General features: G+C 45.8%; 3 protein-coding genes and 1 long non-coding RNA gene across 6 annotated transcripts in view; all 4 read right to left on the bottom strand.

Moving 5' to 3' along the window:
- Positions 1 to 6,965, bottom strand: part of PIGQ (phosphatidylinositol glycan anchor biosynthesis class Q) — a 33,487-nt gene extending 26,522 nt beyond the window's left edge. Inside the window, exons 1-2 of one of the 3 annotated variants that reach the window (XM_053364211.1) lie at positions 6,883 to 6,965; position 1 (exon numbers count right to left, since the gene is read on the bottom strand). The exon at position 1 is cut by the window's left edge and continues 700 nt beyond it. The gene's annotated coding sequence lies outside the window, so the exon portion shown is untranslated. Of the gene's footprint in view, positions 2 to 756; positions 776 to 6,224; positions 6,350 to 6,882 lie in introns of those variants that run through there. The other 2 variants (XM_053364210.1, XM_053364212.1) reach the window with 2 other exon arrangements.
- Positions 6,966 to 7,906: 941 nt separating this feature from the next.
- Positions 7,907 to 8,891, bottom strand: LOC128401330 (uncharacterized). The gene is made up of 2 exons (XR_008327459.1): positions 8,246 to 8,891; positions 7,907 to 8,211 (listed from the first exon to the last, which is right to left on the bottom strand). It is a non-coding gene; the product is annotated as an uncharacterized LOC128401330 (long non-coding RNA).
- NHLRC4 (NHL repeat containing 4) lies at positions 8,892 to 12,406 on the bottom strand. Its single transcript, XM_053365621.1, has 2 exons — positions 11,171 to 12,406; positions 8,892 to 10,010 (listed from the first exon to the last, which is right to left on the bottom strand). Exon 2 carries the CDS (start codon positions 9,999 to 10,001, stop codon positions 8,892 to 8,894), a length of 1,110 nt encoding a protein of 369 aa, XP_053221596.1. The 5' UTR covers positions 10,002 to 10,010; positions 11,171 to 12,406.
- Positions 12,407 to 22,374: 9,968 nt separating this feature from the next.
- PRR35 (proline rich 35) lies at positions 22,375 to 63,384 on the bottom strand. The gene is made up of 4 exons (XM_053365620.1): positions 63,295 to 63,384; positions 26,275 to 28,034; positions 22,963 to 24,359; positions 22,375 to 22,584 (listed from the first exon to the last, which is right to left on the bottom strand). The coding sequence occupies exons 2-3, from the start codon at positions 27,939 to 27,941 to the stop codon at positions 23,435 to 23,437; spliced, it is 2,592 nt and encodes an 863-aa protein (XP_053221595.1). The 5' UTR covers positions 27,942 to 28,034; positions 63,295 to 63,384; the 3' UTR covers positions 22,375 to 22,584; positions 22,963 to 23,434.
- Positions 63,385 to 71,060: the final 7,676 nt, after the last annotated feature.

Genomic DNA, 71,060 nt, shown 5'->3' with positions numbered 1-71,060 from the left:
CCTGGAAATAAAAAGCACACACGCAAATAATACTTAATACTGATGGGTAGAAGCACAAGGGGCAAACCAAGAGAGTGGTAATGTTAACTAAAGTTAAGAAACAGTGCTAGTGTCATTTGAAGATGGCAGAAGAATGGCAGGTACCTGGCCAGGTTTTGTAAAAACCAAAAGGTTTAAAAACAACTCTAAAAATGTAGTCAAAGCAACCAAATGAAACTCTATAGCCAGCATAGGAATTTCCCCCCAGACATTTATGCGAACCATCATAAGAACTGCCACAGTGTATCAGATTAATCATCCAAATTTGAAATCCAGTTGTGAGTTATACTTCAAAATAAGAAGTGTGTTTTACATATAGGAAAACATTTCATTTGATATGTCTAGTCAAACACTGGCTTCACTCCAAAAATGTATGTACAGTGGTACGTCGGGTTACAAACACCTTGGGTTACAAACACTTCGGGTTACAGACTCCGCTAACCCAGAAATAGTGCTTCAGGTTAAGAACTTTGCCCCAGGATAAGAACAGAAATCGCGTGGCAGCAGCGGGAGGCCCCATTAGCTAAAGTGGTACCTCAAGTTAAGAACAGTTTCCGGTTAAGAACGGACCTCCAGAACGAAGTTTGTAACCAGAGGTACCACTGTATTTATATTCTCATGTACCGGTACATCCTCAGATTGAGAACAATGAGGATCTACTCTAAGCCCCATTCCTGATGCACTGTGCTCATCATAACACAGTGTTAGAGCATCTACTTTGCACGCAGAAGGTCCCAGATTCAATCCTTGGTGTCTCCAAGTAGGGCTGGGAATGCCCATACTGTAACTACATGCCCATGCTGCTGGTCAGAGTAGACAACACTCAGCTTGATCACCCAATGATCTGGCTTCGTGTAAGGCACTTTCCTATGCTCCTATGCATCCATGCTCATGTCATTAAACTTCATTAGGTCAGTACTGACAAACCTATTGACAATTTGTGGCTAAGGTTGTCAGCATTTTCTTGGGCAGGGTTGCTATGCCTTTAGCAGCAGTGCAAAACAAAAACTTAGCCAGTAAAGCTGTTCTCACCACTTACATCCATGCCAGGAAAATGTTTCACCTGCTAACTTTCTGCATTATAAGGCACAGCTATTAATTGTGCCTTGTATATAGGTTTTGCCACTCACCCTTCGCCTGTGCTTTGAACAGCAGCTTGATGCATATGCATTTAAAATGTGAAGGTTTTCCTACCACTTAGTTTCATGCTGCTAATTGGTTCAATTCTACCTTAAAGGCACAAGAACCAGGACAGTAACAAAGGGAGTGAGTCTACATATATCCTATGTGAGACTCTATATAAAGTAGTGCAGACTCCTCTGATGAAAGGCACTAAGGCAGGCATATATTGCATTATTTAGTTTTTTAAAATCACTCTGAAATCTAAGGTGACATCAACGTCTCAGTTTTTATACACAGAAATGAAAAATTGACCCTGGAACTAACTGACAGTGTCGCTTTAAATAACTCAGCAGTATCAAACAGAAACACCATTAGCAGCAAAGGCGGGGGCAAACCCAGAGTTAACAACATCCGGAAAACATTGTCCTTCTCTGTCCTTCAGCAAAGCAAAAAACTCCAACCACCCCTCGGGCAGTATGCTCTGTGATGGGTCCAGTGATTGGAAAGGAAACCTTACTGTCTGTTTATGGAATATATACTGAAAGGGAGAGATACAGAAAATAGATGTCCCTGCTAAAACTTTCCAATTGATCTATGGTAATATCTGTGATTCTGACATTTTGCTCTAGAAAAGAAATGCAATTTGTTTGCATTCCGAATGCTTCTATTCACCCTGGCTGATCTACTCAGAGACACCACCACCGCTACCAGCCTGTCAAATGATGATGCAGGAGGCAATGTCTGTTCATGGATGAATTCCCAACCCCTTGAGGCAGAAAAGGGATGTCTGCTTGGTACATGTCCCGTTACTTGTAATGTGGAGAGGGCCACTGTTACTGGTACTAAGGGCCAATTCCTCTCCAGTCCTTTCACTTATATAAGGGTTGAGGAACCACTAAAGGATGTGTGCAGCCAGGAAGATCTTGGGTGCACAGCTGCAGGCAGAGAGTGCACCTTATAACAAGAATAAACAAGAAAATGCATAGTGTTGCAATTCCCCTCCAGTGGACTGTAAAAAAAGCATTCAATGGCCTCTGAAATACTTGTGTGCGCGTGTTCACGCACATACTTTGGCTGAAGGGACAAGCTGGAGCTTCCAAGAAAGCAGAATCTTTGTGGGGGGGGGGGCGAACTACACATTATATTGGCAAACAAAAGTTTGGTAGATCACAGGGGCAGAGAGGGTATTTGTAGAAAATAAAAGGCAGGCAGGCAGGCAGGCAGGCTTGACCTTTTCCATACCACTAGTTCTTCACTAATAAAAACCCTTTCTCTGCCCATATTTTTCCATCAGAAAAGGATCCAGAAATTGGGGGGGGGAGGGGGTTTGGGCTTAAAAGCTGTTGGTCTTGGAGAATTTGTGTGTGGGGAGGGGGGAATCAGTGGGTGAGGGAATGGTAAGGATTTGTCACCTGTCCTACAAATGTTCCAACTTGGGACACTTTAAAACTCTTCCTTCTCAGGCAGCCTGGCCCTTGCCTTCAACAGTGAATATGTGGATAGAGCTAGCTGTCAACTGGCCCAATCCATACTTTGAAAGCTGTCCACAAGCAGGAGAGGTGTTTTTTACTTGTGTGTTGACCCTGGTTGTCCCCCTCGCCACCGTTGATCAATGCTCCACAATACAAAAAAGAACCCCATGAGTAGAAGGGCAAGTTTTGTTGGGCCTTTATCAGGACAGGTAAAGGGACCCCTGACCATTAGGTCCAGTCGTGACCAACCCTGGGGTTGCGGCGCTCATCTCGCTTTATTGGCCAAGGGAGCCGGCGTACAGCTTCCGGGTCATGTGGCCAGCATGACTAAGCCGCTTCTGGCGAACCAGAGCAGTGCACAGAAACACCGTTTACCTTCCTGCCAGAGTGGTACCTATTTATCTACTTGCACTTTGACGTGCTTTCGAACTGCTAGGTTGGCAGGAGCAGGGACTGAGCAAAGGGAGCTCACTCCGTCGCGGGGATTCAAACCACCAACCTTCTGATCAGCAAGTCCTAGGCTCTGTGGTTTAACCCACAGCGCCACCCGTGCTCATCAGGATAGAATTTCATAATTCCGAGGAAGCCCAGCCAGATGGGCAGGGTATAAATAAGAAATCATCATCATCATCATCACCCCACAGGCAAAGTGATTCTAATCATTAGGGGAAGGGCTCAGGGGTAGAACACCTGCTTTACAGGCAGAAGATCCTGGTTCAACCCTTGGCAGGTAGGGTTGAGAATATCCCCGAGAGAGCAAAACGGACCACTGGAACTAACGGACACTGTCACTTTAAATAACTCAGCAGTATCAAACAGAAACAGAGGCCATCCAAATGCAGCATTACCCCATCATGAACACTTTAGAGTGTTCAAGGCACTTCATATACATTATCTTGTAATTATTACAGCAACCCTGTAATATAAGTCAATATCACTATATCCTTTTGCCAATGGGTTGCTTGGACTGAAAGAGAGAATGGTTCACATAAGGCTTTTTGGTGAGTTTGTGGCACAGATTTGTAGCTCGCATAAGCACTGATACAAAATTCAAATAAGAGGGTTACAGTTTACAAGTGTTGCAAAGGTATGCAGCTATCTGAGATGATGTGGAGGACTGGCCACATTTCACTGTAATATGACATTGGGCCCAAGTGCTTTTCTGTCACATGAAACCCAGACTACATAAAAAAAACCCTGACATTGATATACACTGACTTAAAGGCAGAAAACAGGTATCTTCCTTTCTCTCACTCTAGCAGTCTAAACATAGCAGGGTCAGGTATTGCCACAATCAAGTTGGTAAAATCAGAATCTGGCACTCATAAGTTCAAGCTGCTGGAGGATAAGGGAAGATAAAATCGGAAGCATGATGCAGAGCAGGAAAAAACCCTGTTGTGTTTATCCCCAGAAAAGAACACCAGATCCTAACGAACTGCCAGTACCTAGAAAGAAGGGACCCCAAAATTGCAAAAAGGTTTAAGGGATGTAAATGTGTTTCCAAGACTCTGTTCTACATTTGAGTTTTTCTCAGTGTTATTTGGTTGTATGTGGACTTGTTTCAGAAAACAATAAAAGAGCCTGATGGATCAGGCCAAAAGCCCATCTAGCCCAGCATCCTGTTCTCACAGTAGCCAACCAGATGCTTATAGGAAGCCCAAAAGCAGGACATGAAGGCAACAGCACTCTTCCCATTTGTGATTGCCAGCAACTGGCTTTCACGGGCAAATTGCCTCTGACAGAGGAGGTATAACATTATCAGCAAGGCTAGTTGCCATTGATATAGCCTTCTCCTCCATGAATTTGTCTAACCCTCTTTTAAAGCATCTCAGGTTGGTGGCCATAACTAATTCTTGTCAGAGCAAATTCTGTAGTTTATGCACTATGATGTGACGTTCTTTCTTTTTTTCTGTCCTGAATGTTACAAGAGAGAGCACAACATTCATTCCATCAATATGGCAGATGAAACTGATGGACTACATGGAAATAGCGGAAATGACTGGCAGAATCCGAGACCAGGGAGAAGAGTCGATGGAAGAAGATTGGAAAAAAATTAAAGTATATTTAAAAAAACATTGTAAAATTAATGAATGTTAGAAAGATGCTGGAATGAATTTACATTAGCAGAAAGGTTATAAAGAATTAAGTAAAAATGGATTGTTAATGGGTTAAAGTGTAAAATTTAAGGTTAAATTGCATTAAGATAAATTATGGAACAAAATCTGAGAAAGAGGGAAAGGACTTGCTGAAAGAACTAATTGAATTAGAATACAAAAAGGGAGGCGTGAGGAAGTCAAGGAAACAAGTAAATGAAAGATAGAGATATGGAAATACTGGATGTTAGTGTTTTTAAATGTTTTTGTTTCTTTCTTTCTTTTTACTCTTATTGCTTAGCTGTACTGTTTTTGGGGGTTTTTTTTTCTTTCTCTTTTTTCTTCTTAGTATTGTATTTTCTTTTATTTTTGAAGTATTGTAATCTTTTTTTATCATTATTGTCTGCTTTTCTTTTTTCTGTAATTGTTAAACTTTAATAAATATCATTTAAAAAAACAAAAACATTCATTCCATCAATTTTCTCTACACCATGCAGAATTTTATACATCTCTATCATGTCTCACCTTTTCTATACACTAAAAAACCCAAAATATAATTTTAGAAATAAAAAAGGCTTAAGTAGTCCCAATATAGCTGATAGCATATGCACCTTGATTTGCAATTAAATAGGAATTTTCACCATACAGAGTTTGCATGGTGTAATCTTGCCTTTTCTCCCAATAGATAACCTAAGGTGGCATGCACAGGGTTTTCAGGCAGTATCCCACTCAGACACCAATCAATACCAGAATTACATAGCCTCAGCAAGGCTAAGCATTTTATGCCTCAAACCAGATGCTAGAGCCAGTATGGATGGAATGTAGGGAACTATGAGTATTATTAAACAGAGAGACTCAGGTTCCAATACTCTCTCAGCCACAAAGCTCACTGGGTAGACCTTGAGCCAGTCACTCACTCTCTCCGCCTGGCCTGCCTCACAAGACTGTCATGAGGATAAGGGGAAGAAAGGGAATGATACCACTCTGAACCTTGTGGGAGAAGCGCACAATAAACGTGTAATTAATAAATAAATAATCCTATGTGCCTTTCTCCAGCCTGTAGGATTCCCCCCCCCCCACCCTTCCACTACTACTCCACTATACAGAAGCCACAATTCTCAGTCACTTCGGGTTTGGGAAACGCAGCAATATGCACAGTGTAACTCAGCTAGCCTCGCACAACCCACACAAGCCTTAGTAGTCCAATTACGGTGACCAAAAACCAGAAGGGGGAAATCTGCCTGTCCGGCTCTTATGCCTTTAACAGCGGCTTATTCTGCAGGAATTAGCAGGTGAATTTTTGGGGGAGGCATGGAGATAACATACTAGCACCCGCTAATGGCCGCAGAGGAACCCAGTCATTGGGTCAGTTCAGCAGCTGGCAACCCTGGTCCCAATTCCACCCCACCATGCCACGCCGCGGTTCCCCCTCCCCCTTTTTGCATCCTTTTCTCTCCCAAGTCGTCAGAACTCCCCGCCGCTCGCCGACGACACTTACTTCCTCCCGCTACTCCTTCTAGCAGGCATAAAAGAAAAGAAAGAGCCCGCTCCTCTTGACATTCAAGCCACTTCCGGGTGCTACAGGCCGGTTGCTAGGAGACGCAGTCCGTTCCTAAGAGCGCTCCGTAAAGTCCTTGCCTAATTGCGTTCCGGATGGACCCCCCGGTCTCCTGAAGTGGCGTTCTGTTTGATTGAGTTGATTGTTTTAAAAAGGGCAGCAGATTCCTGAGGTTTCCGGTAAGAAACTCTACCAACTCATTTTAAAACAATTTCTTTCGTCCCATTTAGCGGCCTGGTTTTTTTTGCCAGCTCTTTTTTTTTCTACGAACATTTTCAGTATCCCCAGCTGTTGAGGAGGGAAATCTTTTCTAAGGTTCTCTCTCTCAGACTGACAGTTTTTAAAAAGAAATACGAGAGAGCTAATGTACCTTTGATTTATTTATATTTACTAATTAATCTGAAGAATTTACAAGCCACACGCTTTCAGAGCTGCTTACAATAAAATTGCAGAACAATAAAAGAAATCCACTTAAAGATATCAGGTGATGCCAAAATGCAAGCAGATTCTGGTACTCAGGCAGTACACCCCAAGCCAACAGAGCAAAAACAAGGTATTTTATATCTGACATGAATTTGGCCTATGGTGTCATACTGACCTGATCAAGCCTAAAGTATCCCAGAAGGTAGACCAGGTTTCTAAACAGCAGAAAACACTTTGCTGCTCCCAAGAGTTGTCGTTTAGTCGTGTCCGACTCTTCGTGACCCCATGGACCAGAGCACGCCAGGCTCCCAAGAGTAACTATCAGTAATTTCCTCTACAAAACTGGGGAAGGCATGCAAAATTCAGCCGTTGTATACCACACCCCTGGGTGGAACCCATTCTTTCCCTCCAATTCAATGTCTGCATCTCCCGTCTTTTTGATAAGCTTCGTCTCTTCTATTAATTCTGAGAACTGTAGCTTGTGCCTTCACACTTCTGTTGGAAGCTGATAGCACTAGAAAATTGTTCTGTGCCTTCCTGTATGTCTTATTTGCAACCATCCATAATAAGCAACTTCACTCATGTGAGTGAGGGATGTGGGTGTTTATCACATTCATTGTATTGTTTTTGTTACCTGTTTTTGAAAACAAATTCCTACCAGGTCATTAGTCCAAAGGCCGAGCCTTTTCTGTCCAGTGGCCAACCATATGCCTGTGGAAAGCTCACAAGCAGGACTCAAGGGCCATATAGCTCTTCTGCTGGGTTCTCCCAGCAACTGGCAGTCAGCAACTGGATATACTAAATTAAGGAGAAAAGGCTGGATTTTAGGTTAGTGCATTAGAAATAATAGGGTGGTCATGTGTGCAACTTTAGAGCCCTCTATTTGCAGGCATTCTCTATTGAAATAGAGGAAGATGTTAACAAGCAAAATGCTGACAAAGCAACACATGCATGGATCATTTAAACATTTTCTGCCTTTATTTCCCTATTGCTTCATTGTAATTGCATTTATCAATGTGTCCCTTTACATTCCTCGCAAATGAAGTGAGTCACAATTTAAAATATGAAATGTAGACAGCATATATTTTTGCTCTGAAAGTAAACCCCAAATTGCCTCCCAGTTAATATGGTGCAATATGTGGCATCCATTTCTAAACGTTAGAAATAAAAACAAAATAAATAAGACAAGAAACAGTGGGGAGTCTTTGACCTCTTTTATTACTTTGACCTTCTGAATGTCCTGCTATGGTCTGTAATCAGATAATTTTATTATAATTTACTCTAGTTGTTAACATTACCAGTGACAAATATAATTCAGCTAATCTTACTTTTCATGAAAACATACATTAGAGAAAACTTTCTCTTTAATAATAATGGCATGTCTGTGGCTCCTAAAAGGCTCTGGCTCTTTAGAAGAACCAGGTTTCTTCCTCAAGGGCTATACTGGGCCAGCCCTACCATTGGGCAGGATGTGACAGTCACTGTTAGATGCCAGGGGCAATGGCTGGTGTTGGAGGACAGAACTATATGGGCTTCACGGCCTGCCCTGTAGCCCCTAAGCTAGCTTCAGATGTGGTAGTACAGTCTTCACCAACCAAGTGCCCTCCAGCTGCTTTGGACTACAACTCCCATGCCAGCTAGGGCTAGCCACAATGGCTATGTTCTACCTCTGCTGTCAGTGGCAGTATGCCTCTGAATACCACTTGTTGGGAATCGCAGGTGGGTGATTTAAAATCATTTTAAAACAAATTGCAGTCAAGAGAATAGCACGGGCCCTAAAACTATATATATCACACGTCAAAGGCCAGGAAGAAGGCCAGTATGCCTTTGGCATACTGAAAGTGCCAGTCGCATCTCTGTGGTGAGGAAATTCCACAATGTAGGGGCTGCCACAGAGAATGCCCTCTCCAGGCCACCTTGAACTTCTGAGGGTACTGGAACTACCAAAAAGGTCCCCTCTGCCAGTCATAACATCCAAGATATGGATATGGATCAGATATTGGGATCTAAGTTGTTTAGCTTGAGTCCATCATGTGACAAAAGTGTAGTTTGCTGCAGCAAGTCCTTTTGAGTGCTAAAAAAACTTGGATAACTGACTGTACTGTCAGATGAGGTAGTGCGGCAGAGGTCAATGCAGAAGATGCCTGAAGGTGAATGATGGAATAATCCTACTCTGCTCTCCCTCTAGGTTTGGACTGTCCCTCTAGGTTTGGACTCTAGGTTTGGACTGTCACTGGGTATACAAAGATTGTCAGAGCTGTAATGGGGTCTCACACGGTACTTGAAGACTTTGACATAGTTATCTCCACTATCGGCAACTAACAGCAACCCCTGGGTGGAACAAGCTATTCCCATTGGTCTCTGCAGCCCTTTAGATACCAGGCAGATGGGAGACCCACTCCTGGGAAACAAGTGGACTTTCTGGTGCTGTTCATCAGCCACAATGATGTTGCCTTCTCTATCAGCACAGACCCCGGAGGGATTGCCAAAGCAGTGGCCATATTTGCTGCTGATGGAAGAGACCAGTTTGTGGTTGCTACTGAAGAGCTTGACATCACCACATTCTTCACTCACCACAAACCCTCCTTCCGGGGCCAAGCACACGTAACGTGGCCCACGCAGGTTGGAGACAGAGTGGGTGCTTTGCACCTTGAAAGCACGGTCAAGGGCAAAGCTATGAACTTTTCCTTCCGTGTAGTCAGCCACCAGAATCTTTCCAGATGTATCCACTCCAATTCCCCTGGGGGAACAAAACTTCCCAATTCTTAGCCATTCTCCCTTGGAGAACTTGGAGTGGTTGTTGAAGATGCGGACAGTCCCATTGACCAGGTCTGTAATTGCCACCATCCCTGCCCTGGTCACGGTCACGTCCTCTGGCAAAAAAGTCTCATTCTTCTTCCATTCCACACATGGTATAGACTGAAAAGTTTGGCCTGAGCGGTTGAGGAAGTGGACCCTTGGTGCATTTTCACTAGTCATGTAGATAAGGCCATCGAGCGAGCAGTGAATTCCACACACACCTCCATAATGGTTGCCGTTGGGGTTTGGGATCTGCTGCACCAGTTCATCTTGCCGGTAGTAAAGGGAGTTTTTGATATTGTCCAGGTCATGGCAGATGACCTTGGCTTTCTCGGCCAGTTGGTGCACTTGGTGTTCTGTCACCATGCCTGTACCAGGGTGGCTGTTCAGAAGAGGGCTGGCTTTCTGAAATGTGGCATCTGATTTAACTTGGAGGGCATAAACAGTCCTCAGAAGTTTCTCCTTCCGTTGTGTGTCTTCCAAGGTATAATCCATCCTTTCCCCCTTTCAAAAAGACAAACCACAAGCAGTTTTCAAAAATATAATGCAGTTTTGTATGTTGCTATTATGAATATATGCATTTTTATGCACACAGTACCCTAGTGCTTGGCTGGAGAACAGTATTGCAAAATTTGAAGAAGTGCAAATCTCAAAGGATGGTGCCGTTTCAGTCTTTGTATTGTTTAAGTGTGGTTTAAGCAGCCACACCTTTAAATGTGAACTGAATCATATTTCTCCCCCATGCCCCTACCCTTTGCATACTTTGAACCCTGCCACTCCCCCAAACTGCAAAAAAGTCCAGGATTCTTTTTATTTTTGTATACACTACATGCTTAAATCACCTTAGAAGCTCATTATTTCCCTCAAATAATTCTGGACACCATACTTGGTTAAGGATTTGCTGGGAATTGCAACTCTGCAAGGGGCAAACTACAGTGCCCAAAATTATTTGAGGGAAAGAATGGGCTTTGAATGGATTTTAAAAGCATAGTGTGTACACAACCCTAAATTTCCAGTATGTGATTAAATCCCTCCCACAGAATAATGATAGACTGGAGGTGACATAAGATCTACTGCAAATCACCATCCATCTTCCAATGGATCCAGCTCTGTCTAATACCTTTGAGCTAAGATCAAGCTTTTGGGTGGCGCTGTGGGTTAAACCACAGAGCCTAGGGCTTGCCGATCAGAAGGTCAGAGGTTTGAATTCCCAACGACGGGGTGAGCTCTCGTTGTTTGGTCCCTGTTCCTGCCAACCTAGCAGTTTGAAAGCACAAAGTGCAAGCAGATAAATAGGTACTGCTCCGGCGGGAAGGTAAACGGTGTTTCCGTGTGCTGCTCTGGTTCGCCAGAAGCAGCTTAGTCATGCTGGCCACAAGACCCAGAAGCTGTACGCCGGCTCCCTCGGCCAATAAAACGAGATGAGTGCCACAACCCTAGAGTTGTCATGACTGGACCTAATGGTCAGGGGTCCCTTTACCTTTACCTTACTTCTACTCTGGGGAAAACAGTTTTGAGCAATCCTGGGGTGATGGACTTGCTGAGCAGTGCAGGGAATTATCTGTCACCCAGGTGCCTAGACCATTAGCCCAAACTGCCGGACTACAGACTCAAATAGTAAATAGTCTTAGCTGAAGTAGGGAAGAAAGTTTAGGACTACTTACCTGTGATCAAAGTTGCCCAGGTTGTTCTCTTTTTCCCCTGGTTTGCAAACTGCTCTATAGAGAGACCTAGAGTATTATCCTGTTTCCCTTCAAATATACCACTGAGATAAGTTTCCCAGGGCTCTGTTGTTAGTGACAGGAATTTGCTGCCCAAGGCTTGTGTCAATAGGATTGTTTTGCCAGGGTAAACATAAAGGCGCTCAAGTTAAAATAGACAAGAGCCCAGGGGCAGCCCATCCTGTTTTGCCACCCAAGGCAAAACGGGAAGTTGCTGTCCCTGCCCTGCAACCAAAGCCTTACTTATCATGGTTGTGGGGCTGTGGCTTCTGGCTTCTGGTAAGATCTTGCAAGAGGTCCAGGAACCCAGAAGCCACCCACTGTGACCCAACGTGTATTTTGCACAAGCAAGAGTTGCAAATGCATCTCCTTTCCTCTTAATTCAGCATCCCCTGAGTTGCTGGGTCTGCACGTTTTGAGTTGGGCCTATTTCTTCAACAGTGGTGAAATGAATTAAATAACTGAAGTTGACAAGTAAATAGGCCTGTCTCGGCTGGACAGTGGGAAGGCTGTGGGAGGCTTAAAAAAAAAAAAGCATCTCCCACGGCAACGGACTCTGACCTTTTGTTGTTGCTTTAAACGCTGAGATAAACAAACATACCAACTAGGCCTCTGGCGCCCATTCACCTTTCTGAGGCTGAAGGCCTGTCAAGGCATGTTTGAAAGCCACCCCCAAGCCTCTAGCGACACCTCGGCCATGGGTTTGTTCGTGCTTAGGCTCTCTTTGCCGCCAGTGGGAAGCACAAAATGGTCCCGTTACCTCCATTTCTTATCTACCGCCTGTAAGGCAGGGTGTGAGCGAATCCATTTATTAATTATATTTTTGTTCCAGCTTCACACTCACAACAACAGCCTTGTGAGGTTGCTTAGGCTGAGAGAAAAATAATGATTGCCATCCAATCAACCAGTAAGCTTTGTTGTTGCTGTGTCGGAGCTTTGAACCCAGGCCATCCGGACCCTAGTCTATATTGCATTTGAGAGCATAAGGAGACACAGCCATTGGGGCTAGTAGCCACTGATAGCCTTCTTCTCCATGAATTTTTCTAATCTGCTTTTAAAGCCATCCAAGATGGGAGCCTTCACTACACTACCAATAAGGCTGCTGAAATAATTGCTGAGACAAAATACAAGAAAGCACTTGAAATTATGTAAAGCGGGAGTGGCTAACTTTTGGCCTCCCATATGTTGCTGGGCTACAACTCTCATTGGCCCTGACCACTGGCCAAAAACATCTGGAGGGCCACAGTTTGCACAGTTCTGCTGTACCTGCTACATTACATTGGCTTTCTCTGATAAAGCTGATCTATCTGTACATGGTCCCCATGAGCAGAAGTAGTGTCTTGGGCATAGCTGTCAATGTTTTCCTTTTTAAAAGGGAAATTCCCTTATTCTGAATAGAATTCCTCGCAAGAAAAGGGAAAAGTTGACAGCTATGGTCTTGGGCTATAGGCTGAGGACTGTGAACAGGTAGAGAAGCTGAGGCATGGAGAATGAAAGAAGTGTATGGAAAAGCTCCTGTGGTGCCTTCAGGGCACGGCAGGACGGGGCTCAGGCAAGTGAGCAAGAGGGCACCCAAATGCTTGCCACATTTTAAAGCAATACTCATTTGCATTTAAATGTGGAATATGAATTATCCCGGTAGGTATTGGATTTGAATTGATTTTATGTATGCACTGTTGATGTTTTAAACTATATAAATGTGTTTTAAAAATAAACACAATTGTTTTAACTGTTTTTATATATGCCATTTATAGATGTTTTTATTATATTGCAAATCATTTTGGGATGCCTCTGGGCAAACCATAAAACAACAACAATGCCCTCCTCCACATGACCATACACAATTAAAATAAACTGAATTAAATCCAGAATCAAAAATTACCGAACTGCTCCACTGTGCAGTTCATTGGTAGCAGAGCACCCGCTTGGCTTGTAAGACATCCGCAGCATTCCCCAGTATGTCTGAGAAAAGTGTCTGAGATCCTGGAGAGGGTGACTGGTCAGTCCATAGATGGTTCAGTTAGCCAAAGGCCTGGGAGAAGAGGAATGTTTTCGCCTGGTGTGTAATGAAGGTGGCAGGTAAGCCTTCCTGGGGAGAGCAAGATGAACTAATAGTCTGACTCTCTCTACGGTAGCTTCCTTTGCTCCTAGTAGACAGGAACCTGAAGAGAGGGTTGCATGCTTGTGTTATAGGAAAATCCTTGGGCTCACTTGGATTACCAGACACCAGCCAGGAGGCCTGGTCTTCATTCAAACGACTGTTGCAACAGGACTTCCACCCATTGCATGGGAGAAGCAGGAAGACGCCCAGAACAAAGGACGGCTCCCACTTTTATCAGTTTTACAAAGATACCCACAACACCCCTAAAATTACATCATGCATACATCACAAATTGGGAGGGTCTGGTGACAGAAACCTGAGCATCAGTTTTGCCCCCATCCTTCCCTTTACCTCCGCCTTACACCCATTAAGTAAGACAAAAGAAATATTTACAAGTTCCTGGTTTTCCGGCCAAGTTATCATACTTTTTTGTCCTGACCAAGAACCTAATCCATTCCTGGATGGTTTGCTATTGTCCACGGGATGACTATCTGTCTGGCACCCATTTGCCAGGATGCCAGTGATTATCTCCTGCGCAAGAGGCTGCTGTGTACCTGATCCCAGGTTTCAGGGATTATGGCTGTCTTTTACCAGTTTCCCAAGTCCCCGCTTCGCTAGCCATCTTTTCCCTGAGCAGAACGATATTGGGAATTGTGTGGTGTCGTGCGTTATATGGTGCTTTGAGGAGACATTGCGTGTGAACAAAGGGGTGGGGGTTACACACTGCATGCTAGAGGGGCAACCCCCCCAATCATTCTAATCATTCTAAAAAAATCCTGTAACACTTGATTCAGCAGGAACAGACTTGAGAGGGAGAAAAGAAAACCGAAAAAGTAGAGGATGCAGTAGCAGGGGGAACTTGTTGCCCTCAAAATGTTGGATGCCCAGTTCCAATGAGTCCCACCCAGTATGGCTAATGGTCAGGGATGGTGGACATTGAAGTTGAGCGGTAGGGTGTTCCCACTGGTTCCCCTCCCGTGGGCTAATGAGAAGGAGGACTCTGAAGAAACCTCATAATGCTTAAGATTTTCATTCTTACCATAGGGTGCTACCAGAGAGGGCTTCATACTGTAAATATGAAGGTATCACAGAAGGGTGGCAGGTGGCGACAGTGTTTTTGTTTTTAATTAAGAAAATCAAATTTATTTTCCTGGAGATGGTAAATCTGGATTAAATGGGGTGGGGAGAATAAAGGCTGAAACTTTTATGTCACTGAGGTCATGTGGATGCAGAAAGGAAAGGAGAAGAGAAGAGAAGAGAAGAGAAGAGAAGATGTGCTTGAGAAACATCATTCCATTATAAACACAGGCCTGGAAGCACCTAAATACAAAGGTTTTGTTGCAGTTTCAATGATGACCACTAGAAGGATCCATCAGTCCAACTAATAAATGAGAGAACATAATGTAAAAACTATTGAGTGTATTGAGTGCTGGATGGGGGTGTTGGGAGGGGAACTTGCACACCTTCATTGCAATGCATATTTTAAAATGAGAAATCCAGCACAAAGCAAAATGGGGATATATGAAGAGTAGACATAAATTAAGTTATGCATTAATGCATTTAATTTGGAGATAAGGAGGAAGCCTATCACTATCTGAGGAATGGTATTTAGAATCGCCGGGTAATCCATGGAGCAAGAAATGGATTGTTTTTTTAAAGTGGAATAAATTTATGAGTGATTTTCTCAAATCATTTTTAATTTGATTTTTCAGTTCTCCCTCATCTGAGCATCATAGGGCTTTGTGGTGGTTTAAAAATAAAAAATAAAAATCCTGACATTTTAGGAACAGGATTGTTTTCACACTAGAGTCTGTTAGCACTGCTGAGGCATGACTTTTCCACAACCAGCCGGGAGCAGAGTTAATATGGATGTTTTGCACTGCATGTAATATAGTGCAATATTATCCACCTTTGTCCCACCCCTGTGGCCATGAGTCTTCAGTAATGTTTACTCAGGGCTGGGGACCCCTGTTCAGCAAATGGCCCACCATCTCTTTGAGGCAAAGAATGTGCTTCAAACATGCTTTAAAGGTATACAGCACTTTGTATACAGCCTAGAGAACATCTTTCATCCCAACAGCCAGGGTGGTTCATATCCCCATGCAGCCATCAAGCTTCCTAGGTGACTTTGGCCAGTACCTCTCTCACAGACTAAACCTACCTTATGAGGTTGTTGTGAAGATAAAATAGGTGGTGGTGGTGAAAACCATGTATGACACCTTAAGCTCCTTGGAAGAAGTGTAGGAGAGAAGTGTAAAAAAATGAGTTCTGTACTGCAGGGGGAGAGAGGTTAATCTAGCCTTGGTCTTTTCTCCCTCCTGCACCTGCTCTGGGGTGCCTCCAGATAATCAGTTTTTTGTGAGAGGGATTCAGTCACATACTGTTAATTTAGGTTTGTGCAATTAAAGTGGATTAAAGCACTCTCTTGCAACAAATCCACTTTTTAAATGTTGTTTTGTGGTTAGGAAAGTGCTGAAGAAAGTGTGGAACAACAAGTAAATTGATGGAAAGATGTATAACCTCTACACAAATTCAGGATGTGCACTCCTTGTCTTATAATCCTACCCCCCAATGGATAAGAACAAATGCTGAATAAAGAACAGACATTGTATAATCTACACATAAACTTTGAGCAAGCAGTTCAGGATGAAGGCTCAATAAACAATGGTCTGGGGGAACCCAAGGTTTTCTTCTGCCTTTGCCCTTCTCGTTTGACCCATTTGTCCACACCCAGAGACCCAAATGCAAACATGAGACAGGTGCTCTTGTTAGTATGGGAGACTGGGACAAGGCAAGCTTCCTTCTTCGTTCACCTGAGACCAACTCAGATGCCTATCAGCTGGGCTGTACCATAAAGGAGAAGTAATGGCTGACTATCAGATTTCCTTAGGTTGACCAAATAACCATGTAATGTGGCTGGCACTGGAGCAAGCTGAGTGTCCTCAGGGCGTGATCTGAGCCATGATAAGTCTTGCAAGTCGCTCAACTCCTATCCAATTATCTAAACACAAAGGTAAACACTTTGCTTTTTGAACTTGAAATCTGATTGCCTCGCTCCACGCTCTCTCCTCCAGTTCATAAGCAGGAAAGGTTCTTCCTTCTCCATTGTTTCATTTGCCCAGCAGCTATGTTGTTGCTGTTCTCAGAAACCCTTTTTTTTTAGTATTCATATCAGTATTACTATTGCTACTAGTTAAGAGCAAGGAGTCCAGGCGTGGAGGTGCTTTGCTGTTCCACATCTTCTTACTGATTTACCTGGTGACCTTGGTAAAGTTGTCTTGTGTTGGAGCCTGTGGGCCTCTCCTCCAGACTCTTTTTGTGTGTGTATTCTGCAAACGCCATTGTGTGATCAATTCCACCATGTGTTGATGGCCACCTTATAGAGTGATTATTATTTTTTAAAGCCAAGGGAGGCATTTGCCCTGCCACAAATTGTCTGGAGACAATAGAGCAGAACATCTGCTTTGCATGCAAAACTTCACAGGTTCAACCCCAGGCACCTCCAGGTAGGGCTGGTATTGTTCCTTCTCTGAAACCTTGGAGAGCTGCTGCCCATCATTGTCAACAGTACTGAGATGCACCAGGGATCTGACTTTGTTATAATCAATGCCACAGTGTTCTGGCCAAGGTGGAGAGGGGGGAGGCTTAAGCCTTCCCAACCACCATCTTGGTAAAAATCTTCTCCTTCCTCCACTGCCCTGTGCTTCAATTAGTGTTGCAGGGGAGAACTGCCATCAGATCTAATTTTAATTTTAATTTCTGTGGCAGGAGGATACTTTTTTCGCCAAGATTGTGGCCAAGGAGGGAAAGCTGAACCATGCCCCCCCCCACTCTGCTACTTTTGTTCAGTAGGAAGAGGCATCAACAGGGTTCAAGGACACCTTCTGGGCAAAGGTACTCAAAGCAGGAACAGTGAGAGTCCTGAGGACCAGATAGAGAGACCTGGAGGGTCCCAGCTGGCCCCAAACCTGAGGTTCTCCATCCCCCATGTAACGTGTGCTTATGCCCTTCAAGAGCAACAAAAGAATGAGATCCGACAAATGCAGCATGTGTAGCCTTACTGGTCACATGCAGTCAGGACAAGGTAGATCTTCTGGCCCGATTATCAGCTTTAAGCACCATGTGATTTTAAGACAATGATCAGTGGATCAGTCAGGTGCTGCTGCTATTTGGACTTGGAGTGAATCCAGACTCTTTGCAGTAAACCAACAAAAGGCCAATGATTCAGAGAAAAGAGCCGATTGCCATCACCGGTTTAGGAAATACAGTGGTACCTCGGGTTACAGACACTTCAGGTTACAGACACTTCAGGTTACAGACTCCACTAACCCAGAAATAGTACCTCGGGTTAAGAACTTTGCTTCAGGATGAGAACAGAAATTGCGTGGTGGCCACACAACGGTAGCGGGAGGCCCCGTTGGCTAAAGTAGTACCTCAGGTTAAGAACAGTTTCAGGTTAAGAACGGACCTCCAGAACAAATTAAGTTCTTAACCCGAGGTACCACTGTAGTTAAAGGTAGGTAGCCGTGTTGGTCTGCCGTAGTCGAAACAAAATAAAAAAATTCCTTCCAGTAGCACCTTAGAGACCAACTAAGTTTGTTATTGGTATGAGCTCACGGAAGCTCATACCAATAACAAACTTAGTTGGTCTCTAAGTGCTACTGGAAGGAATTTTTTTATTTTGTTTCGGTTTAGGAAAGACAATGAAATTAATCTTAGCCAGTGTTCTGCAGGGCTTAGGGTGAGAATGTGTTTCTAATAACGAGGCTTAGCCAAATATTAGACAAGTCTATTACCAAAGCTTTAACAGCTAAATGGCTACCACAGTGAAGGAACGTCCAAACATTTCAATGTGTTGGGAGTCCAAGTGGGAGCTATTGGAGGGTGCTCTCACTCAGGGTTCCACCCAGCCAATTCTCTTTCGGGAGATTCCATTCCATTCCCCCGTTGTCCATTCTGAACAGTCACTTAGCAATTTTGTGCCCACTAGTCACATCTGGTCTTCATTCAACTGTTTTCAGGGTTCCCCCTTAAGTAACAGAGACCAGCTCCATCAGTCATACTTGAACTTCTCTTTACAAGGACTACTATTGAACTTTTAAGAATTGGTACCCAGGTCTGCTCCCCCCCCCCATTTGCGTCATGCTGTTCAGGTGGTAAACCTGCAGGCAGTGACTGCCCATCTTGTTTTAATTGACTGGTTGTAAGCTGTTCAGGTACAAGCTGGGTACAAATGCTCTAAATAAATTATATATATGGCCTGCTAATACCTCTCTCTTGGGTGATGCTGTTTAGGCAACCCAAGCAAGACAACACCAGAAGCAGAGGGAATGATCCATGTTGCTTCATTGCAGAAGCTGCCTCTGCAACAATAGCAATAATAACCCTAGCAAAGAGATCAGGCTATTCACTTCCACTCATTTTTTAAAATTTAATTTATTTATTTTTTACATTCTTTAGACCTGTGGACAATAAATAACACATAATACTCTTTATCCCACCCCCACCCCCCCACCCCAGTGACATCCCTCCCCACAGCACCATACACTATAAATAAATAAATATAGCATGTATCATTTATTCACCAGTGTTTTGCCATTGACTGATGCATGAAGTGCAGTGGGGTGTTGCCCCAGCATTGGTGTTTGAGTGACTGTTGCATTTCATGGGTGATTGTGGTGGTGGTGGATGCTGTGATAGGAAGTGTGGGCAAACAAGACAAGGTTGTGGCAAATGTTGTGGACGTGCCTCCTCTCACCCCAGCGTTTGGATGTTCACAGCTTAGCTTTTCAAATCGCGGAAATGTCCTCCTACATTAACATCGCTAGTAGAGCACTTTGCTGATAGACAGCCTGGCCTCATCTGCGCCACACGTTTAAAAACAGTAATTATACCACTTAAAACAGCCAGGGCTTCAAAGAATCCTGAGAACTGTAGTCTGTGAAGTGTGCTGAGAGTTGTTAGGCGATTCCTTGTTCCCTTCAAAGAGCTCCAATTCTCAGAGTGCTTTAACAATCAATCCCTCTTCCCAGTAAACAGTGGGAATTGTAGCTCTTTGAGGGGATATGGAATCGCTCTCAACACCTTTAACAGACTACAGTTCCCAGGATTATTAGAGGGAAGTGGCCCTGCTTTCAATGTAAAGCGCAGATGGGGCCTATTACATCCACTGTCAGCTTCCAGATTTTGTTGGAGGGCAACAGGGTGAGGGACCTCCAGCCTATGAGCATCATCAAGCCTCCCCATGTAGCCCGCAAGGCTGTTTTGGCCAAGCCACGTTCAGCTGCCCTGCACCTGATGTCACATATTATGTCAGGTGTGAAGCAGGTAAAGGTGAACCTGCAAAGGGCCTGCAAAGCCCCTTTCAAGCGTTTCTGAAGCACCAGCTATCATCTGATTGGGGAGTGCTTTTTTTTGCAAAACACACCATCAAAAATAGGTTACCTTGTGTCATTTTGACACCAGGTGATTGGCAGGTGGGCAACCCTACCTGCCTGTCAAATTTAGCCTAGCCCACAGGCTGAATGTAGCTTCTCATTCCTGGACTGCACCTGGGATGCTGAAAGCTGGCCACAGGTTCCCCAACCCTGGCCCATGTGATAACATTTAGCACACATTAAACTACTTTTGGGCTCTTAGCTTGACATCCTTTCCTGCAGTTGTGATCCCTTATTCCTGTGCATTAGGTAAGAGAATATGGCAGGTCCTGCCTTTGGAAAGGCATTCCTTACAAATGGTTGGACACACACACACACACACACACACACACACACACACACACACAGAGCCCTGCTGTATTGGAAGAATGGTTCCTATTGTCCAGCATCCATGTCTTACAGTGGACAACCAAATGCCTCTGGAAAACCTAAAAGCAGGACTTAGTAGTTATTGCTCCCTCACAGTGGGCATTCAGTGGTATACTACCACCGACTCCAGAGTCCAGAGGTTCTGTGTAGCCACCATGGAGCTAGGAGCTGAAAGTTGTTTGAGAAAGTTGTCCATGGTGCACATGTTTTTATCACTCTCCAAAACCTGCAAACCTCCTTTTTCGTGCCCAGAAGTGGAGGCCACAGCCCTGTAGCAAAGCATCTGCTTGGCATATGGAAGTCAGCAGGTTCAGTCCCTGGAAGCCACAGGTAGTAAGTAACCTTTTCCCATGGTTAATTTGCTTCTACGGTACAACAAAAGCATTTTTATTTTTAGTGCCTGCCTTTACCATACTGTATTTATGGTTCCGATGAATGATAAGCTGGCTTGGTGAATCTTCGAATGGGGAAGGTAGTGAAACATAAATCCATTAAATTCATTAATTTGACATGTCTCGAAAAGACAATGGACTGAGATCTTGGAGAGCTGCTGTCAATCAAACCAGATAGTGCTTGGTCAGATGGGATAATGGTCCAGCTTGATGTAAGGCCACTATTTGTGTATTTATGTATCCCTGATATGATGTGAAAACGTCATCTCCCTCATGCTGCTTCCAGATCTCTAGAAACAAAAGAACAAAAAACCCAACCCAGTTGCCTACCTTGGATGCAGTTGCCAGCAGAGTGCATCCAGACTGTTGCTATTTTAGGGTGGGATTCAATCACATGCCAGCATATTCAGGATGTGCCATTATAGCTGATTGGGAGCTCATGCACAACAAACCTGCTTCCTCAAAGAATCAGGCTTATGTGTGTTAAGGAAAGTGACCAGAAAGTATGAAATGATACTTGCTTTTGTTGCAATGTCATCTAACCTCCCTGTAAACAAATCAGGATGAATATTCAATACACAGGTCATCTGGAAATACCCACTGTGGATACAGCCTTGAATACAGTTCTGTTCCATAATAGTCTCTGCTGACAATTGAACCACATCGTTAGCCTGTGTTGTGTAAGTATGGTGTTTTTGTTTGTTTGTTTTGTTTTAAAGAAACAAAACGAAAGCAAAACTAGCAAACAGCTTCTGGCATTCTAGTGATGTAAACAACACTTCCGGCAAACTAACACATTATGGTAAACTCATATTCTTCTGTATTCAGGTAGGTAGCCGTGTTGGTCTGACGCAGTCGAAATAAATAAAAAAATTGTCCAGTAGCACCTTAGAGTCCAACTAAGTTTGTTCTGGGTATAAGCTTTTGTGTGCACGCACACTTCTTCAGATAAGTATCTGAAGACAATACTGGACAATTTTGTAATTCATATTCTTCTATGTGTAGAATAACTGCAATGTGTGTAATATCCCTTATGGAATAAGACACCATGCTGATGCCTTCACTGTCTTCACATGGTGTTCACTGCCTCCTCAGAACCATGGGCTAGGCCAAGAAAACTCCCTTCCCTCCCGAAATCTCAAAATGCTGCCATCTCCCAGGGCACTGTGCAGAGATAGAAAACCTGTGACCTTCCAGATGTTGCTGGACCCCCAACAATCAGAGTCCTGGACTCCTTCGGGAGGTTGTGCATTCTCCTTCATTGGAGGTTTTTAAGCAGAGGTTGGATGGCCATCTGTCACGGATGCATTGCAGGGGGTTGGACTCGATAACCCTTGGAAGTCCCTTCCAACTCTTATGATTCTAATAACAATGGAAGGCCACAAGTCCCCATCCACCATCCCTGTCATAGGACTGCATAAAGACAAGTGGTAATTTTGAACACTGTCACTTCTTTAAGCAGATGGGAGGGCTGGGGAATTGCTATGGGATCCTTTGCTTCCTTGCGCCCTGTCTAAACTACAAGCTTGTGTCAGTTCTATACCAGTTTCAGTGGCTTGGTTTCCAGCAAAGAATCCTTGGAAAGTGTTACTTGCTGTGAATTCTATTGGAGCTAAAATTCAGGGATGCTGAATCTATAACCCTCCAGATATTTTTGGGCTACCGTTCCCATCATCCCTACCCATCGGTCATGCTGGCTGGGGTTGATGAGAGCTGGTGTAGGAAGATAACCACTTATCTGAATATTGTCAGGAAAGGGAAGCTTTTAAAATTCACATGAAGAAAAGAATTGTGCTTTTTAGTTGTGCTAACAATGCTGGTGACAAGCTTCCCCAACATTTTCCAGTATGTAAGTACACACAAAACAATGCCATACCACATTAAACAGTCACAGCTTTCCCCAAAGATTCCTGGAAACTTTAGATTGTTAAGGGTGCTGAGAATTGCTTAGAGATCCCTATTCCCTTCACAGGGTTATATTTCCCAGAGTGGTTTAAGTCAATCCCTCTTCCTAAGGAACTATGGGAGTTGTAGCTCTGTGAGGGGGATAGGGATCTCCTAAGTGAGCTCCCTGAAGGGACGCGGGTGGCGCTGTGGGTTAAAGCCTCAGCGCCTAGGACTTGCCGATCGAAAGGTCGGCGGTTCGAATCCCCGCGGCGGGGTGCGCTCCCGTTGCTCGGTCCCAGCGCCTGCCAACCTAGCAGTTCGAAAGCACCCCCGGGTGCAAGTAGATAAATAGGGACCGCTTACTAGCGGGAAGGTAAACGGCGTTCCGTGTGCTGTGCTGGCTCACCAGATGCAGCTTGTCATGCTGGCCACGTGACCCGGAAGTGTCTGCGGACAGCGCTGGCCCCCCGGCCTATAGAGTGAGATGGGCGCACAACCCTAGAGTCTGGCAAGACTCTCCCATACGGGCAGGGGTACCTTTACCTTTACCTAAGTGAGCTCCCTACAAACTCTGTGGAACCCAATCCATATGACAGCTTAATAAACAGGTAATCTGGAAGCTAGCCTTATCAGAAAATGTACTGTATCTTGCTTAGCTGATAAGGGAGGAAATGGGGCAGATCCCCTTCTTACACATGTCCTTTCAAAAGGCGTTGATCTCATTTGCTCCCCAACCATCTCCAGGTCTGCAGATTGGGGACACAATGAGAGGAGGACTTATAGGTGTGGATGGGACTTTCCAAATACAGCTCAATTTCATAAATATCTGAAAAGGGGACGCTATATGATCCACCTGGATTCCATGGCAGAAAGTTCAAGAGGCCATTGTGATGGGTAGGACACCTTCCAGACCTCAAAGCCTTTTTCAACTGTTTGTTGGAGTTAGCGGGAAGAGTGTGGAAAGGAGTTTTGTGGGCAGGGGACATGTCGAAGCGCTCTGGGCAAGTGCAGACAGAGAGGATCACGGGTCTGTGTTTATAGGACTGTGGATGTCTGTCTCGTTTGGCAGACCACATGACAGGGAGCGTGGGATGGCTCGACACCCCATTGTCGGGATGTCTTCGGTCACAGGAAGTGGTGGGCCTGGGTTGGGGTTGGGTCTCCCATCTGTGCACAGCAGGACACTGGAGTCTGCCTCACACTTGGTGGTACGGCTGTAATAGGGCTCCATCACGTGCCTGAGTTCTAGTGGGACAGTAAGTGGGAGCACCTCGGCTTTGATGACGGCTCCCAGGTGGGTGTCTGAAGAGGAGCTTCTCCGGAGAGCCTCTGAACGACTCATTTTGATCAACAGGTCAATGGTTTTGTTCTCTGTCTCAACAAGACGATCAGATGCCTCATCCTCTTCGCTAGCTTCACCCACCACCAAGCATCTATTGATGGAACCTGGATCTTTGTCATAGACCTTCCCAACACCAAGGGCATCCTTGGGTTCCTTCTTGTCCTGGTATCCTTTCTCCAAACCTTTTGAGGACCTTTTCACCGAGAGATCCAAAGGGCCCTCACTGGGCTTGGCTGCCTTCTCCAGCGCTTGATGGATATAGAACAGTTCCTGCCGGATTTTGATTAGCTGATCCCTTAGCTGCTTCTGTGCTGGGCTGTCCTCTTTGGCCAGGTCTGAGAGCTTCTTCTCCACATCCTGATACTCCTCTAAAGTTTTGGACAAGTCACCAATGAGCACTGTTGTTGCCTCTGGGTCTCTCGGGTCAACAGTTACAGCTTCTGCTTTGCTTGGCTTGAGAAGTAGGTGGTCCGAAGGTGTAATTATGGGGGATAAAATGTCAGAGCCGTCAATCTTTTCCTGGTCTTCAGGTGGGCAGGCATGGAGTTCTACGTGCCAATGCTCCAGAGACTTTGAGGGTTGCATAGGGGCAGCTCTCAAACTGCTAAAGGTAGAGGGACAAAAAACAGACAGGGTGGAAGAGAACTGTTAATGAAGTAGTGCAAAAAAACAGAACAACATCTAAGGTAAAATAAGACCTCTCTGGTTTGGTTGAATGAGTTTGCAAGGGGCACTTCCAGATTGTAACTATTCTTGGGTGGGAATCAGTCACATCAACAAATTCAGATTGCAAAATTTAAATTGATTTGGCATTACCCTTTGCTTTGTGTTTTTCTCTGAAAGAGCACTTTTTTTGTACTATTGCCACTTTTTTTGTACAATATTTACATTCTGAAGTGTCTTCCAATTCTGAGCTACAATTGCTTCTGCAACTGAGAGTAAATGGACTCAACAGCTCTTTATGATTAAGGTTTAAATTTATATCCAGAAACACAGTGTTGGAGATGGATGTTGGTCCAGTGTTGACCAGCATTGGTCAATGTATCCATTGACCGGGAATCACATTGGTGTTCTGGCATATCACCTTCCCAAACTCTTGCACCTGGGGCAATCCTACCACATGTGGAGGTATGTACTGACCAAACTTCACCCTCTCCAACATATAGGAGAAGCATTAGAGTTCAGCAAGGATAACTTCCTTGATGCCTAATACCACTTTGGTAATATTTTCAATGAAAGCTCCCTAGTAGCAGATGTTGTTTTGTATGGCGGCTTAACCACAGGGCATTGCAGCCTTTCATTTCCATGTATTCTTCAACAACCCTACCACCACCATTGCAATGAACTTTTCTGATAAGGGCAGCAAGAGGAACATCATATAATATTACATGATGTTGGCTATTTAATGAGCAATCTTTCTGATTTGTGTGCAGGGAGATTAGATTACGTTTCATCAAAGCAAGTGTCACCCCACACCTACCAGTGCAGCTTCCCAGCCACTTTCCTTATTGTAATCTTTGGGGAAGTGGGTTTGTTCTGCAAGAGCTCCCAAGCAACTCCCAATCAGCATCACCTTAATTTGCCAGTATGTGATTGATTCCTAGCCAAATACCACAGCAGCTTGAAGACATGCCCACAGACTTTTTGTGATAAGGAAAATGACAGAAAAATGTACCAGACAGCAGGGAGATAAAAATGGCTCAACTTCATCTAACATCCTCAGAAATGAATTGAGATGAAAGCTCAGTAAATAGCTGATGCCATCTAACCTCCCATCAGACCCTGTGCAAATAAACCGAGATGAATGCTCAAGGAACAGACTGTCTGGAAGTAACCAATGTGCCTGGTGGGTGGAAAGATACATGGTTGCTCGCTGCAAAACAGAGTAGGCAGTAACAGCCTGAATGGCCAAAGTGGCCTGACTGCATCATGTGTTCCAAACAACTCTAAGCTTTGCTTTAACAAGTCTCTGGTCTGTGTGCCCATCACTCAGCATCAGGCCTGGACTCTGCAGCAGCCTGTTAAAATAGAGGTCCCTAGCTTGATAACCCCGGATGTAACCCTCATCTCATTCCCCACTTTGTATGTATACATATTGCAGAAAATTCATTTAAAAAAAGAAAAGAAAAATTGCTTGCAAAGCTATAGAGCAGGAGTGGGAACCTAATTCAGCACAGGGCTATATTCACTTCCAAGCAACTTTCCAGAGGCCACATGCCCATTTGCGGCCAGAGGCAAAAGTGGGTGGAGCAATGGAAGTGAATGTCATCTTTGTACACTGGGCTTCTTTTACATATATACACCCCGGCCTCTCCTCCATCCGTGCAATCAGAGTTCAAGGAAACATCCCAGCCAGGCAAAAAGGCTCAAGGATGGTATGAAGTAGGGCTGCGGCCTGGAGAGAGGGGGGTGTGACGGGAGAATCCCAAGAGCCAGACAGAGGCTTGGTGGGCTGCATTTGGCCCCTGAGTCTGAGATTCCCCATTCCTGCCACACAGGATATCTTACAAAGCATGTATTAGGGATGGAGGCTGTGTAGTGCATCATACCTGGCCTGGTATGTGACTTTTGCAGGAGTCAGTACATCAGAGCCTACAAAATCAAGGCCGTTCCCTGCAAATTTCCTCTTCAGGTTGCTGTGGTTGGCCCCTCCACTATCCAAGCAAGTGGCCATGGGTAGTTCTGCCTTCCTGACACTATTGGGGAGAAGGGCAGCTCCCTCTTTTAAACCCGCGATGCTCCGGTAGGTGTCAGGGACTGGCTTTCTGCACAGGCTGTTGACACCCAGGAAAGAACCGCTCTCTTTCTCGCGGAGCAGCCATTTCTCCTCTTCCGTTTGGAGCAGCAACGCTTTGTGGCTTGTTTCTGGAGGAGGCGGCTCTTCCCGGAACCCTTTCACCCAAGGATGGCCGGTCTTCAGCACTGGCACCTTCAGCAGGCCAGCTTTGGGGGGCTCTGTGGGGGTTTTGGCCTGGGGAGGAGCAGGCATGGCAGCTGCAGGCTGTTGCTGGGCCTCAGGCTTGGCAGCGGCCATCTTGTTTTCTGCTGAACCAAAAGAATGCTCGAAGAGGAGCGGGTAGTAGAAGCGGGGCAGGAAGGCTGACCTCTCGGGGTTCTGCAGGGGCTGGAAATGAGCAGAATGGGGGTGCATCAGCTGGGCAGTGGAGGCCAGGAAAGGCAGCTGGGTCAGGTGGGAGTGTGGCGTGGTGCTGCTGGTCACAGAAGGGCTGAGATAAGAGAAGAGGTTGGGATTCAATGGATAGTTGATCCCCAGCAAAGAGAGGTTGAGGCTCTGGGGTTCATGGTATTCACCGTATGCCGGAGGAGGATAACAGGGGATGATGTTGCCATCAGGAGACAGCGTTGGGACCTCGCTGGCGCCTCTCCTTTGCCCGTTGGCTACTAGCTTCCATTGTTCCATCAGGACCCCGCCAGTCCCGGGACACTTTTTGGGCACTTTGCAATGCTTTGGTTTGGCTTCTAACTCCAGAGGGGAAGGCGGCTCTTTCCCCTTCACTACGTGCTTCTTCAAGGAGAAGACATCCGTGATGATGAAGTCCGGTGTGGGGTCTTTGCAAGGCTTATCCCTCTTATTTTTAAACTGGAAGAGCAAGGTGTTCATGTCAGGCTCTGCCGAGTCCTCCCCAGCAGGGCTGGCCTCTTTCGCCTTCTCCTTCTTCTGCCCGGAGTCCATGTCCTGCAGCAGCCCAGACAGTTCCTCCTCCTCCTCCTCCTCCTCCTCTTGGAACTGGTTGGTTTCATCACTCATCCTTTCTGAGGCCAAGTCTTCAGTCCCTGCAAGTTTGTCTCTGCCGCTCTCTCTGTCCGCTGCCTGCTTGTGGTTTGTGGTTCCAGTGGCCCCCGAGGCACACATCTCGGACTCATCGGGCCTCCCACGAGTCCGTGAAGTCTCTGTGGCATGCAGGAGCCGGAGATCTGGGTGCAGGAGGTTACCCTTCTTATAGGGCCAGTCCGACTCAATGAGCAGCGAGAGAGAGTTTTTGCACAGGCTGTACTTCATGTGGTTGTAAAGGTGGGATTTCTCCATGCAGGTGAAAGGACACTGGAAGCACTTGTAGTTATAGGGCTTCCCCCATGGCCTGGGGATGTAGTGGGGCTTCTTGGGCTTGCGTTCTTTGTGCTTGTAGACCGAGGCCAGCTTACAGCCCGCTTCTTCCTTCGACATGGCTGCCCCCAACAATCCAGATCTCAAGTTATGGGGTGTGGGGCTCGAGGCATCCACGCCCAATGGCTCACCTTGCTGGAACCACAGCACAATCTGGAATAGAGAGAGAGCACAAAGATGCATTAACAGACAATGGGCAAAAATGTATAAATCTAAATCAAATGTTGGAAATGTAAAGAGATAGAAGGTTCTTTTTATTATATGTGGTGGTCTTGTAGAAAGCTTACTGGGAAATGATATATAATGAAACGAAAAGGATGTTTAAAATAACCTTTGTTAAAAAAAACCAAGAAGTTTTTCTTTTGGTAATTATAGGGACAGAACTACCTAAAATGTATGGAAACTTATTAATGTATGCAACTACAGCAGCAAGAATGTTACTCGCCCAAACATGGAAAGAAGCAGAAGTCCCAGCAAAGGAAGAATGGATACAAAAACTTACAGAATACGCAGAAATGGTGAAACTTACCAGAAGAATAAGAAATCAAGATAACAATTTTTTTATAAAAGAATGGAAATGGTTTATTGAATATTTACAGATAAATTGTAAACGGATAAGATCATTGCCAGGATTATTGTAATAACCTGCAGTTTTATAAGAGTATAAAATGAGCAAATTAAGTTAATTTGGATATGCAGAGGATATTAAAAATAAATTCACTGGAAAATAGGGGCTTTAGCTCAGCAGCAGAACATTTGTACTGCACACAGAAAGTCCAGGTTCAATCCCCAGCATCTCCCAGTAGGACTGGGAATGTTCCCAGTATGAAACCCTGGAAAGCCACTGGCAGTCAGTGTAGACAAAACTGACCTAGATGGACCAATGGTCTGACTCTGTATAAGACACCTTCCTGTGTTCCTGTCATCTCACACACATGTTTCACATTAAAAGGTGCATGATGCAACATCTGTGTGTACGGAGTAGTGGCATCGCCTCACTTTTCTTACTTATTTCATATATATATATATGGTGATATCCAACTCATTCCTATTTCCTGTTCCTCAGAGATTGATTCATGCACAGCCTGAAATCGTAGCTGGGAAACTGGACTCCTCTCTCCTCTGCAAACACAGTTTGCAGGTCAGATGCTCAGAAACATTTGCTCTTCATGTGCCTGAGGCAGCCTCAGAAATATTCACAGGCAGACCAGGACTGGTTATTCAGTTTTGGCACACTTCTGCTGTTCCCCTTCTGTGCTAGACTGAAAAATCCCCCAGCGCACTCTCCCTGGCAAGAAAGGGGGGGGCAGCAGGAATTTGTGCTGAAGCACAACCACTATAGAGAGAACATAATATTGGACTAGATCAGCCTTTGGTCTCAACCAGCAGAGCTATCCTTATCACAGAGGAACTGCACCTGGAGAGACTTCTAATGAATTGTAGTTAGCCTTGATTGGGGCTGCTTGCTCCATTTTGGCACACTCCCGCTGTCCTCTCCCTTCTGTGCTAAACGGAAATGTTTGAAGTACTTCATATTCGCTGCCTGTTAGCCTTATAACAGCCCTGTAAGGTAGGGGAATAAATTAGATTTAGTTCTCCTCCGAAGGTCCGATTGATATTTTCTGAAATAATTTTAAAACCAAAGCACAGCCACCTTTCGACATTCACACTTTACTGAACTTTGCAGTGCAGTTCTCCAGCCACACAGTGGGTACAAAAATGCGCTTTCGTGGGTAAAATATGCATAAAAATGCACTTATTGAAAATAACCAGCAAAAATGGGAGGGGGGATGCTTTGCAAGAATGTGCATATTTGGGAAGAATTGCATACAAATTCATGCATATTGTGAGAGATCTGAGTCAGATGCTGATGAATTTTCATGCCGTAAAAACAACAACAACAACCTGCAAACTGATGTGAAAACGTGGACAGCATTGTGTTTTTATTATACAATATGTGAAAGAGAGAAGGATAGGGAGGGAGAACTTGAAAGAAACAAAAATTGGCAGATTTGCCCCTCTCTAAAACTAGGACAATGCTATTAGCGCATAGCAGATGAAGTTATTTGTGTGTTTGGGTGTGTATATGAGAGAAATTTGAGCTGCCATTCTGGTTTTGTGGGGGGTTAAAATTTGCCCTTTTGTCTTTACCTCTGACTAAAAGGCTGCGGGTTTTTAAAAATCTGTTTTGGAAAAACTTGCAGGCACCAACACAACTTTTCCTAATGGGCAAGTAGCTGTTTGGGAAGGGAAGTTATGTTGGGAAAGTGGCACTGGAGGAAATGGTTAAATGCCCTCTTCCGTCAGTGCTGTGGTCCTAATCTGAATCCACCCCACCCCAGCTGCTTTTTACAAAAAACAAACAAAACCAAAAACCAAAAAGCGGGGAGATCTGATCATAGATCTCCTCTAGTTTGGTCGCCAGAGATTACAGCTTGCCCTAAAACAAGCATGGGACTGATTTTTCAGTCCAAAGACCACAAAAACGGGTGGCGCAATCAATATAAATGCTACCTTTATACAGTAGGGGTACACTACATGGGGTAGTGTGCTGCCTAGGCTGATTTTGAATTCTCAGTAACAATTCACAGCCCCTTTTCAAGGCTATCTGTGGCCTCTCAGCGCTGGACAAGGTTTTGCAGAGTAAATTTATGCATAGTACAAAGTAGAACCATTTTAGCAAGCTGCAACAGGGAGGTTCTGGGGAGTGACCCCCTGGCCCCAATCCTGACCCCTGGTGTCTTGATTTTTCACTGGCAAAATTTTGGAGGCTTTGCACACCAGAGAGTGTCAGTTTGATCACATACACCGGATGAAGATGAGCAAGGGAGGGGCCAGGGGCATTTGGGCAGGCTTGCTGTCTGCAGGGGTCTTTCTACTGCTACCTGTAGCTTTGGGAACAAGGCTCTGGGGCTCTGAGAGACAGGTGTTTGGAAGCCTGCTTGGCAGAGCCTTTCCCGCACTAGCAGATATTCTTGGTCTGTTGAATTCCTCTACCTGCCACAACGCATTATTTCCGCTGGGCTGAGGAGACACAGCATTATGGGGATTTGCCCGGGGGCCAGCGCCACGTCAAGAGATTTTGCACCTGTGCATGGGAATTGCTGGATCCCTTTGCCACAAGAAGCCTTGAGAAAAGGAGCCAGATGCAGGGCAGGGAGCGAGGAAGGCCAAGCAAAGGGGAGAGAGGGGTTTTTTGGGGGGGGGATAGAGGTGGAAGCAAAGGAACAAGAACACCCAAGAACAGAGAAACCAAAAGGGGAGGAAGAAGGAAATAAGCAACGAAGCAGCAAAAGAGGGGATTGTATTGTCTGGAACATCGGACACTCAAGCCCAGCTGGTCTGAGTATAAGGATGGAGGAGACATTTGGTTCTGTTTGCATTTAAAGGCAAACTTATTTCAGTACATGAAACGGAATGCAGCCATCCTTGGAAATTCAAACATCTCTGAATTTTGCAAGGCAGTTCTCCAACCAAGTAATGCATACAAAAATACACATAGTGTGTGTATTCAAATGTAGATGTTAGTAAAAAAAACAACCATACAAATGTGCCCGATATTAGGGGAAATCGCTTGGGGGGAGGGAAGTGTACATTAGGCAAAACCACGTTAAATTTTTTTTTGTTTAATTAGTGCTAAAAAACTGATGAACTTTCATATTTAAAAAATAATCTGAAAACTGATGTGGAAATATAAAGAACCGAACTTTTATTAGATAAATGAGAAACTGAGAGAAACTGAAACAGTGAGTTTCGTCCATCTCTACCTGAGAACACTGGTGCAGTTAGGTAATTTGAAACTCTGGATTTAATAGCCTGCCCCCCCCCCCCTCTCTCTCTCTCTCTTGGGAGGGGCAATCAATGCAAACGTTACCTGTACAGTAGGCTGGTTTATGCACATAGTGCCACACACCCCTCACTATCCTCCACCCAGACAAGCAAGAGGCACCATCAGAGCTTAAGGGACACATTCCAGCCAGGCAAAAACAGCTGGAGCCTGAAGCAGGGCGAGTGAAGGTTATGTGCCGAGGGAGATGGGCCTGGGGAGAGGTCCCAGGGCCACATGCAGAGGCTTGGAGGGCTGCATTTGACCCTGGGCCTGCAGTTCCCCATGTCTGCTTTAGATGATAATATGTATTACAGTGGAACCTCGGGTTGCAGATGCTTCATGTTACAGATGCTTCAGGTTACAGACTCCGCTAACCTAGAAATAGTACCTCAGGTTAAGAACTTTGCTTCAGGATGAGAACAGAAATCGCGTGGCGGCAGCCGGAGGCCCCATTAGCTAAAGTGGTACCTCAGGTTAAGAATAGTTTCACGTTAAGAACGGACCTCCAGAACGAATTAAGTTCTTAACCCGAGGTACCACTGTACTTCACATACTTCAAAATGTGATGATCCATCCCTGCAAGTCCTACTCTGTTAGCAGATTGCTGGAGCCTGCAAAGCGCATCACTGACCAGCTGATCAGTGGCGCCTGCAAACCACTTTTTGACAAAGCCATGCCTTCACCTACCCCAGACCTGTTGTCATACATGATGCCACTTGTAGAGGGAGGTGGGTGTAGCTTTTCCTTGTGGGCCAAACAGAGAGGCCTGGCAGACCCAACGAGGCCTGTGGGCTGGAGGCTCCCCATAGCACAAGAAGACAATTCCCTGCCCCGAAGGGGCTGCAATCTAAAATTCTACATGGGGCAGCAAACGAGGGAGGGGAGGGCGACAGCAGTCATGCTAAATTCAAATAGAACTTGAAACACAACTTCATTCAAATGTACATTTAGAAATCAGGATTTGTGTATACTCTGACAAAAACAGCAGGGGGGGGAGGTTGAGACTCAAAAACTGGAGTGCAGGGTAGGGGGTTGGAGCACTGTGGAGGAAGGGGTGTGGCTCAGTGATAGAACACTTGCTTTGCTTGCAGAAGGTCCTGGGTTCAATCCCAGGCATCTCCTGGGAGGGAACTCTGCCTGAAACCCTGGAGAGCTGCTGCCATTCAGTGTGGACAATACTGAGCTAGGTCTAGCTCAGCAGGGTCCAGCACCTGCCGTATGTTCCTGTGCTCACCTCAGCCTCCCTTTTATTGTTCTCTCTGCAACAGAGTGACATGGCGACCCCTCTGAAATCTGCTAATCCAGCAAAGGTTGTTAGACAGCAGAAAATGTGTTCCCAGAGTGCTGATATTCCTGGCAGCCAGCAAGGTACGCCAGCAACCCGTGCAAAAGGGGAGGTTCTGAAGCTATTTGGCAGAAATAGCTGAAGGGGGTGTATGTCTCCGGGGAAAACCTGTTCTGCAGGAGTCTGGGCCTCACTTGACCACCAGGCGTCACTAGTGCTTCGGCTGAGGCAGCTGCTTCTCAAGGGGTGGAAATTATCTTCCTTTATAAGGTTCAGAATCTGCCCCACAGCCTTTGCACAATGTTGGGTTATAAAGCACTCTTCACCAGGCCAGCTGATAGGAGTTGAAATCCAACCCACTTGGAAGCTGGCAGAGGCTGTTATGACACCATCCCAAGATGATCAGAGTCGCTTTTGTCAATCCAGAAGGCAGGCATCAAGCCTGAGCTGTAGGAAATGGAGCAGACACTGCCTTGGTCAAAGCAGCAAATGGCGCTTCCCCCAAAACCAATTCACGTATGTATTTAATATTTTAAGTCTGAGCTTCAGCACTTCAGCACCCAGGACAGAAAACTCCACAAGGACTTCTCCCCATCTTGTTTCTTATCCGATTAATAAGCTGAGTAACAATTTGCTCCATTTTATGAAACCCCAAATCAACTGCTGGGAAGATGCCTGTTTAACTGAGACATTTGGAATCCAAGGATAGTCAAGGATACCTGGGCAGCCCCCAGCAGCATTAAAACCACGGTGAATCATAAAAATGTAAAAGGAAAGGAAATAAAACAATATCACAAGGATTTAAGAGACCAGAGTTCTAATCCCCACTTAGCCATGAAACTCACTGGGTGACCTTGGGCCAGACACTGCCTCTCAGCCTAGCCTGCCTCACATAGTTGTTGTGAGGATAAAATAATAATAATAATAATAATAATAATAATAATAATAATAATAATATAGGTATTATTAATTGAAAACAAACCAAACCACAGAAGCAAAAATAAAGTATCACCAATGCACTTCACCCCCCCAAACCATGCAAAGAGATGATTCCAAAGTGCATTTCTGACAGTTAACCTTGCAGACCAGAAGCACATCAAATGTTCCAGTTCTAAATGGATCAGGATTTCCCAAAGCTACTCTTTTTAAAATTTTAAAAAAATAATAAATTGAAGAATGAGTAGTTGCATCTGTTTGGGACCTAAAAGTGAGGTGCAGTGACCTAGAGAATATGGTTGGTGGGTTTACAAGTGTGTCCTTTATTTCTAGCTCGTAAACGTTGGATGGAAAACATGACATGAGATCGGGACTGTTTAGCAGATTCTAACGTCTGTGTTCTGGTTTGCCATGTTTGAGCATCGCAACACTACCCAGGCTCACATTGCCCTATCAGGAAAAGGGATGAGGTGCAATGGACTCATAGACTAGCCACAAGGGAAGCTGTCAGTTCCAGGTATTTGTTACCATTATCCTTCTCCAGGTGACCAACTTCACTTGGGAAGTTCTAGTTCTTGTGAAACAGAAATGGCCACCCCCAGGGACTGAGAGGGAAAGTGCAATAATGAGATCAGACAGCTGTGGAGATAGGGGTGGTGGCAGCAAAGATGCTGAACTCATAACACCAACAATTCCAGCAGGATCTTCAGCTCATTGATGGGAAGCGCTGCAGAGATGGGCCAAAGATTTAAGGGTTTATTCCTCAACCACTGAAACCAATCATTAATGCTATTTGTTTCCCTAGAAGCCTTCCAGATTTTTTTAATTTAAAGAGGACTAGAAGCTTGTAGGTGCTTTTGTAATAGCTGCTTATATACAAGAGGAGCATGGGGTTGGGGCATGCCGGATTCAGCAGGCAGTACGAGTCAGTCCCCCCTCAAAGCTACCCCAAAGCTTCCCTTCCTCCTTCCAGGGCCTTCTTGTCAGCCATTTGCAAAGATACAAACTTTATCTTTCCACAGGCCTTCTTTCCCAAAGGCCAAACACTCTCTCTCCAGTCTGAACAAAGCAGGTGAGAGGCACCGAATAGTCATCAGCTACCAACCACCAGTGCTGATTTAAGCCACCAACACACAGTAAGATGTCTTTAGCTAACAGCTGTACAAAAAGCTCAGTGAGAAGTTGGCACGCTAATTCTGTTCCTCACAAAAGCACACCCCAATACAGTGGTACCTCGGGTTACAGACGCTTCAGGTTACAGACGCTTCGGATTACAGACTCTGCTAACCCAGAAATAGTACCTCGGGTTAAGAACTTTGCTTCAGGATGAGAACAGAAATCACGTGGCAGCAGCGCAGTGGCAGCGGGAGGCCCCATTAGCTAAAGTGGTGCTTCAGGTTAAGAACAGTTTCAGGTTAAGAACGGACCTCCAGAATGAATTAAGTACTTAATCCGAGGTACCACTGTACATAATGCAAGTGGAACGATCACATCTACATCACCAAAAAAAGGGAAAGCATCACCACTCTCCAAAAGAGGACACAGCATTCCATAAAAGTTGCATGTGCTAAAAAAGAAGGTGCTCCTCTGCCTAAAAATGGCATATGCTAATTTATATGTATGGAAGCATTAAAAAAAAAAAAGCTCACCAATTCAAACAGAAAAACACCTCCATGGAGAAGGATGCAGCTTGAGAGTGGGGTTCAGCTCAACACAATGATACAACAAACACACACCATCTTCCTCCAAGCGTATTAAGTCCAGAGTCTAAAATCACCTCACTGTACCATAGAGGACAGGTCTTCTGCAGCTTAAAGAATTGTGTGGAAGTGGAATTTCAGTCAGAGCTGTTTTTCTCCTCCTTCCCCCGACCACACCTAGGTGGGGGTGGCCCAGAAGACGGCCTTCTCTGTGGCAGCCCCTAAGCTGTGCAATTCCCTCCCCACAAAAGTACACCTGGCACTGTCATTGTACTGCACCCTGGCCTTTGACACCCAAGGTGCACATTACTAGGACCCAGCCTATTCTTCTGATTGTAAATGCTGGTTGTGGGAGGAAGGGTATTGTTTTGGTTTGTTATGTATTTTGTGTTTTTATCCTGTATTTTTTATGCTGTGAACCACCCTGTGATCTTTGAATGAAGAGTGGTAAAGGTAAAGGGACCCCTGACCATTAGGTCCAGTCGTGGCCGACTCTGGGGTAGTGGCGCTCATCTCGCTTTACTGGCTGAGGGAGCCGGCGTACAGCTTCCGGGTCTTGTGGCCAGCATGACTGAGCCGCTTCTGGCGAACCAGAGCAGCGCACAGAAACGCCGTTTACCTTCCCGCTGGAGTGGTACCTATTTATCTACTTGCACTTTGACATGCTTTTGAACTGCTAGGTTGGCAGGAGCAGGGACTGAGCAACGGGAGCTCACCCTGTTGTGGGGATTCGAACCGCCGACCTTCTGATCGGCAAGTCCTAGGCTCTGTGGTTTAACCCACAGCACTACAGAGTAGTATACAGAGTTAATTAAATAGTTTTAGCTGACTGTGTGTGTGTGTGTGTGTGTGTGTGTGTTATGGTTTTATGACCATCCTGGGACCTCGTGGTGAAAGGCAGGTAAGAAACCCCAATTGAACCACCACCACAGGACAAGCTATGCCTCCAGTTCCCTGCTCATCTCCATGCTTTGTTAATAACCAGCACTTTGTTAAGACCATTAACTCTTCACTGCTTTCCACAATAAACACTTAAAAGCTTGATCTGTTTCTACCCCAGGCTACAAAAAACAGCAAGGGCAAAGCTTTTGCTAATAGCCAAGGAAGGCCTGGGAGCCAATAACCCCACAAGTCATTGGGATAAATGGTTGGTATTGATCGGTGTTTATGTCTGCGGTGTTTCAGCTGGGGAAAATCCCAGCCTGCTGTTCCCATCCTCAGCTTGAACCTTTCACTTCTGACATGAAAATGAAAGAGGTGATGAACCCACAAATAGAGATTTGTGGGGAGAAATTTAATTCAGTTTGCACTTAAAAGCGAGGCTACCTGGTTTTGCACTTTGCAGAATGCAAAGTGAAAGGCAGCCACCCATCAAAATTTGCGTTAAAATGTGTATATTCGCTGATGAATTTTCATGAGTACTTTGAAAAAAATCACAAATTGTTATGGAAAAATATCAAGAACTGAATTTAAGACTGGAAAATGAGAAACTGAAAGAAATTAAATTGAACAGATTTACCCATTCCTACCCATCAAGCAATGAGGTTGGGAGACGGTTGTTCACTCAAAATATCTCCCAGCAACATGGCAAATAATCAGGGCAACGTGAGTTGCAGTGTCACGTTCTGATCCGGTGAAGGAGCCCACAGAGTGAGACTGGTCAGGACTTGCAGAACCATGGAGAGCTCCAAGTAAGCCACTTGCTCTGATAGCAGACTGAGCCTTTTAAAGCTCTCCCAGGCTCCGCCCCCTTGTGGACCATCTAGATTCTTAAAGGGCCAGTGTGCTGGCCTGAAATAGGCACTTCTCCTGCTTTCCATGGTCTCCCACCTTTGGCCGCTAGATGACTCTTCAGTTCCTTCCAACTCTACATTTCTATGATTCTATGAATGTGTGAATCAGAATGTAGATGCCTTTCAGACTTTGCACTTCTCTCCAAATTTCGTGATAACAGTTCTGAGCACCAAAGAATGCAACCAAAAATGTTGGAAATGTGTGTTTTAGGATAAAAAAATACCTTGTGAAATAGACACACTGAGATAAGATACATATTTAAGTATATCATGTGTGATCAAAATATTAAACTTATGTAAATCTACCCACCCCAAATCCAATCAAAGGCAGAGGCAAATGAATAAATAAGAACAAAGTTCATTGTGGGCCTCCAGTTTTAATTCTGCAGCAACGAACCTTAGTTATCAATATTTAATTATTTAAACGTCTTTATAAATGACTTAATTTAGAAAGGCAGGAGATCTGATCACAGATCTCCTTTCGTTTGGTCCTGCGAGATTGTCGCTTGTCTTAAAACAGGTGTGGGAATGCTTTTCAGCTTCAGGGCCGCATTCCTTTCTCAGCACCCTTTAAGGGCCACATGCCAGTAGGGTCAGAGGCAAAAAACAAAACAAAACTGGATAGAGCAATGAATGTAAATGTTACCTTGGTGCAGCACCGAGGGCCTTCTGGCGGTTCCCTTGCTGCGAGAAGCCAAGTTACAGGGAACAAGGCAGAGGGCCTTCTTGGTAGTGGCGCCCGCCCTGTGGAACGCCCTCCCACCAGATGTCAAAGAGGAAAACAACTACCAGACTTTTAGAAGACATCTGAAGGCAGCCATGTTTAGGGAAGCTTTTAATGTTTAATACGTTATTGTATTTTAGTGTTTTGTTGGAAGCCGCCCAGAGTGGCTGGGGGGACCCAGCCAGATGGGCAGGATATAAATAATAAATTATTATTATTATTATACCTCTGTGCAGTAGGGTGTTTCTACACACTCTTCTTACTCTCCTTCATCCAGACAAGGGAGAGGCATTCCTGGAGTTCAAGGGCAAAGAGGGTCTGTGAGGTGTGTGGTCTAGGGAGGTGGGTTGTGGCCAAAAGAGGGTGTGTGTGGCCTGGGGAGAGTTCAATATTGGACTAATGAGAAACTGAGAGGACCAAAATGGAGAGATCCTTCCATCCCTATGTTCAGGCACCACCCGTCCGACATGGATGAGGATCGCTCGCGCCAGGGAATATACATTTACAACTGTATCCCCCTGGCAACATCAGCACATCCTCCTGAGTAAGCGGTTGGGTCAAAGTCTGCCACCGGCTTCTGGCTGCAATCAATGGCATGAGGCCCATTGATTGCAGCAACTCTGGGGGTGCACACTCAGTATAAAAAAAAAATAAAAAATGAGATTATATAAACACGCCCGCTTCCAGATGAATGAAAAGGTTGCTCTTTTCCCCATCTCGTGGAAATCACCCGGGGAGGGGCAGGGGGGAGCATCTCGGAAAGTAACTTTCTGTTGAAAGCTCGCCTAGGAGCAAATGATCAGCTAAAACAATTGGACAGCTCATTAGGGGGTGTATTCAAGCAGAAGGACCACAGCTGACCTTCCCGTGTGCCAGAATCTCTAAACGGCCAGGAGTTAAAATCTCCAGGAAGCGGCTGGCAGCTATTGGGTCAGGGAGGACAGCTCCTTCAGATGCACCAAACCTGGAGCAGGACCAACCCAGTCCACCCCACAGGTGGCTTCGGAACATTGGGTTGTAGCCAACCTAGTCCTACTCAAAGTAGACCCATTGAAATGACTGGAGCAACGTTCGCCGCACCCATTCATTTCAACGGGTCTCCTCTGAGCAGGACTCCTGTTGTATACAGCCCATAGGAAGCTGCCTTATACTGAGTCTGACCATTGGTGCACGCAGCTCAGTATCACCTACACTGACTGGCAGCAGCTCTGCAGGGTTTCAAGAAGGGACTTTTCCCCGGCCCACCCTGGAGATGATGAGGATGGAACCAGGGACCTTCTGCATGTAAAGCAGGTGTGTTGCAACTCAGCTACAGACCTTCCCCTTCCAAGGGCTTCAGGATAATTCATAAAATCAAAGGCTGGTGTCAGCATCTGGGATCCAAGGAAAGCTGCCAGATCCCCACTGCTTAAACTGGCCCTTTATTTACTTATTGTCAGCTCTGAGCAGCACCAGGAGACTAGCTCTGGCCACCATTTTGATTTCTCACAATGACACTGAAACAGCATCACTCTGGGGCATTGTGTGAAATCAATAGGATCACCCTCATTCACCCACTACTGCGAACCCTAACCCCAGGCCCAGTTGTCCTAGTGCATTGCTTCTCTCCATTCAGTTGTATGGAACAAGGCATTGTAATTGGGGAAATACTTGTGGTGCTCCTGTTGATACAGTCTGGATCTTCCCCAAATGCCCAAACAGAAACAACTACTATTGTTTTATTACTGCTGCAGTTCGTTGTTAACAACTTTTCTATACCAATTCAACAAAAAGTCCTCTGGGTGGCTTACAAAATCATAAAATCCATAAATAAATAGCAGCACATGCATTAAAACTGCCACAGCGACCAGCATAAGAACAAAGGAATCAACTATATACAGTGGTACCTCGGGTTACAGATGCTTCAGGTTACAGACTCCGCTAACCCAGAAATATTACCTCGGGTTAAGAACTTTGCTTCAGGACGAGATCAGAAATCGTGCTCCGGCGGTGCGGCGGCAGCAGGAGACCCCATTAGCTAAAGTGCTACCTCAGGTTAAGAACAGTTTCAGGTTAAGAACAGACCTCCAGAACAAATTAAGTTCTTAACCCGAGGTACCACTGTACCTTTGATGCAAATGGTCAAAGGCCTGGAAACAATGCCTTATGAGGAACGGCTAAGGGAGCTGGGCATGTTTAGCCTGGAGAAGAGGAGGTTAAGGGGTAATATGATAGCCATGTTCAAATATATAAAAGGATGTCACATAGAGGAGGGAGAAAGGTTGTTTTCTGCTGCTCCAGAGAAGCAGACATGGAGCAATGGTTCCAAACTACAAGAAAGAAGATTCCACCTAAACATTAGGAAGAACTTCCTGACAGTAAGAGCTGTTCGACAGTGGAATTTGCTGCCAAGGAGTGTGGTGGAGTCTCCTTCTTTGGAGGTCTTTAAGCAGAGGCTTGACAACCATATGTCAGGAGTGCTCTGATGGTGTTTCCTGCTTGGCAGGGGGTTGGACTCGATGGCCCTTGTGGTCTCTTCCAACTCTATGATTCTATGATTCTATGATTCTACCACTGTATTCTGGAAAGTTGTCTGTCTGTCTGCCTGCCCGCCCATCTGTTCTCTAAAGATGCCATCACAAAACTTGACACAAGGGCTCCCAAACTGGGGCAGTGGTCGTTGCCAACATTTGGACACTAGCTGCCATTTTGAATCAAGATGACGGACCAAAACACAACTTTGGTGTGATCTTTTAGGTATGAGTTAGGACGCCACTCAATATATCATCATCAAGCTCAACACGAGGATTCCTGAGGTGGGGGCAGTGGTCTTCAACAATGTTCGTATGTCAGGCATCATTTTGATGCAAGATGCTGGACTGAAACATGACTTTGGGATGATTTTCCCATTTTTTTTGTCATAGGTTCACCTGCCTCTCAATCTATCATCACCCAACTCTGCACAAGGATTCCCAAGGTGGGGGCAGCCATCTTCATTTATGTTCCAGGCGCCATTTTGAATCAAGATGGCAGACCAAAATCCAACTTTGGAATGGCTTTGCCTGATTTCTTGGTGTGGCTCGCTAATTACACTATCCATTTAAGAGAAATGCCATTTTTTTTGGTTTCTACAAATTCCTGGGCAGTGCTGGGCACTCACCGCCAATCCAAAAGTAAAGAGCAAAACACATAATAAACCAGCATAAGAGGAGCATGAACCAGCAAAACTCAGCATAAATGTACTATCCTTAGCCACTGAACACACAAGGGTCAGCTCCCATTATTTGATACAGCTGTATGGTAGCTGTATGTTGTGCTAAATTTCATTACTACCAGTGGGTGTGTTGTGAACAGTGAACGTCACTGGACAATGTTGCTACTCCCCCACCTTTTCTGCAACATGTTCTGCTGTTCTCTTATGATTCCTCCATGAAAATAGCAGGAAAGAACTTTATGCCAATATACTGCCCCAAATTAAGCAATCGGTTCCCCTAATTTCTGGGTTAATGGGGTTGCAGATAGAGCCAATTAACATGAAAGGAACACTAAGCTATATTCCACTACATTCCCAGGAGTGGCTTCTGAATCGTGTGAAAGCTCAAACAGAAATAGGAAATTAACAATGTCAGAGAAATGGAATAAATTACCACCTGAATGCAGCCTGAATGAGACTATGGTGGAGCAGAGTTTAAAAAACCACTCCTGATCTTCATTTCCTCTCCTACGGAAGGTCCCAGAGCTTTGTTGTCTATTGAAGCCCTCTCCCAGCCACACACCCCTTCCAGACTCTCATTTGTATGTTGCCACCGTGCCCAAGTGACTTCAAGCTCTCAAACTGTGCTTAGGGGAACCCTGTGCCTTTCAAGGTCTTCTGATGTGCAGGTTTTAAGTGGGTTCAGCTTTTTTCCCCTGGGATGGAGATCAAGGACCAATGGTGGTGAGCTTCACGTGATGAATCTCACAGCCTCTCTTGCGGGCACAGGAGCTGAACCCGAAAATAAAAAGCAAAAGGAAACCATAAACACAGGAAGGTGCCCATCTAGCTCAGTATGGTCTACACAAAGTAGCAGCAGGTTTCCAGGGTTTCAGACCCAAGGTCTTCCCCTGCTCTACCAGGTAACGTCAGGGAATAGAACCTGGGAACCTTCTGCATGCAAAGCAGATGCTCAAAGGCATGGTCAGTCTTTGATTTGTTGCCTCTGCAACAAGGGCCCTGCTGGCATACAGTGGTACCTCGGGTTACAGATGCGTCAGGTTACAGACGCTTCAGGTTACAGACTCCGCTAACCCAGAAATAGTACCTCAGGTTAAGAACTTTGCTTCAGGATGAGAACAGAAATTGTGCTCCGGCGGCAGCAGGAGGCCCCATTAGCTAAAGTGGTGCTTCAGGTTAAGAACAGTTTCAGGTTAAGAACAGGCCTCCAGAATGAATTGAGTTCTTAACCTGAGGTACCATTGTACTTGCAAATAGCCCCCCACCCAGCATTTTCACCTGCCAGCTCCTGGAGGGTGAGGGAAGGACAGAAGGAGGGAAAGAAAGCAAATTGTCATGCCTTACAGTTAAGGGTTAGTCTGAAATCCAACTTGCTGGCAGCTCCTCCGGGCTGTAAGCTCCCACTTTCAAAAGTTGCAGGTGGAGCAGGGTGGGCTGGCAGCTCTTTCCCCTTCCATCGCACTCACCTGAGCAGGTGAGCCAGGTAGAAGTGTCTAGGAGAGCAATCCTTCCGTCACACCGTCATTCTGTGGACAGAATGGCATCCAAGCCCAGGTTGCGGAAAACAGCACAGCCAACTGCTCTGCCCTCTTCTTCCTCCCCAGCCAGCACCCATTTCCACCCATTTGCCCTCCAGGCTTGTTTGTGATTTGCAGTGGCCCTGGCAAGATTTAGAGTGGGGAGGAGGAGGAGGAGGAGGACACAGCAGGCAGCGAGGGGGTGAGGTTTCAGCAAAGACAAACCCTGGCTCATTGAAAGCAGGTCAAACCTAGCCAAGCACCTCAACAGGCACAGAACGAGCAGGATCAGTGCACACAAACCCAGCTGGCAGGAGGGGAGGGGAAGAGTAGGCAGGTACTGCCAGCCAGGCTGGTTTGAAGTTGACGGGGCAAGTGGCTGGGCTCCTTGGCTTAGGCTGCAGATCAGCCGTGACAACATCTGAACGGGTGCATCCAACAATACCTAAAAGCAGCAGGTGGAGGACTTCAAACCCTAGGGCCAAATGTGGCCCTCCCAGACTGACTCTTGGAAGTCTCCTCCAGGCCTCACCCATCAATAGCTCTGCCCTACGTCCTCTGGTTGCCAGGCCAGGTTCAAGGGTCTTGTGATAATTCACAAAGCCCTAAGCAACTTTGGCCCAAAGGACCTTGTGATTCTCTATGCTCAATTGCTGAGATTCTACGATGGAGGCACTTCTGGTGGTTCCCCACTTGCCCCGATGATCATACCCTCCAACATTTCTCCAATGAAAATAGGGACAGCCTATTCAGCTGTTGTTGTTGCTGCTGCTGCATTTATACCCTGGCCATCTGACTGGGTTGCCCTAGCCACTTTGGGTGGCTTCCAACATATATAAAAACATAATGAAAAATTAAACATTTTTTTAAAAAATCCCTATACCTTCAGGGCTGCCTTTAGATGTCTTCTAAAGGTTGTATAGTTACTTATCTCCTTGACTCGGGGGGGGGGGGTCGCATAACTCCATACCCTCCAACATTCCTCTGATGAAAATAGGGGTGTCCTAAGGTGGCGCTGTGGGTAAAACCTCAGCGCCTAGGACTTGCCGATCGCATGGTCGGCGGTTCGAATCCCCGCGGCGAGGTGCACTCCTGTTGTTCGGTCCCAGCGCCTGCCAACCTAGCAGTTTGAAAGCACCCCCGGGTGCAAGTAGATAAATAGGGACTGCTTACCAGCGGGAAGGTAAACGGTGTTCCGTGTGCTGTGCTGGCTCGCCAGATGCAGCTTGTCACGCTGGCCACGTGACCCGGAAGTGTCTGCGGACAGCGCTGGCTCCCGGCCTATAGAGTGAGATGAGCGCACAACCCTAGAGTCTGGCAAGACTGGCCCATAAGGGCAGGGGTACCTTTACCTTTACCTTAAGGAAAAGTGGGACATTCCGGCATCAAAACAGACACTGGGAAGTGAGTTCCACAGTTTATGCTCTGTTTGAATAAGTCCATGAGGTCTAGTGCCATGACAGGCAGAGAAAAGTTTTTCTCTATCCATTTCTCCATGCCATGCATCCATTTAGGAACTTCTATCATGTCACCTCCTACTTTCCCTCTCTCTAAATTAAAAAATCCCAAGCGCTGCAAAGTTTTCATTGCAGTGGTACCTCGGGTTAAGAACTTAATTCGTTCTGGAAGTCCGTTCTTAACCTGAAACTGTTCTTAACCTGAAGCACCACTTTAGCTAATGGGGCCTCCCGCTGCTGCCGCGCCACCATTGTGCAATTTCTGTTCTCATCCTGAAGCAAAGTTCTTAACACGAGGTACTATTTCTGGGTTAGCGGAGTCTGTAACCTGAAGCGTCTGTAACCTGAGGTACCACTGTACAGGGAAGTTGCTCCACCTCATTGATCAGCCCTTTTCTGACTCTAAATAACCTTTTCGAGGTGAGGCGACCAAAACTGTATGTGGTATTCGCACGATAGATTTGCACCCTGGAATTACAAGACCCTACGCTGGGGAATCCTACACTGGTTCTGGTGATCCTATCCTGAGCAAAAAGGCTGGTTGGGTGGCCATCTTGTCATGGATGCTTTCAGCTGAGATTCCTGTATTGCAGGGGGTTGGACTAGATGACTCTTTGAGGTCCCCTTCCAGCTCTAAAGCTCTGTAATTCTGTGATTCTATGACCTCCATCCATTTCTAAAAGTCTACGAATTTGCTTTGGGGTTTTTCCAAAGCCATCCACAAGGGCTTCGGAGCTGTCAAGGGCCTTTCACTCTGCATTGTAAGGAAGGGGAGGCATTTCCCACTGACCTTCATCCTCCCAGATGGCTTAAGCCTGCACAGGTGGCTGTCCGGATGGCAACAGCTTGGCAAAGTGAGCGGTTTCTGTGCAGTCCGGGAAGGAGCTCTTCCCGAGACTTACCTCCCTGGGAACAGCTTGCGTAAAAAGATGCCCAAGGAAGAAACAAAGCGAGGCAGTGGCCAGGAAACGCCATCAGGATTAGAAGCGCCGCAAGCGGAAGTATTGTTCACTGCCTGCCCAGAAATGGGCTTGACCAAAGAGGTCATAAAAAACAAAAAGCAAAAGTGGGTGTAGTGAAGGGCAGCTCATGGGAAACAGGTAGATCTGACCTATGGACACATCACCCCACCTGGGAAGCTGTCTCCTAGAAATGACCTTGAACTTGTATTTGTTCATCTGCCCCTGGATTGTCTACCGGGACTGGGAAATGGCTGTAGCTCAGTGGCAAAGAATCTGTCTTGCAAGCAGAAGGTCCCAGGTTCAAGCCTCTGCTGTTGCCAGTCATACAGTTCTGAGCAAGATGGACCAAGGGTCTGATGTGGTATAAGGCAGCTTGCTATTTTGGGGGGGCAAGGCTAGCTCAGTATTGTCTACACTGACTGCCAGCAGCTCTCCAGGATTTCAGACTGACTCTGCTTTCTCCAGCTCTACCTGGAGACACCAGGGATTGAACCTGGGACCTTTAGCATGCAAAGCAGGTGCTCTACCACTGAGCTACAATGGCCCTTCTTCCATGCTGCCAATAGGAGAGCAGTGAGTGTTCAGGATGTTGTAGCACCATCCAGCACTCAACGCCCCCCCTCGCTTTCTCCTTAGTTAGGTACATCTACTTCTCGTTGATTTCTGATGGGAAACCATGCTAATCTCCCTGTCATTTCAAGAAGTATTTTTCCTGTCCTTCCCCAGGGCAGCCTTTTCCTCCAAGGTCAAGGTGCTTATCTCTCTGAAACAATCAGTATTTACATTCCTCAACCCTTCGAGACTCAAGTTATGCATGGTGGGAACCTGTGCCAAGAGATTTTGTTGCCGAAACATGTGATTTATTATTATTTTTAATCACAGATCTCAGAATTTCAAGGGTCCCCCCCTCCCCCGTTTAAGGTCTTGTGAAACAGGAGATTTTTCAGGGTTAAGTCCTGCTCAGAATAGACTCTTTGAAATTGATGAACCTAAGTTAATCTTGGCCCATAATGAGTCAGCTCTGAGAAGGACTAGAACTGGATACAACCCTTCAACCTATCCCTGTCCACTTGATAACGAGCAGCCTGTCTAGGAAATACTTCTTCACAGAGCAAAAATCAACTTGTGGAACTCACCTCCACAAGATATGCCTAGTGCAGAGGACATGGGGCAGGTGGAACAAGTTATCTGCTCCTATGGGGAAACCCATCTGCTCCTATGCACAGCTCAGTATATCCCAACACTCTTCTGAAGCCATGTCTTTCAGAGAAAGATTGGTAATGACAGAGAGGCTATCTTTGGGGCAGTCAGTGTGGTCCCATCAGGATATGACTTCTGGGCAGATGTCAGGGCCCCCAGAAACCAGAATGAACAGGAAGTCCCCCAAATATAGCAGAAGCTTCTCGCCACATTTTAAAGTAAGTGAAGTAGTACACATTGCCATCTAAAGAGTCCATGTCCTCCAAATCCAGAACGTAAAACCATCTAGCTGCACACTGAGGGGAAGTTGTCAGTGGCAGAGCATCTGCTTTGCATGCAGAAGGTCACAGGTTCAGTCCCTGGCATCTCCAGGTGGGACTGGGAGAAACTACCATCCGCAACCCTGGACAGCTGCTGCCAGTCAGTGTGCACAATATTAAGCTAGATGGACTAATGGTCTGACTTGGTACATGGCAGATTCCTGTGTATAACCTCTTAGCTGCATGTAGGCCCTGGTCAGTTTTGGATGGTAACGATGGACAAATCTGCCAGTTTTGGTTTCTCTCATTTTCATATTTTCCCATTCTTCAGTTTGACCAATTTCCCCATCACCTTGAAAACTAGCTTTTTAAAAAGTTTGTGTATGCACTCCTCCAAATAGATGGATTTTTGCAACCAATTTCCACAGGCATCAGGTTGGCCACTGTGAGAACAAGATGTGGGACTAGATGGGCCACTGGCCTCATCCAGACTCTTCCCATGTTCTTAAAATTCAAAGACATCAGAATTGTGAAAGGCACTTGCCTTTTGGTTCAGGAAGGGCTCATCTGCACTTTGAAGCACAGGTCTGGGCTTTCCAGGCTCATGTCTAGGCCACTTTCCCCATGAAAACTCTCCCCCCCCCCCCATTTTCCCCATGAAAACTCACTCTTTACTGCTGAATCAGAGCACTGAATGGACCAGGGAAGCCTGCACCTATGTCTTGAAAGCACAGGGCAAAAGTTAAGTGTGGATAAGTCCTGAGTGAGAATGAGCTCAGTTCACATTCCACACCCATCTGCACACCTGCCAACAAAGTTTGAAACCGCCAACGTAACTCAAAGGTTGTGCTTTCAAACTGTGTTGAGACATAGCCGAGCAGCAGGCCATCTGCTTTGCCCGCAGAAGGTCCCTGGTTCCATTCCCACCATGTCCTGGTCCATGTCTGGAACCCTGGAGAGCTGCTGCCTGGCAGTGTCTACAATACTGAACTAGATGAACCAAGGGTCTGACTCAAGATTAGCCAGCTTCCTATGTTCCCAAGACTGACAGATGCACTCTGTTCCGGATAGAAGCCCATCTCTGTTTGGGGTGTGCGCTTTGACTGCTGGCTCCTTGGTTCACTCCAGGCCATTTGGAACGAAACGATGAGCGGCTCCTGCGACTCTTCTTTAGCTGTTCCACAAGCTGCCCCAGGGATATCCTTATCTCCCCGCAATACTGCACCACCCTTGGACGCCATTCCTTTCTACCAGTTCCCAGGCTTGATTACCCTCCTGCCTTCCATTCCCCCTGCCCGTTTCTTAATGGCCTTATATATTTAATCTTGCGTTTGGCAGCTGCCTCTATTTGGAGCAATGTCAGGTTAATTCATAACTCATCACCACGGCTTGCAGTTCAGAGAGGCCTGCGGTCTCCAAGGGGAAGCTGTCCTTTGATAAGATGATAACAGAAAACTTGCTCCGCACGTTATTATTATTTTTAAAAAACAACAACAGGTAGCTTGAAAGTTTTATTCCTCTCTCTCCTCCCGGCTGAAAGGTCAGGGCGTCCTGCCTGCTTTTCTCCCCACCCCCTCTGGTTTTTGCCCTTTGTGCTTTGATAGGAGACATGTACTGTTCCGAAGGCTCCGTAATGGCCAAGCTCTGATGTAACTGACGGGCCTTGCTGGCCTGGCTCACCCTGCAAGGGGCTTTTGGGGCTAGGGAAAAGGTAAACTCACCCTGACGGCTGCTGTTTGGAAGAAAACCAGGGAGGTGGTGGAGGAAGAGTGGGGCCAGGAGAAGGAATAAATCAGGGTAGGGGAAACTGTGGCCCTCCATCTGTTCATGGACTTCAACTCCCTTTAGCCCCAACCAGCACAGCCAAGGCCCAGGGTGCAGGTGCTTCTGTTGATTTTAAATGCCCTGAATCACTTGGGCTCAGGATACCTCAAGGACTGACTGATCCCTTATAACCCTCCCAGATCACTGAGGTCTTCAGATGGTCCTCCATGGCTCAGATGCTCAGCTTTTTGCATCTGCGGGAAGCTATGCACAAACTATTTGGGTCCAATTTTATGGAACTCCTTTCCAGCTAAGAACATACAAGCTCCCTCCCTGTTGAACTTAGTGTCTATGGACAACTAATCCAGCAGGCAAAGTTGTACAGTAAAGGTAAAGGTAAAGGGACCCCTGACCATTAGGTCCAGTTGTGGACAACTCCGGGGTTGCGGCACTCATCTTGCTTTACTGGCCGAGGGAGCTGGCATACAGCTTCCGGGTCATGTGGCCAGCATGACTAAGCCACTTCTGGCAAACCAGAGCAGCGCACGGAAACGCTGTTTACCTTCCCGCTGGAGCGGTACCTATTTATCGACTTGCACTCTGACGTGCTTTCGAACTGCTAGGTTGGCAGGAGCAGGGACCAAGCAACAGGAGCTCACCCCGTTGCGGGGATTCGAACCACCGACCTTGTGATCAGCAAGCCCTAGGCTCTGTGGTTTAACCCACAGCGCCACCCACATCCCAGCTGTACAGTTGTAGAGTAGTTTGACACAATTTTCATTTTTATTGCACTGTGCTTGTTCTACACCACTCGGTACCATAGAATTGTAGAGTTGGAAGGGACTCAAAAGGCAATCTAGTCCAAAAGGGAACCTCAGCGTATGGCTAGATACCATAGATGACTAAGCACAGGGTCATAGGAAGCTGCCTTATAGTGAGTCAGACCATTGGTATTGGCTCAGTATTGTCTTTTTTTTAAAAAAAGGTTTATTTGCCATTTTCATAATGAAAATAGCAAATGTCTTCCTGCCCTTCTTCTCCGAGTCCAGTCCCAGTCTCATTCAAACGCACCCAAATATTTCACATTCAAATAAAAGTACCTCTCCGTATGTCCCTGTGAGTTGCTGGTGATCCATAGCCATGCTTTTTTTGCAGTTGCTTAGGAAATAAAGCCAAACCCTGCATTAGCTCAATACTGTCAACACTAACTGGCAGCTCCTCAGCATTTAAGACAGGGAATCTTTCCCAGCCCTGGAGGGATCAGGGATCAAGGCCACCGAGCTACGGTTCTTTCTCAAGCAGCGGCTTTCTCTCGGGTCACAGCATTTGTGGGTATTCCAGTCTGTCTCTATTCTAATGGGTGCAGGCAAACTTCAGTCGCACAATTAAAATGGATTTGACACTCCTCTGCAACAAACCTGTTGTTTCCAGGAAAACAAAAACTGAAAAGCAATGGACTTCTTGCAGTAAGGAAAGTGATGGAGGGAAGCCTGGGGTAAACGCTTGCTTGGGACAAGGTCATTATCACCTCCCAGCAAAAAAACCAACGCAAATGCTCAATTAGCTCAGTAGGTAGAGCATGAGACTCTTAATCTCAGGTTTGTGGGTTGGATCCCCATGTTGGGTGAAATATTCCTGCATTGCAGGGGGTTGGACTAGATGACCCTTGGGGTCCCTTCCACCTCTACAATTCCATGATAAATAGCCAATGTCATCTGACCTCCCCATCAACTCTGCGCTGACAAACCAGGATGGATGCTCAACAAACAGGGAACCTGGATGCATATGCGTTCAGAAGAAAGCCCAAACAAAATGAGACATCATTGGCATCATTAGCAGTTGCACAAACTGATTTTAATAATGATATTGCCAAGGGGAGAGACAAGAACCCTTTGCCTCTCACTACAGTCTGGATTGGTCCCCCTGCAGTTGCTATTTACATGGGGGGGGGGAATATCCCATTTGCTGAGCAAGTGCTGGCAAGAAAGGGGGAATGGGCTTGGGCAGCAGCAGGGACCAAACAGTTAAAAAAACCCCCACACACCAGGGTCTCAGTCCAAATCAGGGTCCATGCACCTGTTATTTACTTTGTAGAAAGCTATCAGCACAATTGTTTACTGTTCAACTAGCACCGTGCCTCATTTGAGCCCAAGTGCCAGAATTAGTAAAGAGAGTCATTTTCAGCTACTTCACCTGCTTTTTTTGGGGGGGGGGGGAAGAGACACACACCAATGTTGGCCAGAATGTTCATTTGCATCACAAATGCCTCTCCTTCCATTTCTGCATAAAAGCCTGATCCTACGGTTCACTTTAAAAAAAGAAAAAAAGTGGCAAGAAAGAAATCTCCAAGGCGATTCAAAACCTCGCGTGGATTTCCAGCCCTTTGAAATTAGGAAAGAACTGACAATTGCAGCAGGATCAGACCACCCGTGGGCCACTCCTTTACTCCTTCGTGCTCTCCTTGCACCTGTCTCTGTGATATTATATTAATATGGCCCTCCTGCTCCCGATTTATAAAGCAGCCTGTAGCCCCAGGCCGACCAGAAGAAGCTTTTAAAACACACACGCGGGGGGCGGTGGTGATGTGACTTCTTTGTTCGTATATATAGCAAAACAATTCCCAGCTTGGAATTTATAGATTGGCCCCTTTAACTAAAACAACCTCCAGGGCCCAGAGAAACAAAGTACACTTTGGTTGATGGTTGATTCTCTTTTTTATTTTTATAAAAAAATTCTTAGACAGACAGCCTTTGCCCAGGAGGGGCAAGCATGAAAAATGTATGTGAGGATCCAGAGAAGGGAAAGATGCTGAACAGAGGCAATCGATCATGCAGCTCCGAAAGCCACACAGCTGTGCTGGTTTCCTTCTACTCGTACCTCGCCTGCTATCATCCGTCTCGGGGAGAGTCGGACTGTGGGTTCGCTCCACAGACCTGCTTCATGCAAGGAGGGATAATGTCAGCCAAGGACAGAGTCACACCTAGGGATGGGAGAAGGCATTGCTTTCCATCCCACCCTGGATTTGCCACATGCACCACCGTCCCCGTTCCACTGCAGTTTGTCTTCCGCCAAAAACTACTTGCTTTGTCTCAGGGTCCGCCGCGATTAAATTGTGCGGTTCACAGAATCAGTGACTTAAGTTACGCTGCTGTTATGTTATTCCACCCCGTTCGTTTATGGATGCGCAGCTCCGGAGATGGGGCACGAAATCTCAGAGTTGTGGGTTCGAGCCCTACGTTGCACAAAATGTTCCTGCAGTGCAGGGGGTTGGACTAGATGACCCTCGGGGTCCCTTCCAACTCTACAATTCAGTGATTTGGCGAAACGCAATGCAAATGTGCGAATCATTTGTGGACTCAAAGCAACAGCAGCAGTGAATACTGATCAGATTTGCTGGACTGAGCTCCATTTTGGACATGGGGTGAAAATGCAACCTGTGTGCGCGGAGGGAAGCTCATAACCTGGTCAGGTGGTTTTACCAGTTTCGCACCATGTTTGTTCTGTCGCTTGCAATAAATCAATCAATTAGGGTGTCAGCACCTACTCTCTGAAACCCCCTGCTGATTAATATTAAGCAGGTTATTTTGTTGTACTGTTGTGGTTTGGGTTTTTTTGCATCAGCTAGAAAAAATATTTGTTTAGGCAAGACTCCCCAGACATACAGACATTTCATTACCTACATTTGTTTTTAAAATTCCTTCATTTTACGTAAAGTTTGATGATTTTATTATGTCTGTTGTTTTAAAGGCTGTTTTTTGATTTTTTGATGTCTATTTCACACCATTATAAAAAAAGCAGTACATAAATCTTGCTAAATAGATAAATAAAATAAGTAAATACCCACCAGCTCCTGGAGGATCCATCAAAGGTCTGAAAAAAATCTTGGGGCACCCCTCACTCCACTTCTCTGGGGCTAGGAATGGGGAGAAAATCTGTTCATAATGTGGTATAATGGTTAGACTGGGGCTTGAGAGGCTAGAGTTCAAATCCCCACTCAGCTATGCAGCTCACTGGATGAGTTTGGGCCAGTCACAACCTCCCAGCCTGGCCTACCTCGCAGGAGCGCATGTTATCCTGCCACAGAATATGTACAAGCATGCACACGCTTTGTAGAGAAATTGGCAATTTTTATACCCTCTTGGAATGAAAAGTTTGAGGGAGATGTAAGACCCTATTCATTATTTTCTTTGTTTTCAAACTACGGGTTTTCTTTTCGGCGAATGATTAATTAATCACTTCCTTTTCCGTGTACCATTCTTCTCTGTGTATTTGTATTGTTCGTAATTATTATTTTTTTAATGACGCTATTAGTTATAGCCTTCATAACAATGCACCTGTTCATGAAAATGCATTATACTGGGGGAAATAGCTAGCGAAAACTTGCATAGAAGGCAAAACTACATATAAAAATATGCGTATAAGGATAAATTCATGCTCAAATGCTGACGAATTTTTAGGAAGGCTTTTTTATTATTATTTAATGCAAACCGATGTGGAAGCATGGAGAACTGAGTTGAAGATGGGGAAAGCGAGAAACAAAGAGAAATTGAAAATGACAGATTCACCCATACCTACCTGGGGCTACCCAAGACTAGCACACCCTGGGGGAAGGCAGGAGAGGAGAAGCCCAGGCCAGGGGGCGAGTGAAGAATATTTTGTACTGTTTGTTTGTATTAATATTTTAACATTGCAAACCGTGCCTCAGATACCTCGGCAGAAAGACAGTATTGTGATGCGTTTAGCTGAAAAGCTAGAGAGCCACAGCAATGGGTTGATCTCCCTTCGAGGCTGCGGCTATGGGAGAAACAAGACCCTCTTAGGGTGCCAATGCTCTGAACCCCTCCATCGTAGGCTCAGGTCGCCTATATGCGCAAATAAGCCGTATAGTGTAAAGACACCACAGTATTCACTGCAAGTAGTATAAACGCAAGCAATAAGCAAGTAAGTAAACAAACTACAGTACCCACTTCACAAAAGAAACGGCAGCAATGCGACCCGCAACAGGCAAAACAGTCCCTCTAAACAAAGAACACACAGGCGAAGAACAAGAATCGCCCCTCAAAAGGCAACCTGTATAAACAAGCCAAACAACTCGAAAAAATGTGAAGGGGTAGTGAGGCTTGCTGGGAGCCAAAGGGGTGACTTGAGGGCATTGTGGTGCCTTCAGGAACCATTTTGAAGACCTCAACTCTAGCGTCACACTTCGACTTTTGTGTCATTTTGTCAACCCTCTACTCTTCTTGGGGGAGACAGTACAGTGGTACCTCGGGTTAAGAACTTAATTCATTCTGGAGGTCCGTTCTTAACCTGAAACTGTTCTTAACCTGAAGCACCACTTTAGCTAATGGGGCCTCCCGCTGCTGCTGCGCTGCTGCTGCATGATTTCTGTTCTCATCCTGAAGCAAAGTTCTTAACATGAGGTACTATTTCTGGGTTAGCAGAGTCTGTAACCTGAAGCCACCCACATCGGCCATGTTAAGGCATTCATCCACAATTCCATGACCACACACTCCTCCCTCATCCCCCCTCCGATCTCTCTCTGCATCGTGCACCAACTTCGATACTAATAATCCTGCTTTGCATTAAGCCAGATTTTCCTCCATGACACCTGTTCTAACTGGAGATGCCAGGTACTGGACTTGGGACCTTCTGAATGCAAAGCAGATGTCCTCCCCTGGTCCCCCTGCCTTCTGCCCTACTAGTCCCAATGGGCACAGCTATCACTGGTGCCATGTCACATGACAGCGTTCTCTGAAGTCTAAGTGGCACCAAATGGGCACCAAGGAAGATCTCTTTGGGCACACTGTACGCCATCCATACTGATGATCCCTGCACTAGAACCTTTGCCGTGGGCTCCATTTTTATCACCCTCTTGGTTTTCTTAGCCAATCTTCTAATTACTGCTAAAAAATTATTTTCTGGTTATTCTTTTCAAAAAATATAAAAAATATTGCTTAAGGATGCTTCCAACAAATGGGTCACTGAGTTATTGCAAGCAGGTTGCTAGCAAGAAGAAGAAGAAGAAGAGTTTGTATTTGATATCCCGCTTTATCACTACCCAAAGGAGTCTCAAAGCGGCTCACAATCTCCTTTCCCTTCCTCCCCCACAACAAACACTCTGTGAGGTGAGTGGGGCTGAGAGACTTCAGAGAAGTGTGACTGGCCCAAGGTCACCCAGCAGCTGCATGTGGAGGAGCGGAGACGCGAACCCGGTTCACCAGATTACGAGTCCACCGCTCTTAACCACTACACCACACTGGCTCTAGTGTGTGGTTCTGTTTTCTACGGAGCTGGAATGCATGAGAAGGACTGGGCTCACAATAAACACCAACCTGGAAGCATCCTAAAAGAATGTTATAGCACTATAGCACTTTAAAAAAAAAATGCTGGGAAGGGCAATGAGGACATAAGAAGAGTCTTGCTGGATCAGGCCAATGGCCCAGTTGGTCCAGCATCCTGTATTCACACGGGCCAACCAGATACCTATCCAAAACCTGCAAGTAGAACCTAAACACAAGAGGACTCTCCACTTCTGTGGCTTCCAGCAACTGGAATTCTGAAGCATTTCCTCAAACTGTGGAGGCAGAGCTTAGCTATCATTGGGCTAAGCCGTGGATAGCCTTTACCTCCAAGAATTTGTCCAATCCTCTTTCAAAGCCATCCAAGTTGGTGGTGAAGGAGGGAGTTGCATAGTTTATCTACGTGTCACTTGAAGAAGTCCTTCTTTTCACATGTCCACGAGTTCTAGTGTTACGAGAGAGGGAGAAAAAACCTTTCCTCTACAGTGAGAAAGCCAGCGTGGTGTAGTGGTTAAGAGTGGTAGTCTTGTAATCTGGTGAACCGGGTTTGCATCCCTGCTCCTCCACATGCAGCTGCCGGGTGACCTTGGGCCAGTCACACTTCTCTGAAGTCTCTCAGCCTCACTCACCTCACAGAGTGTTTGTTGTGGGGGAGGAAGGGAAAGGAGAATGTTAGCCGCTTTGAGACTCCTTCGGGTAGTGATAAAGCGGGATATCAAATCCAAACTACTTCTTCTTCTTCTTCTTCTTCTTCTTCTTCTTCTTCTTCTTCTTCTTCTTCTTCAGTGGTACCTCTGGTTACAAACTGAATTCGTTCCGGAGGTCCGTTCTTAACCCAAAACCGTTCTTAACCTGAGGTGCGCTTTCAGTAATGGGGCCTCCCGCTGCTGCAGCGCCGCCACTGTGCGACTTCTGCTCCCATCCTGGGGAAAAGTTCGCTACCAGGAGCACCTACTTCCAGGTTAGCAGAGCTCATTACCCAAAGTGTTCATAAAGAGGACGGTACGTAACCCAAGGTTCCACTGTATCCCCTATTTGCATGTCATGCATCGTTTTATAAACTTCTAGCCTGGCACCTCTGACTTGCCTTTTCTCTAAACTAAGGAGGTCCCAGATGCTGCAGCCTTTCCTCATCTTTCCTCCATCCACTGGAAATCTTTTGCCGCCCCCATCCTTTTAAGCCACATTCCCCACCTCCCCTAACTAGACAATTCCAATCTATACTTGTGATCCAAAACAGAATAAGTGCTCAGATTGCCTGCATTTTGTGGCAAGGATTGTGTCGCATCCTGGAAATCCAGTCTGGAGCAGTTGAAGTGGATTAAAATGCTCTGTTGCTATTTAACACAAGACTAACACAACAAATGCGCTTCAAATAAATCCCCACAGTGAGGTTTGTTGCTGGAAAATGGTGGGGGGGGGGGATGATGCACTGAACAGTGTGGGATGAACGAACAATTAACAGGAAGACAGCTAACCACCACACCAGCAAATCTGGATAGCTCCAGGATGAATACCCACTGCCACATCCCCTCCCTGCAGGATGAATGCTTTATAAAGAGCACACATAGTCAAATGAGGATGAATGCTCCACAAAACAGGTCATCTGGAGAAACCCATACTTCTTCTCTTTTTGCTTTTCGGCATTTCCTGGGGAGCAGCGAGAAATCGTGCTTCAAATGAATTAAGCACCCAGTGATAAATAATTGGGGGTTTTTTAAATAAAAAATATATATTAAGGATCGCTCAGGATTCTCTGCTCTCTCCAAATGGTCAATTGGCTGAATTGGGCCTTCCCCTTCTGCACTCCCAGCAGCTGCACCAGCACAGCCCACTGCTATGGATGTCGTGCCGCAAGGTGAATATGCCAAAAAGGGAGAGAAGGAGAAAGAACAGCACAATATCACCGGAGTAGTGGAACGGCCATGGAAGTTCCGCCTTAGCAGCTCACTGAGAAAGAGCAGCAATTCTTAGCGCTAGGATCAGCCCGTGTCGAGGTGATATGGGTCACAGCCAGGATTTCTCGCAGACAGGATTTCCTGCAGATTTGAACTATCTTACTGCTACTTGCAACTATGAAGGAGGGGTTGGGATTAGGAGAGGGGTGAAAATGGATCCCCTCTATGTTTTTCCGCTGCAGAGAAGTTTGGGGCAGGAGGGGGCGGGTTTTCATCTGGGAAATGGCACGGCAGGGGGGAGGGTTAAGTACCGCTCTCTCAGCGCTGCAGCCCCAATCTGATGGCTGCACATTAGGAGTAGTGCTCTTAATCCGGATTCCAGCCAACTACGTGTTTCAGGATACTTATAAACAGTGCTTTTTTCCTGGGGGTACGCAGGGGTACACATACCCCTAAACATTCTGTGAATCTTTGTACTTTTGTCCATTTGCTGTATTTATTTTTCCCAATTTGAACTATAAAATGGTGATTTTCCTGAGTCAAAATGAGAGTACCCCTAAATATTTTTAAGAAAAAAAGCACTGCTTATAAGTTGTCATGGAAATACTTCTCCACCTGTCCTTAGGTTTTCTGTTTTTCTTTTCCAGCTGACATTCAACTTTCTGTGACTCCCTATATCCACAGAGCATGCCCATATTTCACAGGGCTGCTGGGAGCAAGGACCTTAAGAGTCCCTGTTTTTCAGTTGTGCAAACCTCAGCCTACAATATTTTCCATGTTTCACAGCAGCCCCCTTTTAGCTCCGCTTTCACTAGGAAGGGGTCACCGGGTTCGCGGTTTGAAGGCGTGATACCAGTTGACGGTAATGGAGTCGGTAATCAACAGAACCAAATAAGCCTTTTATTTCAAATTAATTAGCTGCTCATTAGAAGGGCTAGATGTGCTTTTGTTTTGCTTTGTTAATAACACACTGGCTCAAAGTTTGCTTCTACACGTCCCATAAATTCAGCACCTCTCCCATTAAACAAAGGATGAGTAATTTTTACTGCAAGAGGCCACGAGAAGAAAATCTAAAATATGGAATACATATCTCATAGATACTGTATGCAAAGTACGAGGATTGTAGGGCAGTCTTTGCCAACAAGCTGCCCTCCAGATGTTTTGGACTACAATTCCTGTTATCCACACTTCTCTCTCTTGTTTTCCCAAAACCTCTCTGTGGAGGATATATATATATAGTGTTTTGATTCTATCAATGTTTAATTGTTTACATGCTTAATTGTTTTTCAATAATAGATTTTCTTTATTTTTTGCAGCTCTTATTTTTATCTGTAAACATGTTAAGTCTCATCAGGGGAAAAGGTGGGTTATAAATTAATAATAATAATAATAATAATAATAATAATAATAATAATAATTTACCTAGGTTATTTTCCACTAGCATATGCATTTTTATGCACACTTTACTTAGTATATGCATTTTTGAGCACAATACTTGGCTGAAGAACTGCATTGCAAAATTCTGAGAAGGGTGAATCTCGTTTCAGTTTGCATGTTGCTTTGGAAAATGCGAATTAGGTAGATTCACCTATAAATGTGAACTGAAACAAATTTCTCCCCCTTTCCCAACTGGAATCAAGCGTTGTGCACATGAAACTGGCCTTGCCCACTCTCTCGCCTCCCTCTCTTTGTCTCTTTCTCCCTCCCTTGCATTCCCCACTGTTTTAGACTGCAAGCTCCTGGAGAGCAGAGACCTATTTTTTTTTTAACCTGTGAAATTCCGTAAGGCTCTCTCTATCTACATGGATGCAGCAGTATTTAAATTGTAATTATTAGCAACATACCTGGATGCATTATCTCTGAACAGAGCAAAGCGTTTGCGGGTAAGAAACAGTGGTGTGTTCCTCTTATTTGCACCTCACCACAAATAAATAAGCAACAACAACCCGAACTCTGAGCTACTGGAAAGAACAAGCTACGCACAGACATATTCCTTTATGAAAATGCTAAGGGAGGTTTTGTTTAGGTTCATAAGATGGTAGATGCCCTTGTATTGTCCCATTTTGTTTTGTTTTAAGCTGCTTGATCGCTTGTGCCTGCATACGCTAAGTGTTTTAATCTCTCCACGCCCGGGTAGGTTCAAATGGTTTCGTAGAAAAGGTTACGCTGCTAAGAGCACTGATGTGATGCGTGATTATACTTCAAGCCACTTGTCACCAGAACAGATCCAGATTCCCTGGGACCCAGATTTTCCTAGAGCATTTAAGATTGCCGTGGATTCAAAGCAGGACATGCTGCCATTGGAAATGGGAGACGTTCGTAGATCGTTTCGTGGAACTATGGATTATAAGCATCTAACACCGCAGCTGGACTCTGGTGGTGATTAAAGCTTTTAAAAAAAACCAATAACAGCAGCAGACAATACCAGTCTCAACAAGTATCTTTGTGATATCTGGTGGGCAAACACAGCCCTAAACTAATGTTTCAAATGCTTCTGGTACACGGAATAGTATTCCACCTGCCATCCTATTAATGCCATTGCACCTCTCACCTGCTTTCCCACTAACCTAGCTGGGTCTTTGCAATCGCTTCGAGGTGAGGGCTGCAGCTCAGTGTTACAGCATCTCCTTTGCAAACTTGCCTGCCTAAACTGGACTTGGATACGACTTCTATTTGTACAGCAACTTGGGACACATTGCCAGCACTCTGAAACACTGAACAGCGGCAACAGAAATGGCAAAAGACTGGTTTCGGCAAGCAGGAAGCAACCGCACACCAAGCAGATGGGAGAAGCGCCAAAAGAGGACATTGTCTCCCTGAAATCTGTCAAGAGTTCTTACTAGTGCTTCTTTCCTTTACCCCAAACAGGCTGCCTTTCCCCTGGGTCTAAAAACCAAGGTGCTTGCTTAATTAAATTCCTTAAATGACATTCCTCAAATAACCAAAACCGAAGGTGGCACCATGGCAGGTTCATTGATGGGCTATCGTGCCGACACTTCGTTTTCCTGTAAAATCAGGGATTCCCAGAGATTTTGCCATACCTATCACACGGTCCATCGCCGTGAGAGAACTGTTTACGGTGTGATTCCCTCCTGTGCTTATAGACAAAAATCGAACCAGGGGTTTGTGTGGGTGTAAAACAGCAGCGAAAAAGCGACAGGTTGCAAGGAAATGCTGCAAAAGGAGAAAGGTTAAGTGGCCTTTGTGCGGCAGGGCTCCAGAATTCAGGATGCGTCTCCCAGGCTGAAGAAGCAGAGAAAGGGGGAGCAGAATTGCTTCACTAGAGCTTTGCTGGATTCATGATGTTTCTCCTGACAAAAGGAAGGGAGCAAGGTGAACACCTGCTGGGTTGGAGCAAAGGCCCGTTCAGCATCCTACTCCCACAGTAGCCAATCAGAAGTCTCTCTGAGAAGCCCACAAGCAGGGCATGGTGGCAACATCAACAGTCCTCCCTAGCTGTTGTCCTCAAGAAACTGGCATTCCGTGGTAGACTTCATTTGCACATGGAGGTTCCATTCAGTGACAGAGGCTAGTAGGTTGTATCATGGGCTAACAGTGATCCTCGTCTGGCTCTATGTCTTCCCAACCCACTATTAGTAAACAGGCCCTGTTTCTGCTCATATTCACACCATTTAGCAGCTTATTTGACTGAGCTGAAATTCCTCAGGGGGTGCAGCAATGATGTCCCTGCACAAACTGAAAAGCTTCCATCTCCCTGTCGGGGGCTACACAATCCCCACTGAGCCATGGGAGAAAGCAAACACACTTTAGACATCCTGGGTACACCTAAATGATATATAAAGGCAATCTCTAGAACTTGTACACTGACCACTAGCAACAAAGCATATGTCTAAGATATTACTACAGATTTAGCATGCATTTTTTGTTATATACAAATGATAGGAGAAGACTCGGCCTATTTATTTGTATCGTTTATTTTATTTATCTTCCTTTTTTTTAACAATATAAAACCCAATAAAAAGTCATCCCTGAGCCGAAACTGACATCTCAAAATCTTTATCTGAAATCAGAGTCAAACAGCCAGCCCTGCACATTGCTTGCAATCCCTTTGTAAAGGTCACCTCGTAGTCATCCCTGGACTTCTCCCTTTCTGCAAAACCTATACCCGCAAGCACAAAGAAAGCTGCCTTGCGCTGTGTCAGACCACTGGGTTCATCTGCATCAGTATTGTCCACACTGCCTGGCAGCAGCTCTTTGGGGTTTCACGTAAGGCACATCATTCTGTGTCTCACCTGGAGATGCAGGGGAATTGAACCGGGCGCCTTCCCCATGCAAGGCAGAAGCTCTGCCACTGAGCTGTGGTCCTTTGCTAACAAAGGAAGCTGCTCTTAACCAAAGTCAGACAGCTGCTCCATCTAGCTCAGTGTTGTTGGCACAGACAGGCAGCAGCTCTCCAGGGTTTCGTGGAAGTCGCATTCCCATCCCGACCTGATGCCAGAGATTCAACTTTCTGCATGCAAAGAAGGTGCTATACAGTGCTTTCTTTCTGGGGGGCACCCAAGGGTACACAGTACCAGCACATTTTGTTCTTCTAGAAGAAAAGCACTGGCGCTGCGACCCCTCCTGATCAAAACCCAACAGTTTCTGCCTCTTTCTCCCTCAGTTCCCACCAAAACACAGGGGTCCCCCAGCTGCCATAAAAGGTGTTGCAAAAGTCATCCATCAACATGCTGAAACTGCGAGTGGGGCTCACCAACTCCAGGGACCTTCCAAACACAGCCCCCTTCCAGTTCCGTAACAGCCACTGCCTCCCTTTACCTTCGAAGTCCCCTTGGTTCCAGCATGGGGAGCAGCCATGGAGGATGAAGTTTCAGTCCAGACAAACCAAAAGCCCAGGCTGGGATGCAACACTAAGTCAAACCATGGCTTAGCTCTGAGTAGTGCAGAAACAACCGGGGTGAAGGGAAAGCACGGCAGCTGTGATATTTGGTCCGGGAATGCGCATGTTTTCCCTTTTCACACTGACTTGGTTTGGTTTAGCATTAAGTGGGCCAGCAATTCCAGGAAGGGTGTTCTCTGTAGCAGCTGCTGCAGAGGTTGACTAAGCTGCCCAAACTGCCTTGGAATATCACCTGTGGCTTACTAGGCACAATTTGGCCTCTGAAGGACTATATGTGTATGCTATATGCAAATAAGGAAGCCTATTCCGGTTAAATGTTAGGAGAAACCTCCCGAGAGGGGTTGCTTTGCCTTAGAGAGGCGGCAGATTCTCCATCACTGGAGGGATTTAAGCTGGAGGGATTTAGGGATGGGCTGCAGTTTTGTGCCAGAGCATCTGCTTTGAAGGTCACAGGTTCAATCACTGGCATCATCTCCAGGTAAGGCTGGCTGACACCCCTTTTTGAAACCCTGGAGAGCCACTGCCAGTCAGTGCAGACCACACTGAACCAGCTGGACCGATAGTTTGACTCAGTTTAAAGTAGCTTTCCACTCCCATATTCCTAAGAAGAAGCTGGATGAGATGCCATATTTCCAAGGTCCAATACTGAGCAGTTAGTTGGCTGCGTGAAATGACCTCCAAGTTCCATTCCAACTCTAAAATTCTATAATTCTAATTGCATGTGGATTTTTAGCGTATACATACAGCAGACTAGAAAAGCATCCTCTTTGGAATAACTGCAGTTAAAGACCAAAGTTGCAATCCTGTGCATAGCGGAATCCTGCTGACTTTTCAGTAGGATTTAAGCCGTGTAACTCCAAAACAACCGCAACCCAGGAACCTAAAACAATCTGTATTCTAAATATGTCTTTCAATTCTGGATCTGTGGGAATATTGTTTTTAAAAGGGGGGGAGTGAAGAAGCCATGTTTAGGCTAAGTTTGCAGTCTAACCAAAGTCAGAAACTCAAAGCAGCAGATGCCAAGGCAAACCACCCAACAACTTGGGCATCAAGTATGGCAATAAGCATAATGCTCTCAGAATGACTCAACCAGGCAAATTCAGTAGTTTTTAGTTTCACCCAAACAAATACCTCTAATAATAAGCTTTTAAAGAGAGAAAAGTGCTCAAATCAGTAAATTCCATACCTAGGCAAAAGTAATTTTTTTTAAAAAAAGTATTTTGATGTGATCAATAGCCCTGACAATGGAGTTGCCTCGAAAGGTGGGAATCTCATTAGGGATTGGCAATCAGGTTTCTTAAGCAGGCTACTTAATGCACAAGAAGAGGAATCACATTTTGCACATTCGGGAAAAGCTCTGCCCAGAGGATGTGCCAGGAAGGAGCCCAAAGTTCGATCTGTTTTTGTTTTTTTTGCATTTCCCACATTTTTCTGTAATGCTACGAGAACTTAAGAAACTACATAAAAGGTAGGGGAGGTGGAGGGAAGTTTTTGTATTTATGCTTTCTGCAAAGTCCATTCAATCTCACTTCTGCAGAGGGCCAGTATTGTTCCAAAATCTGTTCCACACACTTTTCCAGAAGAGAGATTTCCCCCAGAAAACCCACCCAGGTAGAATTTGGAACTTAAAATCCTGTACACTTGCTGCCTCACTTGCTCCTAAAAGTTGCCTTCCATTCCAGCCCTCCTGGAGCCTCCTTCTTAAGGGGGGGGGGACCAGCACAAAGTGTCTTACCTTGAAGCAGGACCTTCTGTCTCTGCTGCCTCTCTCCCCCTCTCCCTCTGTGCTCTGCCTGATGTTCTCTCTGTGAAAATGAGAAGCGTTTGAGATTGTGCGGTAGGTATATATTGTCTGCAAGTCTGGCCTTAGGGCGTCCATCACACGGCCTTAGTTTACTCCTGCCCCTATAAGGAAGATTTTGTCACATGCCTGGCAGCTCCCAGCTATTCGTATGGCAAAAATGGGAAAGGGGAGGGAGGGAGGGAGAAAGAAAGAAAGAAGGAAGGAAGAAAAAGGGGGGGAGGAGAGAGAATAGACGTGGGGGGAGGAAGGAGAGGAGGGAATCTTTAATCATGGGAGAGGTGGAGAAAATTTCCCAGTACAAACCCCACAAGAGAAAAATCCCCGCCTGACCCAAAGTTTTTGGATTCGCTTCTTTTTGTATCTGTGGCTCCTGGCAGAGTCTTTCAAGTCGCACTGGAGGCCTGGAGGATGTGGAGGGAAGTCTGCCTTGATCCACCTTCACTGGGCTCTCTGCCTCCGTGGGATTTGAGGGTCGGTTTGGCGTGTGGATGGTAGACGCAAACACACACACGCACTTTGCAAACACAAACCTCCTCCCTTGGAAAGCAGAAGGAATCAGATCTAGATTCCACTCATCCCATTATTATTCATGCACACTTTTCAAAGAAAACAAACCGGTCCACACTCTCTGCTCCCTCGTAAAGTGAAATAAATAATATCTCGATTCCTTCAGATATATTCTCACACGTGTATTCTGAATGCTGAATCTTCAACTCTTGCTCCTCTTGCCTGCAAGCCTGCCTATGTATTTACGCAGGCACCCACCCCAGCAGAATAGGCAAGTTAGTATATGGGCGCTTGCAGACTGCCACAATTTTGGTATTCAGTCACATCCTGGTCATCCAAGCTGCAACACTGAAATTTACCTGGTGCTCTTTGCAACGACACTGCTTCTCCAACCCTCCCCCTCCTGCCCCCCCCCGCACTGACTTTTTTTTTATAAGGAAAATGAGAGGGCAATCCACTGGAGAACAAATGCTGTCGATGCAACTCATCTCACCTCCTTGAAAACAGATCAGGATGCCCACTCAATAAACGCGTGGCCTGGAAGCAGCCTCTGTGTAAGGGATCACTGCACATTCCTTAACATATCAGACCCAGAATTTCAACGTGTGTCAGTGACCTGTAGGGAGGGGTGTTGGAGAGATCAATGGGAAGTTATTATTAAATACACTGGGTTCCCAACTTTAAAATTGGGAAGGTGGGTTCTTTTCTTGAAATAAAATAAAATCCCAAAACTTTTTCAACAAACAATGAAATCACCCCCAAGTAAATTGTTGTTGCTGTTGTTGTTGTAGTTGTAGTTGTAGTTGTTGTTGTTATATTTATGTCCCAACTTTCCTCCAAGGAGCTTAAGGTGGCGTACATAATTCCCACTCTCCATTTTACCTTCACAACAACCCTGCGAGGTAGGTTAGGCTTAAAGCCTGTGGCTGTTCCAAGGTCACCTAGATTCAAAGTGCTGGGGGAGAGAGGTAGAATGTTGTATAACTGTAAAGGTAAGGGTAAAGGTAAAGGGACCCCTGACCATTAGGTCCAGTCATGACCGACTCTGGGGTTGCAGTGCTCATCTCGCTTTACTGGCCGAGGGAGCCAGCATCTGGGTCATGTGGCCTGCATGACTAAGCTGCTTTTGGCAAACCAGAGCAGCGCACGGAAATGCCGTTTACCTTCCCGCCGGAGCGGTACCTATTTATCTATGATGGAGGAGGAGGAGGACTGAGCTGTTGGGATCTGGCACTCCCCATCTCTCTGCCTTGTTCGATTCCCTTTTATCCAGCACTGCAGGGTTTCCCAGGCTCCCTACAGGGGAGGCGTCAGGAGACCAGTGGAGCCAAGAATGAGAAGAAAGGGAGATGTTTAGCCAGAGGTTGGCCCTTCTTCTGAGTAACAGGAAAGCATGTGCATGTAGGGTGACCTTGGCTTTTCGTGTTTGCTCTTTGTTTAGAAGAGTCACTATGGAGCCTGCTCACATAAACCAGATTTCAATTCTTCTTCTTCTTTTTTGCTTGCCTATCTTAGAGGTATGATCCAGACATATTGTTTTCCTCCTCCTTCGACAAATGCATAGGGCTGGGTTTTGTTGGGATCGATGCTCTGTTAAGACCAGAAGCCCTGGGAATGGTTCTGCAGCACTGCTGAAGTTCAGCAAAAGCTGGTCTGTTAGGCCACACGGGGAACTTCCTCACCCCTGAACGCTGAGACTCTGTGATCCTTTGCTAATTCCCCTTGGTAGCTGAAACGCAGAGCAACATCCGTGTCAGACGTCACAACTCTGCGTCCAGAATTTTGAAATTCTGTGTGGTGTAGTGGTTAAGAGTGGTAGACTCGTAATCTGGTGAACTGGGTTCATGTCTCCGCTCCTCCACATGCAGCTGCTGGGTGACCTTGGGCTAGTCACACTTCTCTGCAGTCTCTCAGCCTCACTCACCTCACAGAGTGTTTGTTGTGGGGGAGGAAGGGAAAGGAGAATGTTAGCCGCTTTGAGACTCCTTAAAAGGTAAAGGGACCCCTGACCATTAGGTCCAGTTGTGACCGACTCTGGGGTTGCGGCGCTCATCTTGGTTTACTGGCCAAGGGAGCCAGTGTACAGCCTCCAGGTCATGTGGCCAGCATGACTAAGCCACTTCTGGCAAACGAGAGCAGCGCATGGAAATGCCGTTTACCTTCCCGCCAGAGCGGTACCTATTTATCTACTTGCACTTTGACGTGCTTTCGAACTGCTAGGTTGGCAGGAGCAGGGACCGAGCAACGGGAGCTCAGCCCGTCGTGGGGATTCGAACCGCCAAACTTCTGATCGGCAAGTCCTAGGCTCTGTGGTTTAACCCACAGTGCCACCCGCAATTTATAAGCACAGCTTATCTCACCGCATTGCATTCATTGTTTGCTTGGTTAAATATGGAGTTGGGAAACAGGTCACTAGTCGCTAATGGTCTGCCAGTCTCTTCTCCAGCAGAGCCATCGATAGTCAGCACTTCATAAACAAAAAGACGGGGCCTCTGCCCGCAAGCTGATTACACTTTAAAAATTGAGGAAGGCAAAAAAGTGGAGGGGGGTGATGTCACATAAGACTATACGAAGAGACCTGCTGCAATAGGCCAATGGCCAGTAGCCATTGACAGGCTTATGCTCCATGAATTTGTTTCATTCTCTTTTAAAGCCATCAAACTTGGTGGCCATCACTGCCCCCAGTGGGAGAGAGTACCATAGATTAACCATGTGCCATGTGCAGAAGGGCTTCCTTTCATCTGTCCTGAATCTCCCAACTTGCAACTTCGTTGGTTGTCCATGAGTTCTAGTGTTATGAGGAGACAGCCAGAAAAACATGGTCCACTTCCTCCATGCCAGTCCCAGCTAGTGTCCCGCCTGCCTGCCTTCTTGTTTCCATGCTTCCAGTGCCAGGCGGTGGCACTGCTCCTGCCCCTCCTCCTTAGTCTCACCACTGTTCTTCTAGAACTCAGCAGGGAAGAGGAGATGGACAGGGACAAGGCTAGCTTTAGTTGGCGCTACCTGTCATTGGTCTGGCTCCACTTACTGGTGGAGTTTATGCTTTCTGCCCCACCTGCCCCCATGGGCAAAGCAGCATAAAGTAACACAAAAACGGTTGTTGTTGTTTAGTCATTTAGTCGTGTCCGATGCTTTGTGACCCCATGGACCAGAGCACACCAGGCACTCCTGTCTTCCACTGCCTCCCGCAGTTTGGTCAAACTCATGGTAGTAGCTTTGAGAACACTGTCCAACCATCTCGTCCTCTGTTGTCCCCTTCTCCTTGTGCCCTCCATCTTTCCCAACATCAGGGTCTTTTCCAGGGAGTCTTCTCTTCTCATGAGGTGGCCAAAGTATTGGAGCCTCAGCTTCAGGATCTGTCCTTCCAGTACGCACTCAGGTCTGATTTCCTTAAGAATGGAAAGGTTTGATCTTCTTGCAGTCCGTGGGACTCTCAAGAGTCTCCTCCAGCACCATAATTCAAAAGCATCAATTTTTCGGCGATCAGCCTTCTTTATGGTCCAGCTCTCACTTGCATACACCACTACTGGGAAAACCAGAGCTTTAACAATACGGACCTTCATCGGCAAGGTGATGTCTCTGCTTTTTAAGATGCTGTCTAGGTTTGTCATCGTTTTTATTCCAAGAAGCAGGCGTCTTTTAATTTTGTGACTGCTGCCACCATCTGAAGTGATCATGGAGCCCAAGAAAGTAAAATCTCTTACTGCCTCAATTTCTTCCCCTTCTATTTGTCAGGAGGTGATGGGCCCAGTGGCCATGATCTTCGTTTTTTTGATGTTGAACTTCAGACCATATTTTGTGCTCTCCTCTTTCACCCTCATTAAGAGGTTCTTTAATTCCTCCTCACTTTCTGCCATCAAAGTTGTGTCATCTGCATATCTGAGGTTGTTGATATTTCTTCTGGCAATCTTAATTCCGGCTTGGGATTCATCCAGACAAAAACAGTAAAGTCCATCAATTTCCCTGCACTTTAGAGAAAAAGAGAACAAGGAGAATGAACGAGAATCGAAGACTCCACTTAATCCAAAGGAAGAGACAAGATATAGTTTGGCACCTGAGTCCAAATCTGTCTGTCCCTGGGGAGGGGTATTCCACAGAGTTGCCACCACAACCAAGAAGACCCTGCTCCTAGATCAGTGAAGGCACTTTGAGCAAGAACTCAGATGTGGAGTGGAGATTTCTCTTTCAGGTACCCGGGTTCCACAGGTTGTTTTGTACATGCATGAAAGTTCTTTAAAGTTAGCCCCTTGCTCTCTGTGGTTCTCCAGTTTACAGAACCATAGGGAGCTTGGGGTGCATTAAAATGTAGGGGAAATTGTTGATTTTCCTGATAATGCTCCTGTCCTATTTTCTAATGTTCTTTTCACCTTGTAATATCTGATGTGTTATGGAACTGTGGCTTTTTGAATGATCTCTTGGTATGTCATGCTAAATGCGTGGGTGTGGCACAAGAATGAACCTCTTTGGACAGTGTTGCTCTTCCTCCACCCTTTTCCCCCATTGTGTTCTTTTGTCCCCTTGGAAATGGCAGGAAAGAACTGTAAGCAGATCTAGTGCCTCAGATTTTGGCACTTTACTCCCACAAGTTTTTTGGTTAATGGGGTTCCAAACAGATTTTTTCCCCTGGAATCAAAGAACACAGAAAAGAGCGTTAAATGTGTGCTATATTCTATTAGTTTTTTGGAAGTAGCTTTTATATCACATGAAAGCTCACATGTAATGCAAAATTTAGGCATACAAATCACATACATTAGGGGAAATTTGTAGGTAAAAGCTGACAAATTTTTATGGGGACCTTTTTTTTTTTGCAGACTGATGTGGAAATATGGAGCATTGAACTTGAGAATAAAAATTGAGACATTGAGAGAACCTGAAAGATTTCCCCATCTCTACTTATAGCAGAAGGGACGCGGGTGACGCTGTGGGTTAAATCACAGAGCCTAGGACTTGCCGATCAGAAGGTCGGCGGTTCGAATCCCCGCGACAGGGTGAGCTCCCGTCGCTCAGTCCCTGCTCCTGCCAACCTAGCAGTTCGAAAGCATGTCAAAGTGCAAGTAGATAAATAGGTACCGCTCTGGCGGGAAGGTAAACAGCGTTTCCGTGTACTGCTGTGGCTCACCAGAAGCAGCTTAGTCATGCTGGCCACATGACCCGTAAGCTGTACGCCAGCTCCCTCGGCCAATAAAGCGAGATGAGCGCCGCAACCCCAGAGTCGGTCACGACTGGACCTAAAGGTCAGGGGTCCCTTTACCTTACTTATAGCAGACCTCTTACAGCAGGCATTACCAGTGCTTCCCCCCAAAAAACCCATATTTTAGGGGTACTCTCATTTTCCTACTCATATTGAAATGCTGCCCCTCAATGAGGTCAAACTTAGATTCACAAAATGTTTAGGGGTATGTGTACCCCTGCGTGTCCCCCCCCGAAAAAAACACTGGGCATTACCCATGAAACAGTGTAGAGCACTAAACTAGGACCTGGGAGACCAGGGTTCAAATCCCCACTCAGCCATGAAACTCACTGTGTAAGCTTGGGCAACTTAATATTTTTCAGCCTAGCCTACCACACAGGGTTTTTGTGAGGAGAAAAAATTGAGAGGAGAACCATATATACCAGCTTGGAGTAAAGGTGGGGTATAAAAGTAATAATAAATAAAAAGAAGGACATGGCAGGGTGTGGCCAGGAAGAGCAATTCCATTCTCCCCTCACACAACTGTAATCATACAAGGGGTAAAATCAGAATAGAACTCACGTCCCAAATACTTTCTGGAAACTTGTGAGCCTTGTTCTTTAAAACATATGAAGGGCAAACCTGTGGCCCTTGAGATATCATTGGACTCCAGATCCCATCAACCCCATCCAGAATGGTCAAGGAGAATGGGAGTTGTAGTCCAAGAACATCTGGAAGGACACAAGTTCCTGCCTTCACCCCCAGTTTTAACATTTGTAAGCAAGACCAGTCACTGCAGCATTTGTTGTTGTTTAGTCGTTTAGTCGTGTCCGACTCTTCATGACCCCATGGACCAGAGCACACCAGGCACTCCTGTCTTCCACTGCCTCCCACAGTTTGGTCAAACTCATGCTGGTAGCTTCGAGAACACTGTCCAACCATCTTGTCCTCTGTCGTCCCCTTCTCCTTGTGCCCTCAGTCTTTCCCAACATCAGGGTCTTTTCCAGGGAGTCTTCTCTTCTCATGAGGTGGCCAAAGTATTGGAGCCTCAGCTTCACGATCTGTCCTTCCAGTGAGCGCTCAGGGCTGATTTCCTTAAACTGCCCCAACTTAGTCTTGCTTACTCTTTCCACAAGCCTCACATACAAAAAGTTACACAAACTAACTGACTTGGAAAGAATAAATAGAAACAATCAAATTTTAAAAACTTGAAAAATTAGAAGAAAATACAAACTGAGTGAGTTTGCGGGGAGGGGGCTTAAGGAAGGAAACTGACTTCGGCTAGAAAGAAAATAAAAGGTATTAATTTTCTACTTTGGCCACGCCTACTTCCCCGACTAGGTGACACCCACTTTCCCATGAAGTTGACGGTGGGTCAGTGTTGTAGCCCTTGGCTTTATTGGCCCAATAAAGATGAGCCACCACTAGCACACTTTCCCCATCTTCATATCAGTTCTTCAACATTTACACTGGGAGGCTTTTTTCAAAGAGAAAATGAAAATTCTTCAGCATTTTGCTGCTAATTTCTCTTAATATGCACCTTCCGTATGCAATTTTCCCTAATGTACATTTTTGCAAAGCACATTTTCCCCAGTATAGTTCATTTCTGCACACTCTTATCACTCGTGTGTACATTTTTATCCACCTCCAGTTTTGCAGAAGTTGAAATAAAGAAATAGGGGGAATCCACTTGGGAGGGAGAACCTTCTGAAACAAGGCAATGACGACCGAGGGGGCACCAAATGCTGTCTCCTTTCACCAGGAGTGAGTTGAGGTGGAACTGGAGCTTCCTGGAGGAGGGACTGGTTGATTCACTGGAGCACTAAATAGGAACAGTCTATACCTCAAAGTTTTGTTACAGTTGGCTTTTTATGTAGTCATGCATTCTGTTTCCAAACCAACTGGCCATGTGCCGCTTTGAAGGCAGGACACAAAGACAATGCTCAGAGACGCTCAATGAAAGATTGCAGGTTTTTAGTTGCTGTTTTTAACTGGAGAGGGTCCACGCATTTCCCTCAGT

This window comes from Podarcis raffonei, chromosome 14, assembly GCF_027172205.1.
Source record: "Podarcis raffonei isolate rPodRaf1 chromosome 14, rPodRaf1.pri, whole genome shotgun sequence".
Taxonomy (NCBI): domain Eukaryota; kingdom Metazoa; phylum Chordata; class Lepidosauria; order Squamata; family Lacertidae; genus Podarcis; species Podarcis raffonei.
Note: the sequence above shows the minus strand (reverse complement) of the source record. Positions and strands in the feature narration are given on the sequence as shown.

Bases quoted from the DNA above. Each gene is read 5' to 3' on its own strand.
- PRR35 (XM_053365620.1), bottom strand. From the start codon at position 27,941: ATGTCGAAGGAAGAAGCGGGCTGTAAGCTGGCCTCGGTCTACAAGCAC. The intron at 24,360-26,274 runs ATACATGCTTTG...CTCTACCTTTAG, and splicing joins CTACACAGCCTCCATCCCTA to CAGTTTGAGAGCTGCCCCTA.
- NHLRC4 (XM_053365621.1), bottom strand. From the start codon at position 10,001: ATGGATTATACCTTGGAAGACACACAACGGAAGGAGAAACTTCTGAGG.